The 71,432-nt window shown below is 41.7% G+C and overlaps 3 protein-coding genes and 1 long non-coding RNA gene across 6 annotated transcripts in view; 3 read left to right on the forward strand and 1 right to left on the reverse strand.

Moving 5' to 3' along the window:
• The first annotated feature begins 431 nt into the window (after nt 1-431).
• Nucleotides 432-16,987, forward strand: mgarpa (mitochondria localized glutamic acid rich protein a). 2 transcript variants are annotated; one of them, XM_086222758.1, is made up of 8 exons: nt 432-685; nt 3,179-3,279; nt 5,044-5,149; nt 7,802-7,819; nt 12,153-12,404; nt 14,047-14,951; nt 15,168-15,214; nt 15,394-16,987. In XM_086222758.1, exons 1-7 carry the CDS (start codon nt 610-612, stop codon nt 15,201-15,203), a joined length of 1,494 nt encoding a protein of 497 aa, XP_086078884.1. In that variant the 5' UTR covers nt 432-609; the 3' UTR covers nt 15,204-15,214; nt 15,394-16,987. The 2 variants fall into 2 exon arrangements, with proteins under 2 accessions (XP_086078884.1, XP_086078883.1); XM_086222757.1 differs by lacking the exon at nt 15,168-15,214 and having other exon boundaries at nt 453-685; nt 15,394-16,986.
• Nucleotides 16,988-20,455: 3,468 nt separating this feature from the next.
• On the forward strand, nt 20,456-35,892 carry elf2a (E74-like factor 2a (ets domain transcription factor)). 2 transcript variants are annotated; one of them, XM_086222756.1, is made up of 9 exons: nt 20,456-20,763; nt 21,979-22,062; nt 24,655-24,925; nt 26,957-27,064; nt 30,466-30,579; nt 32,394-32,477; nt 33,199-33,391; nt 33,500-33,739; nt 34,695-35,892. In XM_086222756.1, the coding sequence occupies exons 2-9, from the start codon at nt 21,988-21,990 to the stop codon at nt 35,263-35,265; spliced, it is 1,656 nt and encodes a 551-aa protein (XP_086078882.1). In that variant the 5' UTR covers nt 20,456-20,763; nt 21,979-21,987; the 3' UTR covers nt 35,266-35,892. The 2 variants fall into 2 exon arrangements, with proteins under 2 accessions (XP_086078882.1, XP_086078881.1); XM_086222755.1 differs by having other exon boundaries at nt 20,457-20,763; nt 30,463-30,579.
• A 3,296-nt stretch (nt 35,893-39,188) lies between these two features.
• On the reverse strand, nt 39,189-51,472 carry nocta (nocturnin a). Its single transcript, XM_086222759.1, has 3 exons — nt 50,868-51,472; nt 40,725-41,024; nt 39,189-40,612 (listed from the first exon to the last, which is right to left on the reverse strand). Exons 1-3 carry the CDS (start codon nt 51,070-51,072, stop codon nt 39,747-39,749), a joined length of 1,371 nt encoding a protein of 456 aa, XP_086078885.1. The 5' UTR covers nt 51,073-51,472; the 3' UTR covers nt 39,189-39,746.
• Nucleotides 51,473-69,711: 18,239 nt separating this feature from the next.
• Nucleotides 69,712-71,432, forward strand: part of LOC147250470 (uncharacterized) — a 2,509-nt gene continuing 788 nt past the window's right edge. Inside the window, exons 1-4 of the long non-coding RNA XR_015119076.1 lie at nt 69,712-69,851; nt 70,079-70,153; nt 70,233-70,309; nt 70,448-71,432. The exon at nt 70,448-71,432 is cut by the window's right edge and continues 788 nt beyond it. This is a non-coding gene — a long non-coding RNA (uncharacterized LOC147250470). The remainder of the gene's footprint in view (nt 69,852-70,078; nt 70,154-70,232; nt 70,310-70,447) is intronic.

The following is a 71,432-nucleotide window of genomic DNA, read 5'->3' on the forward strand; positions in this document are numbered from 1 at the left end:
GTTGGTTCAGTCCTCGGTGACCATGAACAAGATACTGAACCCCTGCAATGGACTGGCAACCCATCCAGTGTGTGCACTGCCTCTACCCAATGTTAGTGGGATAGGCTCCAGCGCGGCCCTTAAAGGATAGACTATGGTATAGAAAATGGATGGGTGGATGGATGGGCTGTGGGTTAAACCAAATCACCCCCACGTAATAGGGGACAGTCTGAGAGAGTCAGGCCTGTTTTCCTCGAGGGTATCAAATACCAACACAGAGGGAAAGCTATTTTAATTGCCCGTGAGACCTATGAGTTTTGGCACTTTCAACAGAATCTTTCGTTCGTCAAAAGGGGCACCATTACGTGATCACAAAAGCTCTTTCTGTAGTTTCCACGTCATTCTGAATTATGAAGCGCGGGTGTATCAGTTTGTCCTGAAGAGGGCAGTGATACAACTGTTATCGTCTAAAGGGTCCAAATCCCCAGAAGAAGAAGACAACAGAGGACAGGTCCATCCTCCAGCCCCTCGCACGCTTCCTGCAGGAGACCCGACCACGCATCTGATCACTCGTTCATCCAGCACTTGCTGAGGCTGCAACGTTCTCCGCGTAGCCGTCAGAACGCAGCGATGTTTTCCTGCAGAGCGGCCTGGCAAAGGTGTGGGCCTTTGGCACGGAGAGCAGCCTATAAGCTGCCCCAGGACGGTGAGTTTCATTAGAAAACCAACACGCATTTGACATGATGTTGAATATATGTCGACGTTCCAAATGTCTACGTGCTTAAGTATGACGTATTCTCTAAGCCGTTTGCCAGTATTGTTCGTCTGGCGTGTCACCGGCAAAACGGTACATTTTGTACTCTGGAATTTCTCTGCATAGCTTCACGCTCAAACTGGTGGATGACCGGCCTCTCGCGGGATGCGAAGGTCAACTAGTCATTTTTGTTCGAGCTACACGAGGCCTTTGGGTTGCATTTTTGATTGTTAGTTTAATGGAGCCCCCAGTCACCCCAGCATGGTTTTTGTGTATTTTATACTACATTGAATAAGAACCGCCCACCGTCTGCGTGAGGATATGCTAGTAAGGCAGCCGCACAAATCTGCTTCACCCAAACCTCGCCCGGTGGTCGGTTACATCTGGTCACACTGTACACCGCCCGTCTAATGTAGCGGTGAAACTCAAACATTAGGGACCAGAAGCACGTTTCCTTTACCCCACAGTTATGGCCTGTCTTCACTTATTTAAGCGTTTATGTATGGAAAATGTATATCAGTATGTGACCTTCAGAAGACTGGGGTGTGAAAACATGGTCGCCTTTACAGGTCACGTGGTGAGTGCGCGTGAAGACGGTCAAATGTAAAGAGTTCAGGCTCCCCCACGAGCCTGTCGGTGCAGTGGTAGCAGCTTATCTTCTACAGTTTGACAACGTTACGTAAGCGACACGATGACCTGTAACTCGGGAACCGAAGGCAAACGGAGGGTTGTTAAAGTCTGACTCTGTCCTTCACCTGGCCATCAGGTATCAGTGATTGAGGTCTGATGGGCTCCAGGTCCTTCAAGTCATCGTCTTAGGTTAGGTATATTTTTCACAAGTCAAAATTATAAGGACTCCACATTAATGATTTTAACACAAATTGTCAAGGAGGTAAACATGTCCTCCAAAAAGCTTTTTTGAAGTTTGAATTGTGAAATATTTGGACATTTTATTTTGACAGGTCATTTTAGAGGGGCTTTACAGCATCCAAAATGGACGATAATATGAGTGTCTTAATCTCTGACACATTGCGTCTTTTGGATAATGGACCAGTGATATTCCAATACCTCTCCTCAGTTGATCCCATTGTCAAGTGGCACAAAATCAGCCCTAGACAAATACTGGTGAAACATGCCAGTCAGTTGGCTGGTGGACCAAAAAAACCCACTTTAATTTTCACCCTTGTTGTCAAAATGAAGATGTGCTTATGGGGCTGGAAATGCCAGTGTCAGTTAGTGTGGAGCAAGTTAACCAGCATGCTGAGCCTGGGCACTGGGATTTGTACTTGTACTTGCCTCATAAGTGTGCCCTGATTGGTGAGAATTTCTTGTTTCATTCTTCCTGTCTTTTCATGGAGCAGAGGCACTTGGTCTGTTTTATTTTGAAAACCCCCTCAATGATGTGACAAAGGACTCAAGGCTTACTGCCCCTCTCGAATTCACTGGTGCCTTTTAAACATGGGAGGGTATCATGGTTAAATCCTGTGACTCCTTGACCTACGTTCCCTCCGGTGGTCACTACCTAAACCTGAGCTGATCCAGATTAAGTAACAGGGTGGTACAGTGTCATGTCAAGGCTGCCAACAGGATTAGCTCCTAAGAATATACCTCAACACTGGACATGACAATGCTCCAGTAGCCTTAAATTCGTCCGGAACGCATGGTGAATAATTTCACATAGTTTTCCCCATTAGGACGTTAATTGAACCAACGTAATTGAAGAAGCATTTGAGCTGTGGTTTAAAATCAAGAAAAGAATTAATCCAAGGCAGTGGTTTCCAAACTGGGGTACTTAAACTCCAGGGGCTTGTGAATTGACATAGGTTTACACAAAAAAAGTAAATAAAAACCACATTTCCAAAAACCGATTATATTTTAAAACTGGAATATAGACATCAGTGTATATCAATTTGGTAACAATAATTCCCTCTAAGAGATTTTATTTGACGTGTGCTCTGTGTGTGTTGCAGGGTTTATTGACATTTACTTCTTTTAAAGTGCGCAGGAGAAGGGGTACATGGCTGGGCATCAAATGTCTGAAGGGGTATGGGACTGTGAAAGGTTAAGGAAGCACTGGTCTAAGGGAATGTAGACATATTTTGGAGTATTTATTTATGATGTATTTTAGATTATGAAGAAGTGTTCTGATAAACTGAGTATGTTTATGGGATTATTTATTATTGGTGTTTTGGAATGCCTTTAATTCACTTATGTGAAAAAAGAACTCCACGTGTCCACCATAAGGAGACACGTGGAGTTCTTTGTGTGAATGCAAAAAGAGAGAGATTCAAGTCCCTCAAACAATCTATGTCCTGCCACTGTGTTACTGTAAATAAAACACCTAAATACACTCATGTCAGATACCAGTCAAATGTCAGTCAGATCAGGTACTTCAGGTGTCACGTATCATTGGCTTTCTTATGTATGATATTTAACCCTTTTCAGTTTTGCAACGGCGGACAATGTCATCGCTCCCTGGTGGGTCTGGGGAGAACATAGTGTACGCCTTGCTGTGTGGTGGAGCCTTCATCGGAGCTTTATCTTATGTAAGTGGCCATCCCCCCTCATAGCTTCCTTCGAGTTTCAAACCAGTTCAAATGAAAACAAAAGACTCCCATATTGCCTCTACTATTCCCGATCTAATGATGATAATAACATGCAATTCCATACCATACGACTTTCATACCAAACTGAGTTCTTAGCAAAGACTTGGGTATTCTTTGATTTCTTTTGGGATTAAGTTGAAGGGGTTGGTTGGGTCTGCAGCTGAAAGTTTGAACAAGATTTCATGCTCAGAGAAACAACATGACATCATGTTGCAGCAGCCAATCAAATAAGATGGAGATGAGGTCATAGGACGCCAGTTACTTCCAGTGCAAACAAAGATCTTGTGTCAGTTGTGTCCTCTTCTGGTTTATTGAATGTAACCCTCACAGTTGAACATTTTTGAGAGGACCTACCTACCATGGATGGTCCCCAAGATTTGAGAACCATCTTTTCATATTTGCACCCCCGAGAGATCTAAAGTGACCTGTTAGTGAACCAGCATCTTTTCTTTGCACAATGCAGGTTGTAGAACATCATAATCAGCTCAGAGCTGTATGTTGCTGTGTGCCTCAGGTTTTACAATGATAAGGAGAGCACTGTCTCGCTGCCCAGGTCCAGACGCAAAGCAGACAATAGTTAAAACAATCCTTTTATAACGTTTTAAACATGGTGGTGGCTTGTGTGGTGCTGACTTGCGCCAAACAAATCAACATCGAAGCTAAAATGGTTTCTGCCTATTTATTTTTTTTGGTAGTTCTTACACCTGCATGCACAAAAAGGCGGTAGTTTGTAACAGTTGTTAGAACTATGAATGTTTCTCCATTGGGAATATCATCATTATCATATGTAACAGTTGTTAGAACTATGAATGTTTCTCCATTGGGAATATCATCATTATCATATGTAACAGTTGTTAGAACTATGAATGTTTCTCCAGTTGGAATATCATCATTATATGTAACAGTTGTTAGAACTATGAATGTTTCTCCATTGGGAATATCATCATTATCATATGTAACAGTTGTTAGAACTATGAATGTTTCTCCAGTTGGAATATCATCATTATCATATGTAACAGTTGTTAGAACTATGAATGTTTCTCCATTGGGAATATCATCATTATCATATGTAACAGTTGTTAGAACTATGAATGTTTCTCCATTGGGAATATCATCATCATCATATGTAACAGTTGTTAGAACTATGAATGTTTCTCCATTGGGAATATCATTATCATATGTAACAGTTGTTAGAACTATGAATGTTTCTCCATTGGGAATATCATCATTATCATATGTAACAGTTGTTAGAACTATGAATGTTTCTCCATTGGGAATATCATCATCATCATATGTAACAGTTGTTAGAACTATGAATGTTTCTCCATTGGGAATATCATCATTATCATATGTAACAGTTGTTAGAACTATGAATGTTTCTCCATTGGGAATATCATCATCATCATATGTAACAGTTGTTAGAACTATGAATGTTTCTCCATTGGGAATATCATTATCATATGTAACAGTTGTTAGAACTATGAATGTTTCTCCATTGGGAATATCATCATTATCATATGTAACAGTTGTTAGAACTATGAATGTTTCTCCATTGGGAATATCATCATCATCATATGTAACAGTTGTTAGAACTATGAATGTTTCTCCATTACGAATATCATATGTCATAAAGAGAGAAAAATATTTTGTAAAATGAAATGCTTCACCAAACGTCACTCTTAAATCTGTAACTTCTCTCCTCAGACGTTAAACACAGTGAACAGTGATAGTGCCCGGTTCAGTGACCGCATTGCTATGATCAATGCCACACCTGGTAGGGAGTGGACACCTAAACCATGGCCTCCTAAGAGTAAGTAGTTCTCTCCAAAATTTGCCCAAAATGCTGTGTAATTGTTTTAACTTGAATGTCGTCCTTGTTAATGTCGTTTAATGTCAGTTGTTTAAATTGATTCACCCAGTGCAGAGGATTGTGGGACAGTTCCAGATTATCCCCTGCTTAGCTCTGCAGAGAAGGAACGTCACTGCCCAGATCAGTGTAACCACTCAGTGTTTAATAGAGTCGACGTGCTTTTGTCAAGAGCTTAGGAACACACAGCCGCAGTGCTTGGTGGCATGTCTTGAACGCAGTCTTGGATAGCATAAAGACAGGTCTGAATGTGGTCTGGCCTAGGTTCTGTTACTGACAGGGCCACCAAAAACGCCTGTACAAATTTGAATACAACACAGACGGACAACACCGTCTACAGATTTCCAGAGCTCTAGATCTCTACCAAGCAGAGCTAAGAGACGAGAAAGAAAAAGTTTGAAATAAAAACACATAACAAGTGTGGTACCTGCTCTGTTTAAAATATAAAAAATAAGCACATAATACCAAATTACAATAGTCATCATAAATACAATAAATGTAGAGGTTAAGCTCAGGAGCAACTTGGTCAAATCCCAGTCGATAGCTGAAGACCAGCGCTCTCACGTACCACCTCAGCTAGCCTAAAGGTGTGGCTTGGCAAGGACATTGTGCCAAGTCCAATTACATACATTAAAAACACATAATTAACAAAAATAACAGCATGATCAGTTAAAAAAACAAAATTAAAATTTACAGAACAAGCTAGATAAAAACATTGCAAGGGCAATTTCTGGTCAAAGGTCCAATTAATTTCACTGCTGTGTCAGCATGATCCCAAATTCAGTTCCCGACTCCAACCACTTTCTGTTGAAGAGAACCATTTTGCCATTATTGACTTACCAAGTTTCTGTATTTTCATTCAAAAGAATGGATTCTCTACCTCAAATCACAGTTATGCATACATGGAAATTAGGTGTGATTCTTCGCTTAGATCATTACTGCAATTTCTTGCAATAATACTCCGATTATAGATATTATTACTAAGAGCAGAATAACATCACTATCATATTGTCTGACATTCACTCCATTAACCTTGCAAAAATGAAAACAAAGGAGTAATCAAAAGAAGCAATTTACTGGGCTGACTTTTATTTTTTCTGTCCAATACTGTCTGAAATAGTTGAGTCTGGTATCTGTAATAATGTGGCTGACCTGTTAGATTATCATTTGAAAAAACAAAGTATTATTATTATTATGCTATTATAATTATTGCTATTTTTCAGTTGATGCATGTAACATTTTGCCATACTAAGGTAGGAAAGAAATGTTTCAGGCTTGATGTACCCTTACACGGGGGAGTGATTCAGCCTCCTCCACACAGAGACATGCATTTTATAAGCCACTGGTCAAGTCAGGTCAGTTTTATTTATGTAGTGCCAAATCTCAACAAAAGTTATCTCATGACACTTAGAGAGGGTAGACATAGACAACATAGAGAGGGTGTCTGCATCCCGGACTGGGAACTGGTAGCCACTCCTGTTTAATATCAGGACTAGTGTTACTTGGTATGATGATACTAGAAAGGAACCTCGATACCCAACTGTTGAAAATGGTACCATTTAAAGTTTTATTAGTAACGGTGTATTTGTGACTTACTGGCACTGCGTGTGCTGCACTCTGCTGTTTCCCTGCAGTCACTGAGCGTGTGTTCTTTCTCATCTCACGCAAGCTGCAGCAGCTCTGTCACAGAGACACAGGCCCTGCACGCGCTAGTTCAGTGCTGATGCAATCTGATCACAAGTGGTCCGCTCTGCCAAGTGTGTTCACACTTGTCTTTAAAGCCCCTTTCACATTGCACCAAAAACGCGGGTCAACACGAGTTTTCAGGCACCCTGAAAGGGTCGACTTGGCATTTCGACCTGCGTCGACCGACTCGCCAAGTGACCCAGGTGTTTAGCGTCTCGGCTCGGCTTGGCTTGGCTCCTTTGAAGTGTGAAAAAAGCAACCCGCATCGTCTCAGATTTCACGCAACCTTCCCGTCGCATCCTGATTTTGTTACTGTGCCGCCTGTCAGGCTTCACCTGTAGCTTCTTTGGCTCCCTTCCAGACAGGCCAAAAACTCCATCCTCCTTCGCTGCATTAGCACTCAGACATTTTCTAATCTGCTCCGAGCTCGTCTGCTTTGCAAAAGAGACAACATTGATCTCATCTGAAGTGTGAAAAAGGCAACGCTAACGCTCGACTCGGCGATGTCCACGTTGTCATTTGTTTACCTCTCGTACGTGCAATGACATACGAGAGAGAAAAACACAGGCACGCAGCCCTCACAGTCGGAGTTCAGACCCGGGTCTTCTGGAAGCTTGAATGCACCCTAATGCCAAGCAAACGGGGGTCCAAAAACCCGCGTTGACACGTGTTTTTCAGTGTGAAAAGAGTATAACGTGTCTCCTGTGTTATGATCTCACCTCCCTGCATGATTAAAATAAAAGTATTGAAACATCAGTAGATTACAACATATCTCCCCCCTTCCCCATACAGACAAACGGACTTGTGTGTCTACATTTCTGTGCTGCTCATCAACTCAGCTGTCTATAAATTGATGTGGCTTTCTGCTGCTATGAAAGACTGACTCTGTTGTTTCGATCTTGTTTTCAGGCAGGGATGAAGAAGAGGGTAAGTTGTATAACTGTATTTCTGCTTTAAGTTATCACTGATTTAGAGATTGCAGTGTATGCTCACTGACATGCTGACCTGGTCCCAGGTACACTTGCATGGACTTGTTTATGCCTTTTACCATGCATAACTTTTCTTACCTGTTTCTAAAAGTACTTTAATGTAAGTTCATTATGATACCTAATACAGTATTGATAGTCGGTATCCATGGCGTCAGAGTTAAAACTGAACACAGTATTTATAGGGGTGGTCAGGAAAATGGCACAACATCCAAGTAGAGACAAAACAAAATGTGGGCCAGAATTTGGTCAGTGCCAAGGGCCGACTTTCGTAAAAGCACCCAGAAATATCATTCTGAACTAGTGGATAAGCACTCAGTTGATTTATATTCATCTCCTGGGGAGAAAGTTTCTCCACTTATGAAGTATGTTGTTCCATATCAATTTTGTGCAAAAAATATTGTACCACACTTCCTCAAAAAAAACTCAGTCATTTAAAAGCCAGGTCTCATATTAGGTAGGCCATGATCAATATGAAGAAATAAAAACTGGCCCAGAAAAACATGAAAGGTACAAATAGGGCTGATCACAAGTGGTTAGCTCTGCCTCACCCCTGCTCCTGTTGCTCTCTTGTCTGGACTGGAGTGTACCATTTTCTGCTCTCTTCAGTTTTCTGGAGAATGGAGCAAGAGGGAAGCGGTGTTACCTGGCACATAGACTGGAACAGTTTATATTTGGGTGTATATTGTTTTTAACATCTTTCAAGTCTGATGTTTGAGGAGCTTGTTATCACAACAGTCCCCGTAAATTAACATCCATGACATCATATTAACCCTTTGTAGTGTTTCCTAGAGTCTAGACTAGAGAACCTATGTTATCCTACATTTCTTAGCATCATGTTTGTAGCACTTGTGAATAAATCATGTTGTTCTAGGGATGTATATAAACAGCACCAAAAAATTAAGGAAATTTGGGTTTGGTAGATTGTCTTTTTTGTAACGGTGCTACTTGGCAATAAATCTTGTGCTTTTGGAAAGCCTGTTCATTTCCCTTTTTAAAATGTGCGATATTTGTAAGGAGCGTACATTTGTGGGGTGAGCAGCAGAGCTGAGTATGTGGGTTGTGCCCATGAAAAATTTACCAAAATGTCTCTGCCAATGCCAAACAGCTTATTTTGCTATTGACTCTTGTCTCTTGACTCTTGAGTGACCAACACAACCAAGTTGGCTGACAAATGCTGGTTGAAGAATGGGATGCCATCCCACAGCAGTGCGTGACAAGGCTGGTGACCAGCATGTGGAGGAGGTGCCAGGCTGTTGTGGCAGTGGATGGTTCTTCCACATGCTACTGAGGCTGCTGTTAGTTAAAAAAGGACAAATGATGAAATTGCCACTATGTTTCCTTTCCTCAAACTTTCAATCGTCTCATCCACCAAACAAGAGTCAATGGCAAAATAAGCTGTTTGGTATTCTTTTTGAATTCCTTTTTAACAAGAAAATGCATTACAAAAGTTACAATAATGATAATAACAGTAACGGTAGTAGCAGTGAAGTAATGTATAGTAAATAAAATAAATCTAGATGTGTGTGTATACACATCCATGTCTATAGAGGAACCTTTACATACATGTGTTTTTTTTAGTTTTAATGTCAATGGAAGTCCTTGGTAAGGGGATGTTTTCATCCATTCTGTTGATAAGTTCTCTCCAAATATTTTCACAAACACTTTTTGGTAAAGAAATCACAATTTACTGTCAAGTAAGCACAGCATTTTAAAGGCAAATGAGTTCATGTTGCATTTATACCCTACTGGTGTGTGACACTGAATTTATATTTTACATTAGTAAATTGGCAGAGAAGTAAGAAATAATGTGATCTCCTCAGCTAAATGTTCCTGAAGCTGCAGCTTTTCTTCAGGCCCATTTAACACACATGTATCCTGGTTTTCTTCAGTTAGAGCTTGGCTTTCCTGTAATTCCTCTCCATTTATCTTGTCAAATCGTTACCCTCCTGGGGCAAATCTCTTGAAAAGACACATTAAGCAAAGACCCTCCCTGTGGCACTACCCCGTCCCCCTTTTCTCTCCTCATCACTTTTCATCATTTCCCTCTGTATATCCTTTTAAAATGAATTCACCTAGATCTCTTGTCAATAAAAATAGAAATGCTATGGGTATGTGAGACAAAACTGGTCCTTTGTTGTGATGTGCTAATTACCAAGATTTTGAAGCCTCTCGGTGAACACCACCAGTGCATCTTGCCAGCAGCCTGTAATCATCATTGCAATGCCTTTCTGCTTGATTTGGATTGAAAATGAAAAATGCTTTGTAAAAAATGACTTTGCTTGTTTCTTTTTATTTCTCTAACTCTGGTGTCTTTACTCTTTTCAGTGTAATGATAAAACTAAGGTCCTCTGTGGCCGCACGGATATTCATCCTAGAACTCTGGACTCTTTGGATCTGAATGGGAAAACTAAATTCCTCACTCCTCCTTCTCTCCTACTCCTCCTCTACTAAGACAGAAAAAAGTCAACCTTGGGACAATATTAATAAGATATTGAGTCTTCTGTTTTCTGGTTTTGTCTCACACTGGTAATTTTGATTCTTATATAAGCATATTTGACACAATTCACCAACCAGTTTTCCTTGTTAGTCTGCTTATGTCTTTGTTAAATACCAGCCTGGAATTGAGGCGCGCTGCTTTTGTGGGACATTAGCTAAATGGTCAACTTTGCGGTCGAATAAAGCTTTTCACGCTCGCACATTAGCATGCAAGACTGCAAGTGATAGCCTTTTTGCAATTTAGAATGAGCTCTGGTTGCTGATGTGTAGAAATATAAATGATAATGGACAACTTGCTCAAAGTATAATTGACTCAAAACATTTCAACAACTTGAGTTGAACATCACCTGGGAAATGACTGGCATTTCGAAATGAAGAGTGAGGAAATCAAATTTACTTTACTGGAATTTAGATTGGATAAAAGTACTTCAAAGACCAGCCGTGTCTCATTTAACTGGATAGCAAAACAGCAATGGTGTCTGCTCAAGTGTTAGTGTGTTGAGTCCATCATCATGAATTACCTTCCTTGGGTTTTGTCCATGTAGTATTGTCAAGTGTTGAGTTCCAGAGTAAAGATAACTCCTTCGCCAGCGTCCCACAACTGTGTGTTTTGTGTCGATTAAATGTTGTGTAAATGGTGGAGGGATCTCTCAGTTAAAGATTAAAGATGCACAACCTACCTGGGCTGTCTCGTTGTCTGTCTCACCTGTCAGACTCACTGTCAGAGTTCCAGATAACTGTAGCTTGTAAATTGGATGGTAAGAACCCACATTCAACTTCGCTCCCTGACCCCATCCCCACTCCCAGCTCCTTAACCTGCATTGCTCTGCCTCCTTGTCCTTTCCCCTCCCTGTGTTGTGCTCCTCCCTTTCTTTGAGTTTGCATGCAGTTTGTGTTGTGAATTGCTGCCTCAAAGTTTTCAGTTTTTTTTAACGCAGCAACAGTAAGGTTGGGAATGACACAATGGGGGGGGGGGGTACATGATCAGCTGTCAGTCGCAACGTTTCCATTTAATTTTGCTTCTGTCACATGGGGTTCCATGATTCCTCAAATTGATCGAATTTGACTTTCAACAATACAGTCAATTCAATTCTTTATCCTGCCGTCTTTTTGCAAGTGCAGGAAATCTCAAGCACCTTCTTCCATCTAGGGGCCCCTTGTTTAACTGCAGGTTTCACTATCAAAACTTGTGTGCAGGACACATTTATCAATGTCATCATTTGTGGAAAGGCAATGTTCCCATACTGGTGACTGGATCTTCTATTACAGTTGCTGCATCATTTCAGAGCTATCGCAATTAAAAAAATCCTTAGATATGTACCAATACTAAAAGGGATATGGGATGTATTTTCATGTAAAATCTGGATTTTACTTAAATACCATGGACCAGGCAGATATGCAGCCTTGTTTTCAAATAACCAAATGTAGCTTTTTCAGTGCTGTCCAATTAAATGTCTCACGTATTGCCGTAAAATTGTCCACCAAAAATTGAATGGAAACAGCCAAAAATCAATTGAACCTCATGGTGCTACATTTTTAATTGGCTATAATATTTGCTGTAAGCAATTGTGATGTTTGCTTGGTTTACTGCTTTGTGTATTTATTTAAATGCAGCATGTGAAACTGCATGCGTCTTAACAGACTACAGGATTACACCAACCATGCTAATAGATACTGCTTAGCAAGAATGGGGGAAGGGGTTCTTAGAGAAAGCATTAGGTCTTCCCATGGAATGATAGTAGCTAATAAATCCTATTCTGGTTCTTGTCTTGCAGGAGAAGAGGAGGAGGAGGAGGCAGTGTCTGAAGAGGCTGCTGAAGAGGAGGCTGCTGTACCTGACGACAGTGAAGCAGAGGCTGTAGAGGAGGCAGTTGCCGAGGTCGTTGCTGAATCTGCTGAGGTGGCTGAGGAGGTTGTAGAAGCCGTGCAGGAAGTGGATGCAGTTGCAGAAGAAGTGGCAGAAGCTGTTGAGGAGTCTGCTGAGGCTGTTGCAGAACCTGTTGCTGCTGAGGAGCCTGAAAGCAATGGTACGACTTCGTCTGAGGAGGAGGAGGCAGCTGCCTCTGAGGCCTAAGGTTCTACACATTCACTACAGGGAGACACATCACCAGACACACACTTGGCGATCTCCAAACCACTTCAGAGCTCCTGATAACAGGTTGTTTCCTCACTCACATCACTTAGAACAACCTGTCACTGTCTGTAGGTGCCTGTGTTAACCGCTCATTCTCTTTTGTCTTCCATAAAGATATATATTTTTAATTTATTGGAAAGGGTACTAAGGGCAGGATTGTGTGCAAGTTCAATGTAAGAAAGATGAAAGCAGTACATTTTATTTTTCCCTTGTTTCATCACCTATGGATTACAACTTCATTTGGTATTTGTGTGATGTCTATACTTGTTCCAAATATGAGACCTAGAAATGTTTCAAAACCACCAGGACTTGTGATTTACTGCTGCACACCACAGTATGCTGTGACGTCTCAGCTGACGCTCATTCGCAGTTATGGGTGAAATAAATGTGATCACTCTGTGAATACCAACATCATTCAAGCTGATTGGCTAGATCGTTTTTTTTCATTACAAACCTGATCCCTTCCTGCTGAGATCATGACACGCCCTTCTTCCTTATTGTAACAAGGTTTAAACAGTCACACAGTACTAATCAGACTGGCAAGAGAACAAGCAGGAACATTCCTCCAATGCTGTGATTTTAATTATGCCTCTGCATATGAAGCCCCTAATGCAATTTGGAGATTGGACAAACACTGGATTTATTTTATACAAACCCCTGTAATATTGTACTTTTTTACCAGAGCAGCTAGAAGCTTGTTAGTTTTTAAAACTGCCATCTGTTTTTTTTTGTTATATAACTTGCAGCAAGATAAGATGGCTCTGGTACTATGTACAAACTCTGTAACTGTTGTTGTTCTTTTTCCAAGTGTAATGTAAAAAATGTCAAACAACTACAGGTTACAAAATGACTCGAGCTATATGTGATCATATTTTTATTTTGCTTATAACTGAATAATGAGCACTGTGAACCAATAACAATAATTGGTCGAGCCATACAATAAAGTTATTCTCAACCTGGAAAATTTTTGCTGCCGTCTTGAATTTGTACAAATTGGTCATTTTATGCTTATTTGTTTTTGAACTTCTTATTAGTTGTGTCCAATTTAACAATCAAGTTTGCAGCTCCTTTTTTTCTTTGCAGTCCCACATTGAATGTATTTATAAATGTAAATTGAACATTCACACAAGCCTGCTCATCACTTCATTATAATGAATATACTAATGGCACGTATCTGTTCCACCCTCTAGCTCTCAGTCTCCAAGATGAATGCATAATTGAGGGAGAAAAGCATTTCTTGCCCAAGGAGGTCAAGCCATCAACTTTTTCCGTTATTAATTCATCGGGGGGGGGGGGTCTTGTAAATTGTGGCTCTTGATTTGGTTTGTGGAATTGAATTGAAATCACATCCTAGTAACAGCTTTTGTTTCTGAGGCTTGACTTCATGTAATCCCAATCCAATTAAGAAGTTTGCCTGAATTTCATCCTTTTACTACATGAAGTGAGTTAACCACCTCAATTTGTAGGTGCTAAATGTTGGAATATATATAACTTAAGCATTAGTGATATTTGGATGGCTGGATTTTATGTTGCAGTGTTGCTGTCAGCTGCCTCTACAGTAGAGGTACCAAGGGTAGCGGAAGTCGTGGAAGGTATGACACCAGTTGAAGAAGTCAGTGAGATGGCACCCAAGGATGAGGTCCTGACACCAGAGGAGCCAAAACCTGCTGATGAAGTTGCACCAATGGTGGAGGAGGTCCCAGAAGAAACTGCACCAGTGGTGGAGGAGGCCCCAGAAGCAGCAGTACCTGTGGTGGAGGAGGCCCCAGAAGCAGCAGCACCTGTGATGGAGGAGGCCCCAGAGGCAGCAGCGCCAGAGGTGGAGGAGGCCCCAGAAGCAGCAGCAGCACCAGAGGTGGAGGAGGCCCCAGAAGCAGCGGCACCAGTGGCGGAGGAGGCCCCAGAAGCAGCGGCACCAGTGGTGGAGGAGGCCCCAACACCAGAAGACTCTGCACCAGTGGTGGAGGTGGCCCCAGCACAAGAGGTTGCGCCAGTGGCTGAGGAGTCCCCAGCAGCCGTAGATGTTTCAGTAGAAGAGAGCATTGTGCCAACAGAGGCTGTAGCAGCAGTGCTTGAAGGCGATCCAGCCGAGGTGACCGCAACAATTGTTGAGGCTCCAGCTCCTGTAGAGGCTGTACCTGTTGTAGAAGACCCTCCAGTAGTACCAGAAGTTGCCACAGCTCCAGATGAAGAGGCAGTCTCAACGACACTTGTGGAAGAGGATGCAGCAGCACCCACTGCAGAATTAACCAGTCTTGTGGTGGAAGATGATGTTAAAGGCTCTGAAGAGATGGTGGCAGAAGTGCCCAAGAGAGAGTATATTGTTGTGGTTCTGGAAGGAACACCTAAAACAGAAAAACGGCCCAAGGTTCTGGGAGTTGGCCCTGTGAGTGGTCGGATTATCCCAGCTCCAGATGATGATGAAGTCTCCACTTCTGAGGTACCAGAAAGCTTAGTTTTCTAGTCTTTTATCGCAAATTGAATGAAAACTTACTTTAGTAAAGTTGAACCTTGAAACTTTTCAAGAATGCATGAAATGCAAATCTCACCTTTCAGTATTTTGACAGCCTAAGAGCAGACTTTCCAATTGAAATGCTTCAGTATACCTACAATTTTAATGAAATGGTAACATGCATGTTTAAATTCTGCTACTCAGGGTAAGCGACGTCTTCTTAGGATGCAAATGCAGTAGTCCCTCCTAAGGTATTGAGCCTCTGAATATTTCTACCATGGAACAGCAGGCTATGGACATGATATACATGTAATTTAACATTGTCCACATCCATATCCTTCAGCTTTGAATACAGGATAGGATGTTAAAGTATTTGTACAGATACACACACCATTTATCCTGCGTCTGACTCCTGTGTTTCTGTCCTCAGTGAATGGCCCCTGACTGACGACTCTTTCCTGCAGAAGATGTGCCTTTTACCAACCTTGTTCCTTTACCATGATGCACAAGGAACTGTTTGGTCCTTATGTGAAGAAATCCATTTGTTTATTCTATCACCTGAATAGAATAATGATCCAAACTTGTTAGCAATTGCCCTGACAGTGTATGATAGTGACACTCCACACCTTGTCTCAAGTACAGACTTGCTGCAGTTGTTTGCGGTCGTATTCCCATCTTTAAACCTGATTTAAACGTAATAAAAATTCTCGACTTGGCCAGCCAGAATTGCTTCAACTCTGTCACTCTGTTTTCCTACTGTTCGTGGACAGCCTCACAACTCACTCCATCATTGCCCATCACCTTTGATGTGAACCTGTATTGTTCATCTTATAAAACAGAGGGAACTTTGACACACCAGCATGTTTTGTACAGCACCCAAGCTCAGGTGTTTTTTCTTTTTGTTCCTCGCGTCACTGTGGGCTAAAAAGAGCTGTAAATTATTGCTGTAACTGTCTCAAAACACTCAAAAGGTCACACAGTAACCTGGCTACCTCAACTTTCCTCATGTTTGCAGTCAGACTACAAACCTCCTTTGAAAGCTCAGTGACTGTTCTTGCACTGACTGTTGTGAAGCCACACTTTATTTCACAAGCTGCTTGATCACCAAAGCAACTAATCCTGTTCAACAACTTTGCTGATTTCCCATTCATTTTCTTCCTTTTTAATGATACAGTAACATCAAAATACTACTGTACTGCTCATTGGTATTTAACCTTATGGACACATCCTAGCGTGACAGCTACTGGAAACAAGTTAATGCAACACACATGTCCTTCCCTACCTTCAGTGTAGAAATACCTTTTTAATTGAACGTCTTTGCATTTTGTTGACTAATAAATGTGGGGTGAATTAAAAAAGGAGACTTTTTTGCATCATCTATATCTCAAAAGTTGTTGGATTTGGGAATGAGTACACATTTTTTTCAGTCTTTGCTCCCCTTCTTGGAAAGAGCGTGTCTTTTGTTCTAGCTGTTTTTTTTAACTTAAGGCTTGCAGCAATTACTGTTACGATGTTGATGGGCTGATGTTAAGCAAAATGTGTGTTTGGGAAGTGTTAGTGTATTGTGAATTCCTCCAGATCCCTCCCTTGATCCCCCTCTGAATATTTCCTTATCTCAGATAATAAACCTGGTTTTGTTAGCTTGGCGTATTAGTTTTGTTAGAGTGTTAGTATGCATTTTAAGAAGAGAAAGTTGGACTGAGAGACCTGGTCCGTCTGTGATGTTCTCCAGCAAGATTCCATAGGAGGATACCAATGGTTGCCTGGGAGTTACTGTTGCAATCAAAAGAATGTGTGTGACTGTTTCAGTCTGTTTTTTGCAAAATAAAGGGATCCCAATAAACTTTGTCTCTTGTGTTCTCATCTTTTAAACTGAACGATGTAAGGAGTAAAGACATCAATTGGAAATAAAGTGATTTCCCAATAGTGGCACAGTAAAAGGACTTTTTTTCGGAGATCATATAGGTATTTTAAGTGCAGTTGGCTAAAACTATTGCACCATTATAAGAATTAACGTGACAGCGAGTGTGACGCGGTAGCAGTGACAACGTCATCATGCTTTGAAGCGAATGCCCTTTTTGTCCTCCATTTGACTGTAGATGGAGCCTGCTTGCTTGTTTTATTGAAGACCTGAAACAAGAAATTAAAGGAAAAAATGGTGATAAATGGAATGAGAAGCGTGGTCATTTTCTCTGACGTCAGTAGTCATTCATTTTGTATCCTTTGGTGTCGCCCCCTGGTGGACATAAGTGTGTAAAGGTTTGGAGAGTTCACCTTGACTTCACTTATCACACCCCTCAACTGTCTTTTTTCCCCTCTGGTATAGAGTCTGGTTAAAACAAAGTGTAAACATTCATGTTTCTTTACAACTTGGATGTAAACGGTACATTTGATTCTTTTAAAGTGATTGTCTACAGGTTTGATTCTGTTTTAAGCACTGTGACCGTTCACCAGCCACCTCATTTAAGACCCCATTGGATATGCCACACCCACAAGTCAGTGACGGTGAAAGGAGGTTTTTTTCTTTAGCATTACATGCATTTTATCCACTCATCATTGCTGATTTTTTATTGTCATTGATAACAAGGAAAAAAATTCATTTTATTAACCTTTTCAGAAAATTATAAAGCAACAGTGTTTAATCATTTAGGAATGGACAAACCACAGAGACAAAGAGAAGGTTCTGTTTGCTTGCTTGGTGCCATTTCAACTACAGCATAACTGAAAATACTGAACTTGCCAGTTACCGCCCACTCACAGCAGAAGGGTTCACCTTTGGGGTCCAGAATGACAGGAAGTGAACCTCTATTCTTCTCATTTACACGAAAATATTACTTGGAAACAGATTTGCTGTACGTATTTTATAACACAAGGACTGGAAGCAGGACCATCTTCAAGACGAGTGTTTGTGGTTGGTAATAACAGCAGCACTTACAAAACATCGTGTCAATTGATGATGTGTTTTCCATGACTCATGGATGGATTGGAGTAAAATTGCTCTTTTGCACTAACAGAATGTATAAAGTACTTGGACTCAGACAGTGTGGTATCACTTGTTGGTACCTATTCAAGCACCAGTCTTTTGGCAGATGCCGTGTGCGCGCCGTGCGCTCGGGGTGTGCTCAGCCTCACATCGGTATTTGAGGGCGCGTCGTCAAGACGCTAACCACGGTGCAGGCGCAAAAGCGGCAGTCATTAGACACCAAATTATTCATAGGTGTGTTTCAGGCGTGGCCACTAAAGAAAAACATAATAATTCTGAGAAAAAAAAGGCAGAATTCTGACTTAAATTTTAAAAAAAAATTCATTCCGTTTCCGAAAAAAGTCAGACTTCTGACTTTCAGAAAAAGTCGGAAGTCTGACTTTTTTCACAAACCGAATTTAAAAAATATATTTTTTTAGGTTTCAGAAAAAGTGAGACTTCTGACTTTAATTCTGACATTAATCGCAGACTTCTGACTTTAATCTCAGAATTCTGAGATTAAAGTCAGAAGTCTGGCTTTTTTCAGAAACGGAATTAAAAACAATATTTTTCTTTTAGGTTTCAGAAAAAAGTCAGAATTCTGAGATTAAAGTCAAAATTCTGACTGTTTTCTCAGATTTTTTTTTCTTTAGTGGCCCGAATACTCTTCCGTAATCTTGCGTCCGAATTGCCAAGTGGCAACCTACGTCCTCCTGCTACGACCTGCAGCTACAGCCTACTGCTACAACCTAAACAGGAGGCACCATTCGGACACCCTCGAAGATTGGTGGTGAAGGACGACCTCTGCTGGCAAGAGCACAGACACCGCAATTAGGGAGACAGCACCAACGAAAGCCCCACCTGCTGGCCTGACTGTCGTACTGCACTCCACTCTGAACGCACCTTTCACTCATTCTCTATTATTCAGCACATTAACGCATCTTCAGGCATAAACAACAACTATAAATGTTGGTGTTGCATAAGAACGGGAGACTGTTGGTGGTGCAAACTTGGCTTGCGGGTCCACAGGATTTAGGGGACGAAGAAGAAGTCCGCGGTGCATTGTGGTCCATAGGTTGCTCCGTAGGATGCACCTGAACCGACCTACAATGTGGGCGTGTTTAGGCTGGAGTTTAGGTTGCGAAGTAGGTCGCTCCTCACGCCAGTTGTGGTTTCGGACAGCCTACGACCTGCTCTGAGACCTACGATCAGACCTGCTTGGCAATTCGGACGCAGCGTGAAGTTCAACTAACCAGAGTGCCGCGCATCTGCTCCAATGATTGGTGCGCCCTCTGAATAACACTTCGCACATAACGCCGACGCCACCAATGAACAGCCTCTTCTTTTATTCTTCAAAAGTTATCAGATGTACATAAATAGCAATGCAACATATTTGCACAAGACCACGCCTCATTAACATTATAAACACTCGCGGGTGCAAACGGACCGCCAGTGCAGTCGCTGGTTAAAGGGCGAGGGTTTTGTGCATGAAAACCTTTGCGTTTTAGTGAAACTCAGAATGAGGCATGTGCTTGACCAAGCTGAGGTTGTCTAAGTGAGCGACAAGCCTCCTCAGGAGGCCTCCTGGCAGTGTCAGGGGAGGCGTGGCAAATGGAGGTCAAGGAACTTTTCGAAGGACTTAATTCAGAGCAGGCTGATTTAGATACAAATATGAATATTTTGGAAGATATGTATTTTTGGGGAAATTATACTGTTACTCACAGGGCTATCCCACATAGTGAAATTTGTCCAACCCATACATACACCCAATTCCAAGGCCAAATGTTTACTATCATGAAACATTGGCCCAGTCATACAACCAACTTAATTGTAAATGTACACATCTAGACCTGTTCTGGCCCACACACAGGTAGTGTGGCTGGTCAAGAAGTGTTGCTGTGCATCATAAATGGGCATGATGTATCAACTGTATCAAAGTAATACGAGCTTTCAGTACATATGACACAGGAGATGTATCTATAATATACAATAAATATTTGTTGTAAATTGTCCAAGAAAATATTAATATATTCTTTCTTTTATTTTTTTCGTATTTCATAAATATTTTCTTTCTTTTAATTTATATTATCCTTTCTTCTTCCTCTGTGAATGCTGCTGAAACTATTTAAATTGCTCTGTGTGGAATTAAAGTATTCTTATTCTTAGTTGTATGTACTCAAATATATTACACACACACACACACCAAAACTTCCCATCTGATTTTCATAGTTTTTTTGAAACATTGGTGTTTTGTTTTTTTATTCCTACCCTGGAAATATTGTCTCTGTAAGGGTAAACTTAGTGGCCTTTCTGTATGGTTGTTTGTATTAGAAAGAATGAATTCAATTTGTTAGTTTGGCGAAGTAATTTTGGCTGTGTTTTTTTAATATGTTAATTGCCGGTGTTTTACTTTAGTTATCTGAAAGCGCTGATGTTGATGTGCAATTATAGAATACATTTTTTGTAAGATGCAAGTTTATATCGTATCAGAGGGTAGATACGAGGTTACAGCCATTGTTTATGGGGTTTGTCGTCATGACGTCACGGGTGTCTATGCTTTGACCCGCTGGATCTGTTTAACCGAAGAGGCTGCGCGCCGGAAAGCTACAGGATAGCTAAATACGAGCTTTGATTAAAACCTACCTTTAAGGACGACGTCCGAGTTTATCTCTGAGAACCCAACGCGGGGTCTTGCTATGTGACTGTAGAGTAGTTACAGAGGCACGGAGGACTTGCAAACACGAAATAAACGTCTTGGCCTTGTCAACTTGGCTAAGCTAGCAGGCCCAGCTAGCACTAGCCGTGAAGCTTACTTTTCTTTAGCAAACGCAAAACAAGGTAAGAGGGCAATTGCTTTGTTCTAAGCACATTAACGGGCTGTGATGGACCGCAATTCCCAGTACAGATGCCTTCACTTCTTCTGTTGGCAAGTCAGTGATAGTTCACACCTGCAGCTGCGTATTACGGTAAATTGTAAGTTAGCTGGCGGTCTGCTAACGGTTTCAACCACAGTAACTTCACTGCCCTAGCGTCAATACTAGGTTCGATCGTGGGTTATATCGCATATGAGAAGGCAATGTTAAATTTGTCCAGTTGAATAATTGGCTAGTTAAACAGCAAAAAAATGGGCGGTACATGTTTAAAAGTTTATTGGGTAGTATAATGCCTGAAGTATTAGCTAACTCGTTAGCTGAAGAGTTTGGAGCACAGAAAGTAAACAGGGTCCTCGCTCCTCAGTGCCTGACATCTCAGACACAGCAGCACTTGCGAAGATAGCTTACTGTACGTAGAGTAGACTGTCTTGCTGTTTGGAAACAAGTAGTTTTAGTCGTGCTGACATTATCGTTGCGTCTTCAAATCTGCATGTATTACGCAAGAATTACTGCGTTTTTACTGTAGCCAAAATCATTCATGCACGCTGCTTATTTTCGTCCACGGTGCATGTAGAACAATCATCATACCCCGAGTCAAACTTTTGAAACTACTTTTTCATATTATGTCAAGTATAATAACTAAAAGCATCACTGATGCAATTACGACACGTGAAGCAGTTTCATAAGTAGTCATGGTTGTGAAATTTAGGGAAAACAATTGGATATTATGTATAAAAGTGTAAAGATGATGGTTTAAAGCCACTGCCAGTTTTTCATTTTGCATCTTGTTCCGAAATTGGGCACAGTCCTAATTTATTTAATTTTTATTCCCCTCTCATGTGATCCATTGTCAGTTTTTGATGCATCTGGCTCTAGTTATACAGATTGTTCAACTTCTAGCTGATATCACTTTGACATTGGAATAGCCAAGTGACTATTCTGCTCAACTATGCTGTTATTTTGTTTTCAATGACCACAGCATTATTGAGACAAGGAGAGACAGTGTCATGTATTTTGCTCATGAGCTCACTCCTGAATGCACATAAACTCTATGCTTGTATTTGAAATAAATAATATCTGACCATTAATTATATGATAATTCTCAGGATTCTACATCCTTCTTGTCATGTTATGTCGTGCTAGCCTGTCTTTCCCTACCCGCATGTGCTTGTTTTAATAGGAATGAGTGATGACCTCTGTGGTTGTGTCCGATGGTGGAGGGAACATAGTGGAATATGTGACTGTGGTGGAGGAGACCCAGCAGGTAAGACTGACAGTCAGGGTAGTCAGCCAAGGCTGTGCAAAATAATTTGAGGGGTAGACACTGTACTTATGACAGGGTTCACTGAAAACCTGGAAGAGTCATGGAATCTGAAATGGTAATTTCATAGCCCAAAAAGTAAGAAAGGAAAAAAAACAGCTACCGTAAATTCTGGACTATAAGCCGCGACTTTTTTTCGACGCTTCATGCCCCGCGGCTTATACTCCAGTGCGTCTTATACGAGGATTTTACCTTCACCCTGGGGTGTGGCGGGCAGCGGCAGCGGGCAGTAATTCCCATCGTTCCTGATGGTAGCTCCAAGTACCGTACTTGGGGAAATTCCTGGCCAAATGTTATGGTAATTTCTCTAAGTACTGTACTTGGAGTGTCCAGTCCATGCCGCGGTGCAGTGTAAAAAGAGCATCACACAATATTTTCAGTCATTTGTACTCACCCTCAAGATGGAGAGCAGAAGAAGGAATGCTTATGATGCAGCTTTCAAGTTAAAGGCGATCACCGTGTTTCCACCGTGCAGATCAGACTGAAAGCCAAAGCACTCACCACCGAAATGAAAACTGCAGATTTTCGAGGTGGGCCATCATGGTGTTTCAGGTTTGTGAGGAGAAAAGGACTGTCCGGGCACGCACTACTTTGTGCCAGCAACTCCCTTTCGACTATGAGGAAAAAATTACAAACTTACGCAAATTCACCCAAACAAAAATAGCGGAGAATTTAATTGGACCAGACGACATCATAAATATGGACGAGGTACCTTTGACGTTTGGTGATAATGTCACCAGGTTGACACCGGCGGCTTATTTACCGGTGCGGCTTATACGTGTACAAAGTTGATTTTTTTCCCTAAAATAAGTATATGCGGCTTACATAACGGTGCACTCTATCGTCCGGAATTTACCGTAGTAATTTTGGAAAAGCCATGGAAATTTGCTTTATAATTACCTGCTTATTACAGATTACGTGGTTCATTTACAATTGAACAAGAAAATCTCTTTTGGTAAATATTGATTTACTTTAACTTACAGATTTATAATGTATAAACAGACATTTTGGGAATATATGGTCTTGCATGTAGAAGTCAGTGAAATGTATTGGTAAAATGTACATGAACCCTGTAACAGTTGGGCTGTCAGTGGAAGAAAAACAAAATACAAAAGGTAGTGAGATCTTTGTTGCAGCGCTTAGAATTGCATGCATGAATGTTAGAATTGAGTCAATTTCTGTTTTTGCCAGTCCCTCATACAAGCTTATACCAGTTATCATTATGACTCACTCTGGTAGAAAGATGCCTGTATCTGCAGTTGGTGCCAACTGCACCATATAGGCCCGGGTAATATGCCTTCAAATTACTCACAAATATTTCAAACTTTCACCTTCATATTGATTAATGCACAGTTATTTTAAAACAGTTTGTTATGCTGTACTCATAGGAGGGCTGTCAAAAAATCTTGTTGAAGTATTCCTCCTTACACGAAAGTTAAAGCTCATTTGAACATGTATTTTTTCACATTATGTCTGTAATTGTGTTTGTTGGATATTATTAGTGTATTATAGTTTATTTTAGTTTATTATAGTTTCTGCTGTTTATTGCTCTTGTACTTTTTCTGCTGCTACTTCTCTGTTTCTGCTGCTGTAACAGTGCCAATTTCCCCACTGAGGGACAAATAAAGGTTCATCTTATCTTATCTTATCTTATCTTATCTTATCTTATGTTAATGCTCAGGGTGACGTCACAGAGGTTTCAACCTTAATTTATTTACAGTCCTTACAGTGACAGAATAGCACAATGAGGGAAGCAGTGTCTTTGTATGACAATCTAATGAACACATGATGTTCAGTCCCTACAAAGTACAAGCTAACTGTGTCATATACATACCGTAGAACTTAATTTAAAGACCACTGTTAAAAAAAATGAATGCTAATGTGTGACATCGGTGCATTCATTGAGTGCAATGACTCAGACTTGAATACATTTCTCATATGTGATTTAATGTCTTTTTTCTTACAATTGGAAAGTAGATTAATCTGTGTTTCAATTAAGATCTAATTATCTCTTATGTCACTGTGCTAAGTTTATTCTCTGAATGAGCAGAATAACAAAGTGAACCTTGTGTCTGGGAGGCCATGAGCAATTTAATGCAAAGTTGACAAAATTTCCACTGTGGTGAGAGGAGATACGTGAACATGGTACATGGCATGGTTGCTTACTTGAAGGTTGATGTGGTTTTGAGGTGATGATGAGACACAGTAGTACAGGTGAACCTCTGCGCTTCCTTCTCTTATTTAGTGTTAATTGGACAGTGGCTAACCACCTTAGGTTCATTACTGTCACCAAGTGGACTGAAAAATCTGCACTCCGTTTAGGTTCCTTCATAGGTTGAACAAAAAACTGCACTGAGTGCTGGAGGTGCCTATCTGCATTCTCTCTGATGGCCAGCAGGGTACAACTCAGGGCAAAAATATTGATCATTATAATTGCCCAGTTATTGTAAAGCCATAGGAAAATTTATTCTAAAATTCTTTGTGTGATTGCATAACCAAGTCGAAGTCTAATTTTTCTATCTTTCTTAACTGCAGTGTGAGCTGCAGCCTGCTGAGGAGGACGAGGATGAAGTGGTTCAGCAGGAGGAAGTTGAAGCTGTGATTGTGGGGGGAAGTGATGAGATGGAGGAGGAGGAGGGTGTGGTGCTGCAGGAAGAGGGCTGTCCTGCTGTTATTGTGGAGGAGGTGCCTAGTGCCCAGGTGGAAGAGTGCTACTCTGCACAGGTGCTGGTCTATGATGATGAAACATACCTGATGCAGGATGTGGCTGAGGAGCAGGAGGTGGTCACAGAGGTTGCAGAGACTGGTAAGACTGTGCTCTTAATAATATTTTGTAGGGTTCCACCAATATGTTTTGTTAAAACACAGGTTTGCAGGTTATCAGTATTTGCCAGTAACATCTGGGGATGCACCGAATGCCCAGCCAAGGACCAGAATCGGACGGTTTCCAGCATGCCCAGCCTGACTGGTGACTGGCTGGTTTGGTTCACATATTCCCAATTCCTAACTCGGCACTTGGCATGGCGTGCCACTTTGCTGGGAATAGCAGCAAGTCTATTTTTGACAGACGGAGACAGGAGATCTTCACACAGATGGCATAATATATGTGGCCATTAAAAAAAAACAAAACACCATGTTCAGGCCCCTGAAAACAAAAACAGATCTAAAAAGGACACAATATGAACAGATACTCTAGGTGCATGTGATAGAAACACATAAATTAAGAGACAATGTCTAAATCAGTAGTTTTGAGTAAGTTATCAAAGCTGGTCAGGCAGCTGGAAATTGTAGCTGTATGGAGGACCGACATGATCAGTGATGCATCTGGAACTAACAAGGTTTGAAATTAGTTTTTTTTTCTTTTTGCCCTGTAGGGTTTTTCATTTCCAAATCTACAACCCTATTTACACCTGGTATTAAAATGTGATCAGTATCTGGATAAGAAAAATATCCGATCTTGCCCTTTTGTTTACATTTGTTAATTTTAATGCTGAGCTGCTTGAAGCGCATGCCTGAAATGCACAGCAGTGCCTCTGGTGGAATTACAAGCATTGTCTAGAAAGGCTGTGATATGCTCTGACTGTAGCAGCACAGTCATAATACCATGCAGCTGTGCCTGGGTGTTGTGTGAGAAAGTAGTGGCTGAACTCTCTGCTCACATGTGCTCCCAAGCACAGCATGCATTTTACATGCATCTATTTTTAGTTGCAAATGTGAATGAAATAATTAGACTGTCAAGGGCTGCAGAGACGTGTTACTGTACCACTGAATAAGTTGCTAGCAGTAAGTGGTATTGTAGATGTTTGCTCACCTTCTGCGAATTTGCTGCAAATCCAGATTGGGAGTCGTATGACATGACAAGTGGTGCTGATTAATTTTCTTTTTCAAACTGGTTGTTTGTGTCTTTGTGTATTTTTTGGTCCCAACTTTTTATCAGCCCAGCAACAAATAACAAGGCTCTCTGAATTCTGTTTTCTGTAACTGTTGTTGCCATGGACAAATAATCAGTTTTTGTACCCTTGGCCAGGGAATTGTCTGCAGAAACTATAGTTTTCTTTCCACAGAGGGACAATCGTTCTGGGTCTTTCTATCTCATTATGTTCACCAACTCTGGCCCCCTAAACCTCCCTGTCATGTTTTCAATGAACAACATCCGTGTGACATCAGCATGTAACTCCTAACATGCAGAAAGGCTCAGTTTAGGCACACAGCTGAGCAACTGTTAGGAGAATTACAGGAGGAATAAACAGATCATCACCCTGAAGTGGTCCTTTCACAACAGTGCAGGTCAAAGACAGGTTTTATTGTCTGCAATTTTTCTGAACTTGCCCAGGGCAATTGGCAACTGTCAAGTACAAACTTGATGAAACCTTTTTAAATCAGATCAGGATATATGCGTTCAGTCAATTTTTTTGCCAAATGTCATTGGCTCTTACCACACCTTATTTTATGTTTTGGTAGTTGAATAGAATTTACTTCCTTCCCCAGGTTTTGTTTGCTGCTGTTCGTTCACTGTTTCATTGGATTTTGGAGTTTTGTATGTGTGAGACAGCGAGAGGGTTCTCTGCTTATGTGTAGTGTGTGTGTGAGGAGGCAGTGGAGTGCCATCTGTTGGCAGGAGCATCATCTGCCTGCTTAGATAAAATACCAGGAAACAGGAAGGGAGTAACACCTGCCACTACAAACCTCAAACAAGGAAGTCAACTTTTCCAAATATTCCGAGGTTTCAGTTTAGTGACTTAAAGGATGTTTATTATCTGGAACGGAATTTTTTTGTCGCTGTATGCAGCATGTATTGTTGGCAGCTGTTGACACATTTGTTTCTGCTTTTTCTCAGTGGAGATGTCGGGTCATGACATGGTGTGCTTTGACAAAACATTTGAAGCAGCTGAAGCTCTTCTCCACATGGAATCTCCTGGAGGATTGCACAGTGAGCGTGGCACAGGTAAACCATGCTGTGCTTGATAAAACATAAAATTGAAACTGGTGAATCACCTCTTGTATATTACCCATGTATTCTATATGTCAAGTAATGACAGTCGTCAGTGACGATTTCCCATTCAGTTTGAGAGTAATTATACATGAGGTCAGATCTACTCCATGCTGGAAATGATAATTCAACTGATATTATTCATTGTGATTACATGAGATTTTCTTCCAGGATGTTGTGACTCCTGTTGTCTATAGTAAAGCACTAAGTAGTACTAAAATGCAACATTATGCAGCATCTTTAGCTTTTAGTTTGAAGTTGTTTTTTTCAACTGAAATTATTATTTAGTTTCCCATGTATACCACATGGTTTGAACAAACGTACCACAAAAAAATTACAGAGAACAAAAAAAAACAGAACAAAATGAATGAACATCCAATTTGAGGAGGATACAAACAGAAGACTTAATTTGTTTGTAATTATTGGATACCTCTCAGAAGAACATCTCAGGGAGATTTGCTAGCCTTAAATCTACTGATTGCATCCTGTACTTGTTTATTTCTGAAGTAAGAGATTTATTCTATACTTCTAGTCTGGTAGGAGGGGGGGGGGGGGGTGTCCCATGCACCAAAGGTGTGTGTGTGTGTGTGTGTGTGTGTGTGTGTATATATATATATATATATATATATATATATATATATATATATATATATATATATATATATATGGGGGAATCCAGGGTAGTAACCAATAGAGCCAGGATTTACATACATGTGACAATATTTCAAGTGGGGATCATCAACATTTGTTTATTAGACATCTTAAAGACTGTAAAAATACAAAAGTTAGAAAAGATTATTCAATAGGATCTATAGGGGAGGAGTTCCACTGAGCCAATGTCAGGTTTTTTTTCAATCTGTGTTTATTTGAGTGTTTTGCACCATATATCAGCTAATCATGGCAATCGTTATCTGTCAGTTCCTCATGTAAAGATGGAGAGAATGTGGGTGGATTGTGTCTGTAGCATGTATTGTTCAGGATCTCTGTAGATTTAAAGTTTTAATTTTTCACAGCTGAAAATCCAGCACAGGCATAAAAAAAGGTACAAAAAAATCATAAATGGGACGATAATTCGAGTGGGGAACATACAAATTCCTTTACTGGGCACCTTAAAGAGAACAAAAAGCTAGGTTAAAAATATATACATTTTGGGTGCCCCCCCACTATTCACTGATGGATGACAAGTCAAGTGTACTGAGGAAATTTCCAATAACATCTTCATCTTAGGGAGTTTTCAATATCATTTTCTGTAGTATTGCTTGAACACATTTTTATGTCCTCTGATTTTATAATTATTTTTTTTTTACAGATGATGTCTTATGTTGTTGATTGTGTGAGTGAACTGTTGTTTACACAGCCATCTAGCCAATAATTTAGCTGTGTTTGGACCTGATTCTAATATGACAGTTTTAAGAGTCTAGTTTTCCTTTCTACCTCACTTTTGAAAATATCGTTAATCTCACCTCTCACCTCTCACCTCTCACCTCGCTGATCTGTTTTACAATTGTTGGGTCTTGTGATTCTGTGTTGTTTTTCTGAACAACTTTGCCGTTGCTATCTGGCCTTTTGGGCTTTTTGGGATGTTATTGCAATTCTTTTGCCACCTATAACTGCTTTTAATGCATCTCAAAAACTTTTCATGTGTGTTTTATCCCTGACAGGGCTTGTTGTGTCAAAAAAATTAAAAAATGAAGCATTTTGTTTCTTTAACTTAAATAAGACCTTGCTTCTTTTGATAACATTTCTCAGACCATTTGCCTTGCGTGACACCACTTTCACACTGTTATATGGCATTGTCCTTGTTCTTGTTCTTTCAAGGATAGTATAACATAGATAGGTTCAAGGAGTGTGGGCACAATTACTTTTTAGCATTGCAGTTCACTTATTAAAAAAGGGAGGGGTGTAGGCTGCAAAGACTTTTTCTTGAGTATGATGGCGCTTCCTTATGTGGTTGGCTGCTTCCTGCACCGTCTCTTAAAGTCTTGGGCTGGAGTCCTAGTGGATTTTCATCTTACTGAGGGGAGTCTGAGATCAGAACCCTTCCTCCTTCAAAACTCTCTCAGTGACACTTTTCGCATTGTTTTGTTTATCCGTGTCCGTTGCCTATTCGTGGTCAAAGATCAGCTTTCCTCTTACATAACAATTTTCTTCTGCCAGGGCCTGTTAAGCACCATCTCCTTTTTAATTTTTCTCAAAAAAAATTCAGGACTATAGACCTTGGCGGAGCATTGCAGTTTAGTTTCTGACTTAGTGCTCTGTGTAGCCTTTGGATTGGTAGGCTCATCTCTGGTGGTAGTGAGGGTTCACTTGTGAGTGAACTGAATCCCTCTCCTTGTCCTCAGGTATCCTGAAGATACAGATATTATTTCTCCTGCCCCTTCCTTCCATATCTGTTAGCTTGTCTTACAGGATTTTCTGTTGTTTCAGAGAGTTCCACAGCTCACATCCATCAATTTGGCCTCGCTGATACAGCTCTCATGTGTCTCTAATGTTTTGAGTGTTGGCGGAGAGTTGTTAATATATTTTTTTGTTTTAACTCTTTGATTTTGGATTTCACCTTCTTTGTGACCTGTTATTTGAGTGTATTGAGGTCCATCTTTCAAATCTCGTCTCTTGGATTTGAGGTCCTGTACATTTTAGCTCATTGTATCAAGCCCCACACGCATTTTTGCAGTACTTGAATTTCAAGTTGTTGCTCGCTTTTCTTGTCTATCTTTGGCAAACTATGTCGTCTTCTTGTTACACTGCTTTATTCCTCTTGTCTCAACTCCCCCACTCATCCGCCGTTAAAAACAACAATAAAGTTATCTTTAAGTTTTAGCTAACCGTCGGGTACTTAAAATCACGCAGCCATTTTCCTCACTACCCGGGAGTCTCTTTTAGCTTGAATTTTTAAATCATATGGAAGATATTCTGAAGAAGAGTAATGCCTTTTTGATTTCAAGACTAAATGGGTCTAATTTATATTGCACCTACTTTACCTTAGTTGTAGTTAATTGCTTGCCTCATTCACCCATTCACTCCACTTTTAGGATATTTGAAGAGCAATTGAAGTCCAAAGCCTACAAAACTGTGCACTCTAGATCAGATGTGTTATTGAATAGCATTGCAAATATAAGTTGAAAATCTGGTCAGATCAAACTTTAAATGAACGATTTAGCTGAAACATTTGGCATCGTAAGCGCTGACTTCTTGACAGTAAGTTCAAACTGATCATCTTGCATCAGCCCTGCAGCGTCTTTAATGCATCTGATTAGACATTTGATTGCAGAGAGTAGGCATACACTTATAGTTTATGTCTGCCTTTAGGCAGCGGCAGGAAAGAGTGAATTTTCTGATTTGTTTGGTCCCAGCAGAGGATGTGATGATGGAGACTGTGGTTGAGGTTTCCACTGAGTGTGGACCCATAGAGGAAGACTCCTTTCCCATTCCACCTGAATGTGAACCTGTTGCCAAGAAGAAGAGAGGAGGTCAGTGACACCATAAGCTGTCTGATATCTTTGATACCACACATCCATTTCCTCCATGAGTTAGGTCTTTCTCACCACTTGCTGGATATTTGGTTGCTCTTATTCGATATTTTGACAGCCTCATGGGTGACGGAGCTCCTTCCCTTTTCCTAAGGGATACTTGTATCAGCGACTTAGTTCTTTGGTTCTGGCCCATATTTTCATGACAGTAAACTGATAGAGTGAGAGCATTAAGTAAATTAGTGAGAACTAAATGCACACCAGTCCAAATTTTGCAAGAAATACTTTTAAGGAAGAGGAGTAAAGTGTGCATTGAGATGTTCTTTTGGCTTCCCAGTTGTAAATAAAGAAATGGCAACCAATTGTCTCAGGATTTTGACTGTATTCTGCCCACTTTAATTTTAAATGACTTTTGTTACTGGCACTGGTCTTTGCGTGCCCACTTTTAACTGTGGTGAGGTAAACTAGGCTATAGTAGCCTTTAGTGTTTGGCTATTTATTTAAGTAGCTTGCCATACCTACAACAGTGTGTTTGATTAAATATTGACTCAGTCAGCTCCGTTAGTCGGGACATAGAATAGAACTGTTGTCTGATACTAAACAAAATATGTCCACAGTCCCACAATAAAAAGCTATCCAGTCCCCTAAACCTCGCCTGAGATTTGATTAAATCTCATGATCCTGAAATAAATGCTTGTAAGACCATGCTTGGATATCTCAGGTCAAAACAGAGAGTAGGAGCACATTCACTAAGACACAGACACGTGGACTATCAATGGACAAATTGAGTGTATTTGCAGCACATGCAGCGTAAGGGACTATTTTTAGGGAAAATATTGTGTTTATTTATTTTTTAATTAATTGGTTTGATGCCAGAGGCATGAGTGAATGAGTAACAAAGTTTGATTGTGCCTGCTCAAAATCTGGAACGGCTGAAGGGACGGAGCACGCTAGAAGAGGAGAGTTGCTCATCACAAATTTGACATCCAAACTACTGAGTTCTTGCTCACTTAATCCTGAGGTTATTTTGTATCATATTATAATTTATTGCAGTACCTGGGGTTATTTGAAGGTTGACTACTCTTGGAGAAACATTCTTATAAGCCAACTTTAATACACAAATCAAACGTCAAATATGAGTGACAAGTTTTGTTTTTAAAAATCCAATTTAAAAGATCTTAAGCTTAACCATTTGTTTTGCTGCTTCAGTTCTCTTCAAAGGCTAATATTATTGAACCACTACAGAAAACAGTTGAACAGATGGTATCTAGGAATTACATTTCCATAATGAAACAAGTTAGCTCCTGAGCTTACTGAACTTAATGTTTAACTAGTTGACATTTTAGAGTTTTTGTTGCTCAGTAATTAACTTACAAGCCTTTTGCCATTAATAGTTCATTCCAAATACCACTGGTGAATCAAAAAGCTGATAAGTTGGGACTTTCGTACTACTAGTCAGCATAGGTGCCAAAACAATGTATATAAAAGGTTCCAGTAGTGGCTGAAAAGGGATGACTTTGAAAAGATTTTTAACTAGTGCAACAAAATGATGGGTTAGACCTGTGAAACATCCAGTCAGATGTGACAAAGGGCCACCTTGCTGAGGAATGGATATATTAATCAGGATATGGAATAAACGCTCAGATGGCTTCCCATCCACTCTTACTGCCAAAGTGTGACTGGATGGGACTGAACAATGCCTGATGTGGGGCGATGTGTATCAGAAAGACTTGAGAGAATGTACAGTCGATGGGCATGATCTTGATAGAGAATGTAACTGTGTCTGCTTGTGTTTGCGTGTGTGATGAGCGCAGGGCAACGTAAAACCAAGACACATGCACCAGAATCCAATGGTTCCTTTGACCTAGGGATCAAGAAGAGACAGAGGGAGGGAAAAGGTAAGTGTGTACCAAGTTTATTAAGACACACATTTGATGTTCCGATGGCACAGTGTGTCCACATATTAAGAGCAATGTGCTCTGAAGAAAGCGCGTGTGTCATCTGGCCATCAGCTGTGCTCATTAATGAAATATTAGTTACGTGTGGAAAATGATATATCAGTCAGCTACTATACTGGTCACAGATAAATCGTTAGGCATGTATGTCTTTCGATAAGTGCTGATATTGAATTTTTTTTAACAGCATATTAAATGCAGAAAAAAGCCTATGGTGTTTTTAAAAATCATCTAACTTGGTGTGCCCAGCGTCAGCGCCTCTTTTCTCACCTTTTTTTTTTTTACTCTTTTATTTTAGTCTTTATTAAATGGCCATGTTTGTTTTAGTAAAATAGATTATTTGTATCAGAAATAACCCCTCAGAGTATCTTAACATGGTCGTGTCAGTACTCAGTCAGTACAGAATGAACATAGAGAGGAATATGTTCATTCTGACACAAATTCCTTTTTTCAGTTGCACAGATTGATATTCTGTGATTTTTTCTGCTCTAAGATAGGTTTAGAATGAGCCTCCAAAATCCCATATTTGTCAGGCCTTGGTTTGTTGTATTGATTGGGTTCAGCGACATTATGGTAGATACTGACTGTAACACTCCTCTATTTAGGGTAAATGTAAATGGGTCTGTCTGATTACGACTAAATACTGCTATTTGTCCTCCTCCAGGCAACACCACTTACCTGTGGGAGTTCCTGCTGGAGCTATTGCAAGATAAAAACACCTGTCCCAGGTACATCAAATGGATGCAGAGAGAGAAGGGCATTTTTAAACTGGTGGACTCGAAGGCTGTGTCCAAACTCTGGGGAAAACATAAGAACAAGCCCGACATGAACTATGAAACAATGGGCCGGGCCCTGAGGTACGTCAAACCACAGTAATTCATCCAAGAGTTTCTATGAAGCTCAGTGATCAGAACAGCATGTTAAGGTGTGTGTGTGTGTGTGTTCGTGTGTGTGCGTGTGCGCAGGTATTATTACCAGCGTGGCATCCTTGCCAAGGTGGAAGGTCAGCGGCTGGCCTACCAGTTCAAAGACATGCCCAAGAACATCCGTGTGATTGATGATGAGGAGGAGGGTGAGGAGGGTGAAGACTGTGAGGGCATGATGTCCAGCAAGCAGGGTCCCACCATGCTGGGCACCAACTCCCCTACGTCCACCCAGCCTCAGCAGACCTACGTCACAGTCATCCCAAACAATGCCACCACCAGGTTTGACACTTTTTTTCCCACAATTGGTCATTTGAATATTCTAATGAAGTTGTTCACTCAATTGTCCTCTAGACTTTTGACGTGTGTCTCTGATCTAATCAGGGCTGTTGAATCAATTTTGGTATCAATCAATAAAGCTTAATTTATATTGCACGTCAAACAAATATATCAGAATTTAATGTGCTTGACGAGAAGTATGCCAAACAGAAGATATTGTAATCGGCAAAATATATTGATGACTTATGCTGACTAAATGATCAAAGAAGAGAAAAAATTAAGACAAATCAACCATAAAAAACTTATACAATAGATTAAAGTGTAATAATTTAATAATTTTATATTAAACTCTTTAGATTGACTGAAAAAAATGAAGTAATTCTAAAAATCATGAGAGTGAGATTCTGCATTGACCTGCCACTGCTCTGTAATGGAAGGCGCCACAGCCACGGGTGTCGACAGTAGGCAGAATTTAGTTTGAATAACCTTCAGTTAACAGATGTCAGTCAGCTGCGTTTTTGCAAGTTTGAGCTGAAGGACTGTGGGGCAGACACTCTGAACAGCTTCGTTTAAAAAACCCAAACAAACGTAGTATGTATGTTCTAACACAAAGCTTGTGGCATTCTGCCTGTCACAGGCAGAATGCACAAAACAGTAAATTGGGCTCTTCCCACTTCTCTCAGGTTTTTATTTATTTATTTTTTTGCATCCGTGGGAAAAGTAGGGTTTACCTGCAAACATATGGGAGCGTCGAGAGGACATATATGTATTCAGTTGTATGTGTGGAAACTGTAGGAAATTTGTTCTCTTAAAATGGGGCAATTGTGCGTATGATTTTTTTTTTTTTTGGAAAGAGAAACTTCCAGTGAAAGACGATTCAGAGCACTTGCTTTACCCACTTTTACCATATTAACAGCAACCTTTTGTAAAAGTAGCCTCTGTTTTTATTTTCCCACAGGCCCCTCCGAGCCATGCCAGTGGTCATGACCAACTCTCTGGGTCAAGTGACATTAAACTCATCTCAGATCCTCACCACCACTGCAGGAGTTCCAGTAACGGTAGCTAATGCCAGTGCTCCCCCGAAACTGGTCATCCAGGCACTACCCACCATGCTGCCTGCTGGCTCTAAAGCAGGTGAGAAGATCACCATCATCACCATCCCAGCAAACCAGCTTGCCACGCTCATGCAGGCTAACTCGTCAGGCCAGGTGACGCAGCTCATCCAGGCCAAACCTGTTGCTACACAGCTAACACATGCTGCCACCAAACCAGCTGCCAGCCATACGGTCCAGCTAGCAGCAGGCCGGGCCACACCACAGCTCATCCTGGCCAAACCAACAGCAGTGGCTCCATCACTCCCACAGCTTTCAGTGCAGGTCAGCCAGCCTCACCCCACCCTGAACAAAAGCCCCTCCCAGGCCCCAAAGCCCTCCAGCAGTCAGCCTGATGCAGCCCAGTTAGATGCTGCAGCAAAGGCTCCACCCCCTTCCAGCTTACCTGCAGCATCAGCAGAAACCTCAGCTTCCTGAGAGCTCCTCCTTGTGACAAGGGGTGGGCCTGGTGGGGAGAATGGAAGTGACTATGGACACTGCTGAGTGCATGACGTTTGTAAACCCCACCCCACCCCATTGCATAACTGCTCTCTGATTGGCCCAGATTTTCAGCCTACAAACTATGAAGCTGCTGAAGTCGTCATGGGATTAAAGGGACTTACAGCAACAAACACACACACACACACACACACACACACACACACACTTCAGGGCTCAGATGAGATGGGAAGCCTTAGATTGTATGTGAAATGACTGATTTTTGTAATCAAACATGGTATAAAAGCCTGAGAAGACTTTGTTGTAAACAGAAATGTATAAAGACTTTTTTTTGATACTCAGCAAGTGTATATCTGTAGGTCAACTTCATTTTTGTTTCCTCTTCTGCTCCCCTCTGAAGGCTTCTGTCGCTCCACAGCTCTGTCACTCTCCAAACACCTCATGTCTTTTTTTTACTGCCAATAAAAAGGGAGTGAAAGGATGTCACCATCCAGATAAAAGGTTTGCTCCACATTTGAAGTATAATATACTATTTTTTTCTTGTACTATCAGTGTATTGAAGTAGATTTTACTGAAATATGTATTATAAAAAAAGACAAATGTGAATTCAAACGCTTACTCTGTCTTTATTAACAGATTCACACACACACACACACACACAACATTGCAGTTGTTTTCACCTAGTGAGTGAAGAGGTTATTGTGTGAGATGAGAAGCATAACCAGAACGTTAAATTGGTCAGGCCATAGAGGTGGTGTTCCTGCTTTTGCTTTGGTCCATTTCTCAGATCAGGAGTGAAATTCTCAAAACCACTATTCAACCACCATCTAGTCATTTCATCATCAAAATAATTTCTTGCTTGATTGGCGCATTCATGAAAGTGATTCTTCACAACTGTCTTATTTCCTGTTACCCAAAACGTATCAAGTCCTCACAGGAAATTGGCTGAACCTCTGACACTGAATTGGGGCGTTCTCCCCTGGTTAGTTTGTTAGTGCACCGTTATCAAACGACTATCAACTGCTCCTCATGAACTGATTGGCAAACAACAGAGTGGCATTAATGGTAAGGATGGAATAAGAGAGAAGGAACTACCCAGTTAGGAGTCAGGAGGGAAGCAGGAGGATTACATTCCTGATGGATCTGTATGCAGCGAACTATAGGCTCCAATACTGTATAAGCAGATCTGCAGTAGAAGTCACCAAATTTGTGAGATGATAAGGAGATAGATGATATATTTTATTTTGACCTTTTTTGGTGTGTATGATGGAACTGGGGGAAAATAAACAACAATATAAAAATGTGTATGGATACATAAAGCGACAACCTGCCCAAAGATAGAGGGCACGGTCAAAATGAAGGCCATAGAGATACTTGTGTAACGTTACACAGTTGAAACTGATATTTTCATAAAGAAAAGGGCAGCCTTGTGTATTTTCAGTGTCATCAAAATCTTCAATCATAGTTTAGAAATCACAAACTACAAGTTGCTTTAAGGAAAACAGCTAAGCATTTAGACTATCCTGTTTGTAGATAAGGGCTGCACAGTAGTGCAGTGGTCAGCACTGTGGCCTCGCAGCAAGAAGGTTCCGGGTTCGAGTCCCGGCTCGGCCACGGGATCTTTCTGTATGAGTCTCCATGTTCTCCCTGTTCCTGCTGGGTTCTCTCTGGTACTCCAGCTTCCTCCACAGTCCAAAGACATGCAATTTGGGGACGAGGCTGATTGATACTCTAAACTGACTGTAGGTGTCTCTGTGAGTGTGAATGGTTGTCTGTCTCTATGTGTTGGCCCTGTGATGGACTGGTGACCTGTCCAGGGTGAACCCCGCCTCTCGCCCGTAGCTGCTGGGATAGGCTCCACCCCCCCGCGACCCTTAAGGATAAGTGGAAGTAAATGGATGGATGGATGTTTGTGAATATTGACAAAAGGGACTTATCTTTCAGATTGCGATGACAAATATTTTATTTTGGGAGATAAAGTAAGGCTTTTGTGCAAGTTACAGACTTCTGCAGGCTGTCCACTGTCTTTTGCTGTTTGTAGAAGTGTTTGAAGCATTATAGTGATCAGACAAATACATCAAAACAAATAAGGAAAAACTTTAATTAGTGACACAAAAGAATTGAATTGAACTCCTGTAATGTTTGAGAATATGAGGGATTTTCTGTTAGTGGATGATCAGGTGAATGAAGGAGAAATGAAGAGGACCTCAGGTTGGGCCTTTGATATGAGAAGACATGATACCTGCTTGTCACAACCTAAAAATGTGCAAGTCTGCTTTTATGATGGGTGTGGTTCGATGAGTGTCCTCAAAAGCAATTTTGATTTTAGAAGTCACTGGCCACACTTTCAGGTGAGAAGATCTATCTGACTGTCTATGGAGGACAACATTTAAAATGCAGACAAACTACTGCCTGAAACACATCAGATGCCAAGATGCAGTCGCTCTAGATAGCTTTGCTTTTGCTGCCAGCTCCACCTTAACGGACCTCAGGTATGTTCAGTTCAGATGCCCCAACTCACACACACTTCAGGGACTGTCCTGTCTTCCACAGGATGGCAAAAATCAGTGTCTCAGAAGGATGCAGAACGTACAATACGTTCGTGTCTTCCAGGCTGGATGAACAGTTCCTTATTATCTGACTGCTTCAGCAAGTCTCTAAAGACTCTTGCTCAGTCAGAGGTCTGCTCTATTTCATCTGTATTAGCTGCTTTACAATGACTCCCTTTTAAATCCAGTAAAATTAAGGGGTGGGGAGGGGCTCGGGTTTCCTTTTCGTACAACAATGGCTTAAATAACCATATTGCTGCTGTTGGACTTGTGGGAGTCCCCAGTGCGTCTTAGCTAAATGTCTGTCTGCCTGGGTAATCTCCACAGACAGCATGCTGACTTACACAGCTGGATGACTGCTGCTTCTTACTCAGACTTTACTGTGATCAACAGTAATAAAACCATCAAAATGTTTCCCCGCTCTTTTCATGTGATCTTTAATGTGTCTAAATGTGTCAACCTTTGTCTATTTTTAGACGGCACGGTGGTGCAGTGGTTAGTCTCCATGTTCTCCCTGTGCCTGCTGGGTTCTCTCTGGTACTCCAGCTTCCTCCACAGTCCAAAGACATCAAGAGGGGACCAGGTTAATCCAGACTCTAAATTGACTGTAGGTGTGACTGAGTGTGAATGGCTACGATGGACTGGTGACCCATTCAGGGTGAACCCCACCTCTCGCCCAAAGGCTGCTGTGATAGGCCCCAGCCCCCCTGCAACCCTTAACAGGATAAGTGGCAGACAATGGATGGATGCCTATTTTTAGATATGATGTATGATTAACCTGATTCTGATGTAGAGGAAACTACGATGTATCCTGACACCCATTTGTACAGTTCTGGAAGCGTGGGCCAGCTTGGACTACAAGATGATAAGGAAAACAACTGTAAAATCTTATATTCTCAATGATGCCCACCTTGGAGATCCAGATTCATCCTCCTCTTCATCTCCTTGCGGTGGTAAAATGCAGTGGAAAAAAACAAAAAACAAGTAAAAAGAATAAACAACACTTGCAAATTAAAAGGCAAAGGTGCCGTTTTGTCTGTTCCAGGCTATTGTAGACGCAGCATAGTCATGAAAGCGTCTCACATGGATGTAAAGTCTCATTCTAAGAGCAAGACACAATACGCTCCCAAGTTGAATACATGTTTAATTAAAGCCAATATTTACGATTTAAGATGCTTAATGCTCCCCTATAGTCAACAGCTAGTGTCTCACTGTGTGTTTGTGCGTGTTTTTTAAACCTTTCTTCATACATGCCAGTTAACCAAGGATATAGAACAGGCTCCAGTTGCTCTGAAACCAAGTAACAACATGTCATCAGTAAGCTTTACGAGCCCATAAAATAAGACCAAAATATGAGTAAAAATAATGACTTTATTTTATATATATATATTACAATTTCTTCTCATGTTCAGTGTTATCACGGCGTCAACACCGTCATGATAACCAAATCTAAGGATGACTTAAATGCAAACCGTGGAAAAGATCTTCATTATAACGTAAACTAAATTACACAAATAATGTATTAAAATTCAGAACAGAATTTTGTGCTTACTGGTAACAATAAATAACTGTAGCTGGTTTCCAACCTCAGCAGAGTAACCTGCATGCATTAGCTGCCACATCAGCTGAGGTTCAGATGACTTTAGCTGAGAAGTTCAAACATTTTGGCCTGGACTCCACCCACATGGCCACAACTCAAAACAGCAACTCTGTAACTATAATTGAAATCCATTTATCCAGCAGAGGTGATATCAGAGTCTCACATCAATCACCCTACACCTGTCAACAAGTAGGCAAACCAAACTCTGATACAAGTTTCAGAATGAGCAAAGCAGCATATAATGCTCACTGTTCAAAGAGTATTCACGTCCTCGGGCCCCTTATTGGTCATTTGATTCAGTGACTGAGAGCCTATATCAGCCGATGAGGCTCCTCCCTGAAGCTGATGTCACAGAGAAGTGATAAATGGTCAGAGGGGTAGTGGTAGGAGGGGAGGCGGTCAGGACCAATCTGCTCCTCAGAGGGAATGTCCAGCAGGCACTCCACACTCAAGGCATCATGGGTATACCAGATATAATCCAGTGTGCTGCAGCTCTCTCCAGAAGGGCGGATCTTCCAGGAGGTGTAGGCCGGCTCTGCCTGGCCATCAGAGCTCAGCAGCTTATAAGCCGAGTCCAGGCCGAGGGGTGATGACCGGAAGCGCCGGTAAACATCCTCTGAGGGCTCAGCATTGAAGTCCCCACACACCACTACAGGGACAGCCTTGGACGATGCCTCATTTTGGCCACCACCACTCCTGTATGATATGCTTCTTAGGCGTTGCAGCAGGTCAGCGCCCTGTGCACTCCGCAATCTCTCCCAGCCGCTGCGAGCTTTCAGATGTGTGACAGCTACACACAGCTGCTGGCCTGTTACCCGGCAGTTGAGTGTCTGCACGATGGCCACCTGATTGGTGGGTAGCATCATGGCTGACAGCCGCATGTGAGCTGTGGTCTGGAGGGAAAAGCGTGAATGGCGATAGAACAGTGCACAGCCATCAGGGCCATTGTTCTGCTCCACATCCAGACAGGGCGACCAGGGTTTAGCCAGGAAGCTGCCATGGTAACCCAGGCTGGCCATGATTGGCTGGAAAGTGTCATAGTAATGGTCTACTTCCTGAAGACATAGGATGTCTGGACGGTAGGTGAGGATTTCCTCCAGGATCAGGTATTTTCTTTCCTGCCAGTTGAGGGCATCCAGTGGACAACGAATAAACCCGTCCTTCCCTTCACCAAGAGCTGAAAAGTAAAGACATTGGTAGAAGAACACAATCATGACATGGAATTCAAACATTTTGACCTCTCATTTGTACATTTCTTGTTTGTCATTTAAGAATCTACCTACATGTACCTTGAGCTAGGATATTCCACTGCATGACTCGTATGGCGGGGCTACGCTTATGGTTGTGAGGAGCTGTGCCCCTGGGATAGACCAGATGTCGATGTGGTCTGGCTGGACGACTCCGCAGGGCCTCCTCACATTCTCTGAGCAACTGATCTGGGTCAATCTCAGCCAGGCCCTCCTGCCCCAGCTCCTGGTCTGGATTCTCCTCCAAATAAGAGGCTGGTTGGCCCAAGGGGGCACTGTTCAGCGTCTGGGCCAACGTACCAAACAACCTGCTGCTGCTGCTGCTGCTGCCCATTGGACAAACTGAAGGAAACAAAAGAAGCTTTGAGTTTTAAATTAACATTGGCAGCCACATGTTACAAGATTTTTCAGAGTAAGATCAGCAATCCTTTAGTGGTGTTTTCAGTGGTAGACAAGGGGGAACAGAGGCACATGGATGGTCCTCTCAGGCACAGTTCTCCTTGACAGAGGGTACAAAATAGCTCAGGTTTGGAGCTGTGGAAAGTATGACATCATCAGTTTGGTAATGAACTGCACAACTAACCACTGTTTTTAATAGACTGAGTTGGCTGGACAAGTTTCTGTGTGTGTGTGTGTGGGGGGGATCCCTAGTTTTTGTATAAATCTTCAACATTTTAACATGATCACACCTTAATGTCAGTCCCCTGTTTGATTATTTTGGTTTAAGTATGAAACAATGAGGAAAACAAGCAAAAACTTGCTTCCTAAGTCAGTCGTATGAAGGTCATTCATTCAATGAATGTGTTCTGGTCAGTAGCAGGAAACAGACGGCTCATTTAACAGTTTCAGTTCACTGAACTACTATCTTCACTCGGAGGAGTTTGCAGCAGCAAGTATCAATGTCAAAACAAGCTTAGAGATGCAGAATCCTTCTACAGCCAGCGACCACATGCACATAGATGACCGACCTCGCTGCTGCAGCACGTAGGAGGAAATATGAGACACTCTTGAATACTTTGGCAGAGCTTAAGTCAATGCTACCATCCTTTACGATAGGGACAACAAATATTGGAATTGATCCTATATTGACTGACAATGCTATGGTGGGCTTGTCATCTGCTCATTGGCTGAATGAGAAACTGAACAACCAAAATGATATCCTTTCAAGTATGAAGGGAACTGACTAGAGATCAAGTGCATTCTGCCTTTGTGAGTTGATACAAAAAGTCCTCAGGTGCAACATACAGCCCTGCCCTCACCTCCTTACACTGGGTAAAATGGTTATATCGCCCGTGTATGTCTTACCCATGGCCTCCTGTGTCATCAATGTCCTCTTTCCTCTTCTTCCTATAGACTACGAGAAGCTATCTGTCTATGCCAGGCACTCTTCCCTGAATCTCTCGGTCCACACTGGGGCAGCTCCTTTATTTGTGTCACCCTCCAGACTGTATGTCTTCCTTTCTATGAATCATCACCCCTCCCTCTTACAAGATCCTTGTACACACACACACACACACACACACACACACACTCTCCTGACATACTTAGGTGACAGAGTGAGCTCTGGAGAGCTGGACAGACACAGTAAGCCTGTCTCAGACAATGTGAGAGAGATCCTCTCCTTCACTGGAGAGAGATCCTTCATTAGCACTGTTGCTGAAGGGGCGAGAGATGCTAACTGTGAAGAGAGGACAGTTCAACAGTAGAGAGAAGATTAAAGGACAAACAGAATGATTAAAGCTGTGTGTGTGCTATGAGCACAAGGATCTTAACTAATTAATGGAGTATGCGGGAGAGGTTTTTGCTAATTATGGACGTGTTATCCAACAGGTGGGGACGGCAGGGCTCTCCACACAACACAACCACAGAGAGAGACAGATGTTACCATCTTTGTGGGGACCTGTCATTAACATTCATTCACTTGTATTTCCTGGCACCTTACCCATCATAACTGAATGCCTGAGTCCATAACTTAATTTTAATGACAATCCTATATAAAAAAGTTTTAAAACAATACTCCACATAAAAATGTGTTATACCTTTCAAATAACACAAATGAGTGTTTCTCCTCACGTTTTTGTGAGTCTAGAATACTGGAAGACCCTAACAGACCCTAAGACACTAACAGTGAAACTGTCCCAAAATTTTAATTTACAAACTTTTAAACACATCATCCGGTATAAAGTGCATCTTCTTAACCCAGTTGCATGCTCAATAATCCACAAAATCTATGATTTGAGCTAAAAACAAACGACTGCATAACACTCAGAGTTCTACTGTGAAGGAGTGCAGTTGAGAATGACCAAGTTCTTTTAATCCTTGAACTGAAATATTGGGTAAAGGTATTGATATTTGTGCACACACGCCCCTAACTTTACATTACATCTGTGAAATATGTTTTTAAAAGATACTTGCCTTTCCGAAAATGTTATTAGGGCCTGAGCCTGAAGGTACTTCAGGCGAAGACCCTATTATGTTTGCTCGGCAAAGAGCAACACATTAGCAGCACTAAAAACACACACTAAACAGTGTCCCAGCCCCCCCCAAACCCATGAGGCAACTGGGCCAGACGGTCCGGAGCCAGTTTTCACATCCACACCATTCAGAACCTGGTACTGGACTGTTCTTGCTGTCAATGAGCGCCCAATATGAGCATTATGAGCATAACGCGCATAATCTAATTTCACCCCCTGAACATGCATGAAATTCCCTGAAATTCTGCACAATTGTCCGGTCTGGCTAAACATTCACTAATCAAAAAGAAAAACACCACAAAAGTCTATAGCGCCACCTAGGGAGCCACACAACTACAAGATAATTTTTTAATAATTTGGAACGCGATAACTCCTCCCATGAATGTCCCACAAACATGGGACCAACACCGTTGGACTCGTCTCATCAAGATGAACAATTCTTACGCCTGACCTCTCACCTATCTACAACAGAATGTCCACAAATTGGACAAAACTGTCAAAATCAGGACTTTTTTTACTCCCCGAACAAAAATTATCTCCTCCGACACTAATCATGGTATCGCTTCCAAACTTTCACACAGTACTCTCCCAACTGTGCTGATTAAAAGTTGCTTAAAACTTTGTAATAAGTCACTCGGTGTCCATTTTACAAGCCCTCAAAGTGGGGGAGACACGTTTCACGCTTACAATGGAAGTCTATGGGGAGATGGTGTCCTCTCAGGGTACATACTGTCAAACAAATGCTTCTCACGTCTACACCATACATCCCACAGCTTTAAAAAACACACCACTGCATTCCTGACAAAAATCCCTACAAAAATATGGTATTATGTGTCACTTTTGACCAGCGTATGCTGACTTATTCAGCTTTTCCACACTCCAATTCTGGTGCTCCTCCTCCCTCAGCTCTACTCTCCACTCTAGCACAGATCAAAGACAGAGCAGCGGGGGAGGGGTTCTTAAAGGGCCAGCTCTCAGCTCTGATCTCACTCTAGCACAGATCAAAGACAGAGCAGTGGGGGAGGGGTTCTTAAAGGGCCAGCTCTCAGCTCTGCTCTCACTCTAGCACAGATCAAAGACAGAGCAGTGGGGGAGGGGTTCTTAAAGGGCCAGCTCGCAGCTCTACTCTCCACTCTAGCACAGATCAAAGACAGAGCAGTGGGGAGGGGTTCTTAAAGGGCCAGCTCTCAGCTCTGCTCTCACTCTAGCACAGATCAAAGACAGAGCAGTGGGGGAGGGGTTCTTAAAGGGCCAGCTCGCAGCTCTACTCTCCACTCTAGCACAGATCAAAGACAGAGCAGTGGGGAGGGGTTCTTAAAGGGCCAGCTCTCAGCTCTGCTCTCACTCTAGCACAGATCAGAGACAGAGCAGTGGGGAGGGGTTCTTAAAGGGCCAGCTCTCAGCTCTGCTCTCACTCTAGCACAGATCAAAGACAGAGCAGTGGGGAGGGGTTCTTAAAGGGCCAGCTCTCAGCTCTGCTCTCACTCTAGCACAGATCAAAGACAGAGCAGTGGGGGAGGGGTTCTTAAAGGCCAGCTCTCAGCTCTGCTCTCACTCTCTGATCAGACTCAGGCTTCTAACTCCTAAACTACAAGGCCTAGGGATTTCACCAAGACACCGTTGGATTCAGGCCGGTGTCAAGGACGCGGCCACAGGCCGCGCAGGGGCTCAGACCCTAACAACGCTGCTTGCAGCTTTAATTTAAACTTTTTTTCTCCATGCCAATTTTATTTTATTTACACAAACTACAAAGAAAGCATCGATATGTCACCAGTAAATATGGCCAATATATGATTGTGCCCATATATACAGTTTATAGTTGAACTGAGGTCATTTGTTATCATATGGAATAGAATGGGGTAATTTTTCCACTAATTTTACAGCATTCTTTCCCGGCGTTTTGGGGGCAGACACAATCTTCTGTTAGTCATGGAACCACACACTGTAACCTTTGAGCTGCATGCCTTTGAGATGCTGGGATAATTTAGTTCTGTTGGGGCTTTTAATCACCTCAGACTTTACACATGCTGTATGGCTTGGAGGTAGAGTGGCCATCTAACCAACTGCTGGGTTGCTGGTTCAATCCTCACTTCCCCAGGTGACTGTGTTGAAGTGTCCTTGAGCAAGATACTGAACCCCTAATTGCTCCTAATGAATAAGGTGGCACCTTGCATGGAAGACTCCACCATCAATGTGTGTGTGAATGGGTGAATGAGATGACACTGCAAAGCACTTTGAGAGCCGCTAAGGTAAAAAGACATTATGTAACATGTGGCCATTTACAGATGAGTCCATAACAACTGCAAATGTTGACTGAGACTGAACTTATTTGGGAAGAAACTCAATAATGGACACAGTCTGTCACTCTGACATGTTGAGTGTGAACTTTTAAACAGCGTCCTCTGCTATAATTCTAATCAATTCATAAAATCCATTAAAAGCCCAGCTCTACCTCAGCAGGACAGTGTAAACAAGTTTCCACCCCCACACACGAAAAATACCCAATAATGCAGTGAGCACTGTGTATGCGCGCACACACACACACACACACACACACACACAGACCTTGTGTCCTCTAGTACCAGAGACAGTGGAAGACAGAAGAGTTGTCCTCTTTGTCAGCACATTTGATGGACTATTTTTTAATCTGGTTATTACACTAATCTAATTTGGGATCAGGGTTCATTATCTCCAGCTGCAGCATGTTAGACTTCAGGACTTTGTCTTAAATATAACTGCTCTTCACAAACCCAGCCGCACTTCGACAAGGATGCAATTCATTGCAGCAGGATTTAGAGCTAAATGCTAGTATCTGCATGCTACCATGACAAATATTCTGCTGGCTTAAGGTGGTTTTGACTTTTTCAAAAATGTTAATGTCCTTACTTTGAGATAAGTGAGAATGTAGTGATCATTTAAATGTATACCTTAATCTCGTACAGAGAACTTGCAGAGATTTATTCCAGGTGAGAGTGACTTGAAGCTGAATAATATTCGGAAAAAAATCTAACAGAAAAGGTAACTTTCAATATCAACATCCTGTCTGTATTTGGTTTTGATTGACAACAAACCAGAAGTACTTGACCTTCATAACAGCTTTGATTGGACTCCATGAAGAGAAAAGAGAAAATGGGGTACAGTTGGCTTTGTAAGGAAGAGGGAAATGAGACTCAGTCAGTGCTCATCTTGACGAGCAATATTTGGATAACAATACTGAATAGTAACACACATACATTTGCACTTGTAGCCCATTTCCGGAATTGAAAAGTTAAAGTTAAATATACTCAAACATGTTCATATGCAAATATTGGCTGATTAGCTCACCACAAGTACAGCTCATGGTAATGGGAATGTCAAGAGTCGATAAAAATGGAACCGTTACATGAAATGTTTGCCCTTGATCCAGCATACATTAACTGAAGCAAAAATAATAGTGAATCCAATGTAATCAGTCATCTCCTTAAAAATACATGAATACACCGTTGAGTGTATTCCTACAGATGTGGATCAATTCTACAACAGCAATGTTCTCAGTCACACTGCTTCATTTTAGACTTATCAAATAGGAGTAACACTGTGGAACACATATTTATAAAACAACAAAGATACTCACATAGAAGAAACTGAGGAAAGGAAACACACAGATACACACAAGCTCACAGCTTCCAGACTGCCTGTAGTCCCCCTGACTCTTCTCTGCTGACTGTTAGAATGGAGACTCCGTGTGACTCTCATTAGACAGTCCCAGTGAAAGCTGCTGCTGTTGCAGCCAGATGAAGGAGATGACTCAGGCACTGGCAAGCCCATTCAAGAATGCTCTCCCACTCTCGCTCTCTTTCTCTCTCTCTCTCTCCCCCAAAACATACACGAACACAAAGACACACACACACACACACACTCCCATTAACAAAATGGGATCTGTGTGCTACAGGCAGAGAGGCCAGAGAGGAATGTCAGTCAACAATGGATCCACACCCAACAGTATGTGTTAATTCTACATTTACCTTTTCTCCAATAAAGTGAGAAATCTTGATCTATGCTTTATTCGGTTTTCAACAATCACATGTCAAGTCAAATTCAAATGCCGGTCTATTGAAGGGATCCTGTGAAAGCGTAGTGCAAAGGTTTTAGTTATTTGGATGAGTGATTCTCATCTTTTAGTGAAGTACTTTTTTTCTCTCAGACGTTCAACTGTCTAGTCTGTGCCTACTGTCTTGCCGATGTTACCTTAGGAGTGAGAATACAGGCACTCCTGGACCTCTTATTTGGCGATGGTGATCACTGGCTCAGCAGCCCCTTAAAGCACCAACTAGCTCATTCTGAACTTGTTTACTCGTCTGCTTCTCCGCAGCGTTTGTGCTTCCCCACTTGGCGCTATACAAATAAAACTGACTTGACTTGAAGCACATTTGTCCCCCTCCAAAATCCCCCATCGACACAGGACTGAGCACACCTACATCACTACTGAACTGAATGAGTATTTGGTCTTGAACTCAAGGATTGATTTTACTGTTCATCACAAGAGCAGGAAGGAAGAGCAAATTCACGACCATGTCAGGCTCTACAGAACACTCACTGCACCAAGTGACACGTTTGCACCATTCAGTAAGTGAGCAACAGCTTCTCATGCCCTCATCACGCAGTCACGTCAATGTTATTACCATATCGGGATAATACACTGCTACCGGGAATACCTGTTCAAGACAGTGGAGTTATTGAAAAACAAATCAGCTGCTGACAAATACAGAGATGAAATTCCAGATCATCTTCTCCTCATGTGTTCAACCCAGATGCCAATTAACTAAATGACCAGAGTCAAGCGCTTTGTTAAGTGGTCTAACGTGAGGAATGAATGGGGGATTGTCTTAGCATTCAGAATTCAACTGCAGTCACGAGACTTGCAAGTGCGGTCCAAGCCCTGCACAAATTAAAACCTTGCGCAAGGTGGACATGATGCAATTTGTACCTTGCACCATATTTTGTTCAGAGTCATTTGGCACCAGGAACAACAGAACCTTGTTTCATGTTCACATGAGAAGTTTTTGCTATTAATATGACCAATTGTTACCAAGGCAATAAACACTTCTTTTTTAGAATGCAACATTTTTTGGGTTCCGAATTTTTGTGTTTTTGGGTTATCAAAAAGACCCTTTGGTCTAAAGTGAGGAATGAATGAGTGTACACTATGTGCAAACATCTGTCCAAACTGGACATACGGCTTCAGGGAGTTCAAAAAGTACATTTTGTCACTGGCCAATCTTGTACAACAGCATCAGCTTGCAACAAATTGGCACCAAATTTGCCACAGATGTTAAACGACATGAATAAAATTTGGTTTATTTAAATTCCATCCATGGGGGGTATGGGAGAGAGGTAGGGTACTCCCTGGATGGGTCGCCAGTCCACTGCAGGTCCAACACATATAGACAGATCCATTCACACTCACAGCCACACCTACGGACAATGGAGGGATGGATGGATGGACCTGACCTTGATTACACTGTCATCTAGGGGCTGCATCGTATTAGTTTATTGGGTCTGAGGTCCCTGCAGTAGTGTCTACCAGTCCTTAAAGTTTTACTCACATATTATGTGGTTCAGGTTGCAGCACATATTATGTAAAAATATATATCTGAGTGATTACAAAGCGTTCCCAGGATCACTGGTTGTGGGAACGACACTGCTTCGTATAAAATGCTTCAAGCCCAGTCTGGCTTGGAACCCTAAGGACACAGATGAGCTAATTTAAGAGATTTATTTCTAGAGGGTTTTACCCTGGTGTCTTGACTGATGTCTACTTAACTAAATGGTGATGTAATGCAGTTGAACCAATCGCATTACAGATGCAGGCCAGAGAAGAGTCAGATTAAGAGGGTTAGCTACCAGAGAACTCAAGCACTGAAACGCAACCGTTAAGGCAGATTATTTAAGGAATCATTCCGTAAGGCCATAAGGGGAATGTACATCAGTATGTATTAAGTGTGCATGTCTGTCAGCTTGACCTGACCTGTTTCAAAGCAACACAACCTTAGACAAGCCTCTGATCTACTTAGAGCTGCACGACTCAAGTCAATTGTATTTACATCGCGCCAAATCACAACAAAAGTTATCTCATGACTCTTTACTAGTAGAGCAGGTCCAGCACCACTCCTTCAATGAATCTACACCCAACAATTCTCCATCAGCAGCACATCCTGCAACAGTGGTGATGAAAACCTTCCTTTTAACAGACAGGAATGTCGAGCTGATCCAGGATCAGTGGGGACGGCCTTCTGCTTTGACTGTTGGGGGGAAAGAGACCAGGAGAGTGGGGCAGAGACAAAGACAGATAATGGAGGAAGACAACAGAAGGAAAGAGAGGGACAGCGATCAAGGAGAGAAAAGGAAGAGATGCATGACAACTTGGTGCTGGTCCCTACTCAGCTTTGCACTGATGAAGTCCAACAGGGACACATTTTTGAAGGCTGATGAAACTGCTGACTGTATCTCCCTCAGTATTATATTCTTTCATGGACGATGATCTGAACTTAATTCAGGTACCAACCATTCCACTTAACCTTAAACTGAAATCATAATTAATCCCATTTACATAAAAATCATTGCATCTAGTTTAGATATGATATATCATGTAAAAACAATAAAACAAGAAATCCACTTGGCAACTGACTTCTCCTCTGTTCCAGGGGTTGTATTTTTTTTTTTTTTGCAAAACAACAGAAATTAACAATAAAAATATGAAAAATGTGTATGCCTATTCAGTGTGTTTTTTTTTTACTAGATTGTTATAAATTTTCTGTAATGCAGCAGGTTATCTTACATCAGTAGCAGTACATATGTGGCTGAATATTGAATGACAGATATTGAAATTTTGATGGTTTTTGTGGTTTTGGCAATATAAACAAATTATGAATTTTAACATCATTAGTAGTTTCAACTTGGCATAATTTTTGTGGGGATCTGTACCAAAAAATGATTTATTTAGTATTATATATATATATATATATATATATATATATATATATATATATATATATATATATATATATATATATATATATATATATATGAACACAAGATAAGAAATCCAAGTTTTTAAAGGAGCGAGGTAGTTATCAAAGAAAGCTATGTAACGGAGTCTTGTGAATCTGTGCACAGTTGCTCTCCTTGAATGATCTCAATAAACTGAAATTGAGTTTTAAGAGCTGAATTTGAAATGTCACAATTCATTTTTCATAAGAATTGCAGATAGGAAAAAAATTGCGGGCAAGGGTCAGGGCCCCTGACACGAGGCTAACCACAATGTTACATCATCCACCGTCACACACTGGCCCAGGTACAAACAGGCATGACGTAACATGTGCCTTACCGAAATACTTAGAATGCGTAAAAATAAATAAAATTTAAAAATCAAGCTTTGAGTCAACGTCACTGAGATGGGGATGGTAAGACTGTCAGATGTTAAAGGGACAGTTGAGTTCAACTGAAAAACATGCTTGAAGAGATACAATATCGGAACAAACTACATTTCCTAATGATCAGATACAACTGTCAAAGTAGATCGGAGTTGCGTGACTACAGTTGACCATATCTCGATGGATCCGGAAAACATGTTTTTTTAGTCATGGAGGCGTTCATTTATTAGTAGTATTTGGTGGAAGAAAGGCTTCCCCGGTGTATCGTATTCATGTCGGGGCGAAGTGTGGAGACGTACCTGGTGGCGCTAAACCAGCAGAGGACACCCCACTGGCCGTCAGCTGAGGGCATGTCCCTCTCCCTCGCTCTCTCCGGACCTTGGGGATACAGTGTGGCGATCCTGTGGAGGTTGAGATCACGCTTCTGGTCGAATTTACGGGCACCCCCAATGAGGACGCACACAGCTGGCTCAGGAGAGCTGAACAACGACGGGATGGATTCATACTTCAATTTAACGTTACCGATTCAAGCGGAGAAGCAACTATGAGTGACTGCCATTAAACGAGAAGCCGGAGATGATTCCCTTTGGGTACAATTTAATAGAAAGTCCCTTGCTGTGTCAAGTTTTGAAGCTAACATACAGAAAGCCGGCAAAAGTTGCATCATATTCTGGTGACTCACGGAACACCGGTTTCCAAGGGGTTGCCGAGTAATGAGCTAATCCGTGGTATTCCACATTATACACCAGAACAGAAACGACTCGAATAAAACTTAAATGGCTGTGTCAAACTGTAAATTTCTCATTGTGCAGCGTCGGGCAGTCCTCTGTTCGTTGACTGGACTCAACTAAATATACGCGACTAATCTCTCTCCCCCCCGTCCCTCTCATGACTGATGGATTGATCCGTACTGTCATTTTGTAGGTTACCTCGGAGGCGGGAACTCACGAGAGGAGGGCGTGAGCTTTCCATAAACAGGCCAATCAAGTTACAGTGCGGTCATTGGAAATCAACGACGTCTATGAATCGTGCTCTGACGTCAACAGCACGCCCTGAACCCTCTTGCGTCGTTCTAAATTGTTTCGCCTGAAGAAGGAGGACGAGGATTTTGGTTGCAAGGAGCCAACCAGTACAATCTCTTTTAACAAAATTATGTTTGTCCGATGTAACAGAGGCTGAAAATTTTCCACACTGAACAAATAAAATATCAAAAGTCTCTATCACTTTCAGTTTGAAATGATGTTAAATTAACTTCTTTTCTCATTAAAGATCCAGTGAAGCTGTCATTTACATTGTCTATTGGTTGCAAAGAAGAGTTGAATCAACTTCAAAATCCTTCTGCTAACTTATAAGGCTCTCAATGATAAAGCTCCATCCTATTTGAAAGAGCTCATTAGTCCCTCCTGTCCCACCAGAGCACTCCGCTCCCAGAATGCAGGTCTTTTAGTGATTCCCAGTATCAATAAAAACAGACTGGGAGGTAGAGCCTTCAGTTACCGGGCTCCTCTACTGTGGAACCAGCTCTCTCCATGGGTCAGAGAGGCAGACACTTTAACTACGTTTAAGTCCAGGCTTAAGACCTTCCTCTATGACAGAGCCTTCAGTTAGGACTGGTTCAGGGAGCTCTGAACCATTGATAGCTATGCTGCTACAGGCTTAGACTGCTGGGGGACACATCAGGTTACATGGAGCCCTTCCCTTCTCTCCTCTCCTCTCCCCCTCTCTCCTCCTCTCCTCTCCTCTCCCCCCCTCTTCGAATCACCCCCCCCCCCTTTTTCCCCTGCTGTTAAACTGGCCCACACTCCCCTTCCATGAACCAGTCTGCCATCCAGTCCCCCATCAAGCTGGCTTGCTCTCCCTGCCTCCCCTTCCAGAAGCTTCCTTCTTCAACTGTTATTAACATTTCCATGTTTCCCACATTCTGCATTGTAAACTGTTTTCTTGTCTGTAACAACATCTACTGCACGTCTGTCCGTCCTGGGTGAGGGATCCCTCCTCTGTTGCTCACCCTGAGGTTTCTCAGATTTTTCCCTGTTCAAAGGGTTTTCTATGGAGTTTTTCCTCAGTTGATGTGAGGGTCTAAGGGCAGAGGATGTTGTTATGATGCCATGTGAAGCCCTTTGAGACAAACAGTTTGTGAAAACGGGCTCTACAAATAAAATTGCCTTGCCTTGCCTATAGACAAATTTGTTTCAGGAAAAACTGAAAAAAGAATCAAAATAACATTATTTGAAAATTAATTTATAATTTGGAGATGAATTCAAATGTCGCATTTCAAACTCATTTCTTAAAACTCATTTCTTAAAACTCAGTTTGAGTTTATTGAGACCATTCAAGAACAGCCACTGTGCAGATTCATCATCATGCTGCTTTACAGAAACATTTTTGTGACCTTTTGTTTCTTTTTTGTTTTATTTGTTTATGCAGACATTGGTTTGACAGTAGTAGAAAAGTGTTAAGATCTACTATGATTTTAAACAAATTCATTTTGAAGTGATGTTAACTGAAACCCACTTTGGTCACACTGTGATCATGACAATTGATCAAGTGCAAAACTTAAATTGTTTTCTTCCAGAAACAGCTATATCATTACATTAGTTTTAAAACACTTACAGGCATTCAAAAATATTGAGCTTCTATTCATCACTGATATGGTTGAGAGAATATAGTTGTACATAATTCCGTCAAAAGGAACAATGTGTCTCAGTGAAAAGGAAATGGAATTTCAACACCTGAATATGAAATGTGAGAAATAAATGAAGTTTTGACTTAATTTCTAAAAATATAAATGTTTAAGTCCAGGCTTAAGACTTTCCTCTATGACAGAGCCTTCAGTTAGGACTGGTTCAGGTAGCTCTGAACCATTGATAGCTATGCTGCTACAGGCTTAGACTGCTGGGGGACACATCAGGTTACATGGAGCCCTTCCCTCCTCTCCTCTCCTCTCCCCCTCTCTCCTCCTCTCCTCCCTACACATTTTTGGAACTGTCATTATCACTACTTGTTGCACTTTGTAGTTTGGCCTTGGTGTCTCGCAGTCTCTCTGTGTTTCCACAGATCCACCAGAGCCCCAACCGCCGCCTGCATCGCCCCCCCCCCCCTCTTATTCCCTACTGTTACACCGGCCTGCGCTCCCCTTCCATGAACCAGTCTGTTTTTTGTTTGTTTCAGAGTTTTTCCTCAGTCGATGTGAGGGTCTAAGGGCAGAGGATGTTGTTATGATGCCATGTGAAGCCCTTTGAGACAAACTGTTTGTGAAAACGGGCTCTACAAATAAAATTGCCTTGCCTTGCCTTTAATTTTTTAATATCTTTCATAAGTAATCTCTCTTTCAAGCTGCTTGTTTCCTTTGCTTTTTGTCCAGTCATGATGTACAATATGTACTCACCATGATGTCATATTATATGGACTTTGAAAACAAACCTGGAACAGCCAGTGCATGTTTCAAAGTACTGTTTTGGTTCCAATGGCGATGAATAATTAACAGAGAAACAGCCCTGCATTTGTGCTGACCCTTCACCTGCATGCCTGTGGAACATTGGATTGGCCTCAACTCACTCCTGTAATACAAAATGAAAATAAAACACTGAAGTGGAGACAAAGAGAGTAATGCCAGGACCCAGATAAAAATGAGCCTGTATGGCTAAACTTAGCATATTTACTTTATTGATTTTTGAGCTCATGTTTGTTCCTTTGAAATAAAATCAATACAAATACAATCATTTTTTGTTCAAATGGCTCTACTGAAGGATCTGAGATCAGCCACAACATGTAAACTGCACAGTGTGCCTTTGCTAACACCTTGTCCTTGCTGTAAGCCCTACAATGAGCGTTTGAGATTGAGTGTCAATCAATGGCTCTCTGTTCACTTCCAGGTGGAGAGATGTGCATGCACAGAGGACGAGGACCCTGAAATTAAACATGGGACAGAAAAGATGTGGAAGTTCAGACAGTAGAGATGCTTGTGATGCCTGTGAAGTTGTGAGGTCCCTCTGAAAGGTCCTGTGATCTGTACGTGATGTCTGTTGCTGGAGAAAAGACGCAGTGACTGGCTGATGGCAGTTTGTTTGTTTTCCAAGATGCAGTTTCTTTCTTAATTTCATTCTTTATTTAATAGGGACATCACATTTCAATGAAAATATATATGTTAGATGGAGACATGGATAGTGGAGAATAATTCCGTTGTTCTGATCACTTCCTTGTGGTTGACAAACCATCAGTTGTTGCCTGTTAACAAAAAAAGTTGAGTCCTGGCTCAAGTCAATTGGAAAGGCCGCTCACCACCATGCTAAAAGGATGTTTTCACCGAAGGTCAAAACCTGGAAACACTTTTTAAAAACTGTAAGGCAGAGCGGTGTAATCGAGAAAAAGTCGACGCTTGTTATAAACCACCTGAACTTTTTTAATGATTGTGTCATTTTTAAGGTGGAAATGATTTTTATCGCGCTTGATTGTATGCGACACGGCTGTCAAGTAGGCGTCTGTGTTTTTATTGGTTGTGATGGAACCAATCCCTTCAGAGATTCTTGGGTGACAGTTTTGGAGTTAAAAGAGGTTAATGTTACACCCTTGCATTTAACCACTGTCTTGTCACATAGTGTACAAATCAGTACACGCGACACTTCGGCCCTCCGGACACAAACTCTGTGATGAAATCCCCACCCTCTCACACAGCTTGCACGTCGCTAGCCAGGGACGGCTCTCTCAAAACAACATTTAAAACACTGCCAGGTTGTGACATTTCGAATGCCTGGCCAATCACCCCGGATAGTTTATCTCTAACAATGGATGGCACATGGTCGGGGCTGTTGACAACTACATTCCTGAAATCAACCTTTTGACGCAGTTCTACAGCATTAAAAGGCCTGATTTCCCTCACATCCGCTTGACCATAGACACTTTGTCTGGCAACGCTTGTAGAAGGGATGTTTGGTGTGTTAATACTGCTACTAGCGATGATGAGTTCAAACCCCTGTGTAATGACAGCCTGTTCAGTATGTTGTGATGCCTACCATTTAAAAGTTATTGATCTCTTGTGGCTTGTGATGGTTCAAAGTCCTGGGCGAAAATCTCTTCAAGATTTTTCAAATCCTCATCTGTGGGCCGAGGTTGAAGTACGGTCTCCAGCACCGTCAAACCCATTGGCGTAGCAGTAGATTCTGTAATCCTTTAACTTCTATCCACATCTGATGTCAGAGATGGTGAATTGATGTTGGATGTGGGAGTGGGGTGTCTTTCAATTATCTCATCCTTCCGCTGCTGATGAGACGGTCCTGGTGCTGGATCTATGAAGAGGAAATAAATTGTTTCATTAAGGAAGCATGTACCATATTGGCTGCATATGAAATAATTTTAAAGAACACACACACACACGCACACGCACACACACACACACACACACACACACACACACACACACACGTAACCTACCAGCATAGCCTTCGCCCAGGGCGTTTCTCATAGTCGTACAATTTTTCTTCTCCGTGGGTCTGTATTTTTAAAATTAAATGTGTTGCAAAGCAGGCCGAACTTTCCAGGTGAATTCTCATACATGATGGGCGGGCGTTTGTCTTCTCTTTAAACTGAGCCTGTTTTGGGCCGTGCTGCTTCTGCAGTGTCTGTTAGCAATTACTTTATTAATTAATTAATATAAGCCTTAAAAACCATATGGGAATGTTGGTTAAACTGTTTTACATGCATTGCTTGAGAAGGGGTTCTGGTTTGGGAGGTATGATTTCAACATCCGCAACTATAGTCATGACTTTTCCTTAACAAAAAATGTTTATAAGCATACACAGTAATTTATCATTGTATCAGTTAAAGACAACAATACATAATCAAAGAAATTGCTTACCATTGCAATCAGCCATTTTAAAAAAAATTGAAGATTTTTCTCCTGGTGAAAAGAAATAAAGAGTCGTACGGTCCTCTGAGGTCTTGTTGTGTCTTTCAGTCAGACAGAAACAAACAAAGTGTGTGCCAAGTAGGCTGTGATATATCTACAAGTAAATAAAGGGGTTGGGTTCCCCTCACCTTTCTTCCCTAAAACAAAAGGCCAGACGTGTGACTTGTAACACCAAACACGACCACATGGTCTGTTTGAGGCTGAGAGAGGACATTTCTGAACATGTCTGCAAATACCTTTTTATTCTGCAGGTCATGGGCTAAAAGTTTTACAAAAGCAGATGTTTATTTGTGTAATGACATGGTCACCACATAAAGTAAAGAATAAAAGCATCATAGAAAGTCTCATTTTGTTACAGCAGGGTCAATTAAAACCATCCGTTTGAAACATCGGAGGATCGTATATATTAAATAATTTAGTTGTCTAAATCGGTGCTTTCACTCTGTACATAAGTTTTTCTGTTAGGATGAGTTGCTCAAATTACAACACCCCTAATGAGAAAGTGTCTGCAGGCAGCGAAGCCAATGCTTCTGAGACCGTCAACGTTTTAAAATTGATTTGATCATACCACTCCTATTACTCCAGTCCAATAGCGCAGCTGCACCCACACTCACACACACATGCGTGCTTGCTACTGCACCGGTAACAATGAATGACAAAGTTATGCTCAAACACTGGCGAACGTTTCCACTCCCACACGCAAAAGTGCCTTTATATTACTACTGACACTACCTTAGAGAAGCCTCTCATCTGGTTAGAACTGCATGAGTAAAGTCAAGTCAATTTTATTTGTATAGCGCCACATCCTAACAAAAGTTATGTCTTGACACTTTACAAGGAAGTCAGGTCTATCGCCACACTCCTTAAATGAATTTACACCCAACAATTCTCCATGAGCAAGCACGTCAGGCAACAGACAAAAAAGAGAAAGAGAGCCAAAAACATCGCTATTGAAAGGCCAGATGTTTCCCGAGCACAGGCCAAAGCTCTGCCAGATTATATTAAAATGCCCATATTTATTTCATATCTGTGCCCAGCTGCAACCATATAATTTCAAAGAGAATCAAACCAGGAACCAAAACTGCTGAAAGAGTGTTTATTTTCAAACAAACAAATGACCTAAATAGGTAAACATCATTTAAAATTCTTCTATTTTTTAGTCAAAATATGTAATAAAAACAGCAACAACACTATTATATCACATATCAATCACCTTACAATACTATCCAGTGTTTCCCCTAGCTTTTTCGCTTGCTCCCAAATACCAGAACCTCAGGTTGACAACACCAACCGTTGCAAAATTGGCGGGGTCCCTTCCACAGCGGCAAGCGAACTCGCGACCACAACACCTAGGTGTGACGTCAGTGGGCGTTGCCTCTGCACCACGAATGTTTAGGAGCTCCACACGTCAGTGCGTATGTGTCTGTTATGAACGGAGCAAGCGGGGCGCCCTCTCAAATACACGATTGGGGAAACTTCTATCAACAATAGCAAGTGCAGTTCAGTTGGATAATTCAAATAGTTAAAAAGTCCTTTTAGATATTAAAGAAAATGTAGAAAGTACATAAAACCAGCGCCTTAACTATTGCTCCACCCCCTGATATGTGACTTCTCTGCATCCAGAATTTCTCTAAATGGCTTCTACAAACACGAACAATTAGCGATCTCAGGGCAGGTTTCGGAGTTTAAATGTAAGACTTTTAAAAGACAATGTAAAGACAGTCAACGTTAGGGTACTAAAAAAGTCTTCTTAGCAAGAATGTTTACTTTGCCATCGATGGTCTGCACATTGATGGAGTGGAAACCCTTACGATGAACGTAAGCGTACTCCTCAAGGGACGGTGCTTTTATGGCAACATGAGTGCAGTCATTAGAGAATTAGACATTAGAGAATCCGGCTATTTCTGCAAATCAATATTGGCCTGTTCAATGGTCAGGTCCCCCACCCAGGGCATGGCCCGGCTGAGGGTCGACTGACTCAACAGGTCACTATACCAACAGGCGCTTTACTGGTTTCGTTGGCTTTTTGCCACTCTAGTCTTTGCTCTGTGGATTTTTACTCACGTTATTTTCCCCCGTTTTCCCTTCCTCAAGAGTTCTTCTGCGACTCCAACACCTCCCGAGTCTCCACTGCCTCCCGAGTCCTCCTCTGTGATTCCTCTGCCTCCCAAGACCTCTGTAATTACATGGCCACCCCACGATAATCCCATTTGTCTCCTGGACCCCAACAGTCTCCTTCCTGCTCCGCCTTCAGTTCCAAAGAGACCTCTGACTCCCAGTGTTCTGGATTCCCCACCCTGGACTGGTCAGTGCACACGCACTCAAAATTTCACACAGCTAATACACACATATAGTTACTTAAAAATCTCATTCATATAAAGCTTAAAGCACCACACCCCCCAATCTAGCCTCCCTAGTACGGAATAGGTTTTTTTCCTCTTTTATTTAATGAATTGCCTTTGGGCATTAGCCTTCTTCACTGTTGTCCTGTTGACCAGTCAGTGGTTGTGGTACTCGGGTCCAGACCCAGTTCAGGTCAGTATAACAAGCTCCATCCAATGTGAGATAAATGCCATTTATTCTAAGCAGAACAGGTCACCCCCAGAAAGTTTTCCAATTCCATGTGTCCAGATGACAACACGGTTGAACATTACATTGCTGTGAGAGATGGTGCGTCTGTAGGATGAGGTATAGAATTCCTGAATGCCTGCTGATCTCGCTGGAAAAGGAGATTCACCTGATGCTGTCACTGAGGATCACTGAAGGCTCAAAGCGAGAGTGGTGTAATCCAGTGGTTCTGGCACCAAAGGATGGAAACATGAGGTTCTGTATTGACTTTCAGTACCTGAATTCTATTTGTTTGATTCCTATCCTACACCAAGAATGGAATGACCTGCTGGAAAGGTTGGGTAAAGCAAAGTAGCTACAGTAGACAGCTGCAAAGGTCATTGGCAGGTTCCCCTCACAAACCATTCTAGCTGACAGTGTTAAGAACACCTTGGTCTTTTCCAGTTTACAATTATGCCCCTTGGACTGCATGGTGACCCAAACTTTCCAGGGACTCATGGACCAGGTACTTTGTCTTGTTTCTGGTTTTGCTGTAACATATCTGGTTGACATTGTCATTTACAGTTGCACCTGGAACATCTATAGGCTGTCTTCGATCATCTCCGTTGTGTTGGGCTGACTGTCAACCTACCAAAGTGTGTTTTTGCTGCTGCAGAGACTGAGTACATAGGCCATGTTATCGGCAATGGGGTAATGTGTCCTCAGATCAATAAAATCCAGGCCATAGAGTCCTGTCCCTTGCCACAAGCAAGGAAGCAGTTCCAATCCTTTTAGGGAATGGCTGGCTTCTACTGCTGCATCATACCCCAGTTCTCCAGCTGAGTGGTTCTGCTCACAGATCTGACTGGATCCTGCAGTCCTAACCAGATCCAGTGGATAGATGAGGCAATTGGAGCTTTTGACAACATTCGACAGTCATTGAGTAGGCAACCTGTTCAATACAGTCAAAATTTGAATCCTTTTTAATGCAAACTGATTATTCTGACTGAGATGGGAAAAATTTTACTCCAGGGACCAAGGGGGCTCAGCATCATGTACTTTACATCAATTAGAAATTAATACAGATACAAACATTTGGCTTAAATTGTTTTGTTTTACAGTTAAACATACTGTAAATAAATTACACTTAGGTTACACCCAATGAAATAAAGCCCTACCAAATTAATCTAACAGTTGTCATTGTTGTCCTTTGCTTATCTGTTTGGTCCAGGTCGCAGGGGCAGCAGTCTCTGAAAGGAAACCCAGACTGTCCTCTCCCCAACCACTTCACCAGCTCTTCTGGGGAAATCCTGAGGTGTTCCAGGCCAGCTGAGAGAATCCCTACAGCTTGTCCTGGGTCAGCCCCGATGCCTCCTCCAGGTCGGACATGCCTGGTTTAGCACCTGCATCACAGCGGATGCCCCCCAATCTCCCGTTCCATCCTACCCTCACTCCTGAACAAGACCCCAAGATACTTAAACTCCTACCAAAGGCAGGACCCCCCCCCCCCCCCGACCTGGAGTGGGCAGGACACCCTTTTCTGGTTGAGGACTATGGCCTCAGACTTGGAGGTGTTGCTTCTCATCCCAACGGCTTCACATCCAGCTGTGAACTGCTCCAGCAAGAGCAGGAGGTCATGGCTTGATGGTGCCAAGGACCACAACATCCCCAATTCTTTCCATAACCCAACCCTCACTGGGAACAGGTCTGACTTACAGCTGGCAATGTGAACCAGACTCTCACTCCCCCGGTAGAAAGACTGAACAGCCCTTTGTAGGGAGCCATCCATCCCGTACAGTCTTATCATGCTGGAGGAGTTTGACTGCCCTAATGACCCTAAGAGCTATGCTGTTGGGGCATTTAACCTCTGGTAGGGTCACCCAAGGCAGACTGGTCCTGGCGACTTCTGACCCTGATCCAACTGACCCAGGCGAAGGTCCTGACAAAGGAAGAACAGTTCAAAAGACCCTTCATCGAAACGACTTCTAAGAGTTTGTGTACCCAGCCTGGAGGGGTACTAGTGTCTGGTGGTCGGGCCTCAGCCCATGGGATCTAGCCGGGCCCAACCCAAAATGGTTACATGGACTCGTCACCCCTTGGACCCACCACCCGCAGCAGGAACCAGAAGGGTTCGGTGCTCAGTGGTTTGGGCAGCAGATCCCTAGACATGGAAGCTGGCTTTTGGGATTTGAACAGTTCTTTTGCATTAATCTTTGTTTCTTAAGTAACCTGGATGCTGAAGGTGTGACCAAATGCAAGCAGGACTTTTATCCTGAAGCCAGCTCAATCAGAACCAACCACATTGCTGTGATGTCAGGGGCATTTTGTTTAGTTAGCCTAGCTTTGTATTTTGCTCTTTATTTCCCCCTTTCGGTCTAATTTGGTTTGGCTAAACCACTATATAATTCTCTTGTCTCATTTTTGGAAACCTGTCTATTTTCAGCTCACACCTTACTGTTCGTTGGAAGGTTTAAGTTGACCTGTTTTTATAGGCATAGTTGAGTTGGTATGTATATTTGGTGGCTCTCATTCTGGGGTAAAAAAGAACACATGTTCGCTTTAAAATTACTCCTGTGTCTCTGCCTTTCTGCTTGGTCCTTCAGAGTTTGAAATGGTTTGAACATTCCTTGTGCTCCTCCCTCAGCCTATTTCACACCACACACAGATGTACTAAAATGTCTCAGTAGTGCTCTGAATTAAGTTAAATTATACCCCCTTACAGTGAATAACTTCTGAATATTTCCTGGTTTTAGGCTTTTTTTTGTTTGTAGTTCTGTCTTGGAGTTTCAGTTACTTTATAAGAATGAGTTAACCTGCCTTATGAAAGATCCTTAGTGCTTTCTTTTGCAGAATTAGTGGATGTGAACTGATGTTGTTATTGCGAGAAACCGCTGCACAGAAATTTTTGTATGGAAGAACATTTGAAACAATGCAGAGTTATTTATGATCAGGACTTGTTTTGATTTATTTAAAACTGCTATGCAACTTCATACTTTGGATTGTATGTTTATGTGGTTTCCGGTTGATTTGATCTAATGTCACCCCTTGGAATTTCAGTAACTCTGTCAATGTTCACCCAAGCCAGTTGAACCCACAATTTTATATCACTTTTGCAATTCCCAAACAGTTTTGTTTTTGCCCATGAAGTGCCCTAGTAATTTGACTTCATTCTGTGATATAGCTTTTTTTGTTTAAGATAACATCATTTCTTATATGCATGGGTTACTGTCTGCATAATCTCAAGGAATGTATTTTTTAAGGTTTTCAAATATTCCACAATAAAAGCAGACTGTGAACGTCTCATGTCCGAGTTGTCCCTGTATCCCATGATTGACAGGTATCACAATTGTATTGCCAATCACTGTCAAGGACTGTGACCTGTCGTTTTTTTTGGGTAAGGCGGGGTTTATCTCGGAATGAAGCTGAGACACAAAGCGGTCTGCTGGCGAGCGGTGCTGAGACATGGCGAGACAAGTGTTGTAAGTTTGTTTTGAAAGGTGGACCCTGCGGGATTGAGGCTCGGTGTAATCCAAGCGGGCAGGAGTGTTGTCGCTAAATTGGGCAATGGGCCTAAATGTGATACATGCTAAATTGTTAGCTGATTAGCATCGACTGTGCAGGAGCAGAGGAAGACCAGAGTCAAGGTGCACATACGAGGTTGGGTGATATTTTCAAGTTCCTGAGTGAGTTGTGGACTGCTAATTGTTACATTATGCACATTGTGAGTCGGTACATTTATGAGAAGTTTTGCCTTTTTGACGTTAGTGTGCTTCGGACGCTGGCCACTCATGCTGCTGCTTCAGTAGAGGTGCTCAGGACTTGCCGCGCCTGGGATTTTGGCACGCGGACCGTTTTGTTTTCCTCAGTTCTCTGGTGACAGCTTTAACTGCATTCTGAATTTCCAAGGGACTGAGTGTGAACCACTCGCAAATCCACGTTTACACACAAGCTCAAACAGCGCGCCAACGTAGGTGGTACCACAGACTGGTTTAGAAAATCCCGGGTATTAAGTATTTTTATTTTTATTTCTTTACTCTGTGGAGGTGAAATAAATGTGAATATTTTTGCATTTAACCCTGTATTTTTCCTGTTAATTGATGTGTACATTTGAAGGATATCTTAAGGTAAGGCATGCATGGGAGTTAAAGCTCACACACAGTATAGCTATTTTATAAGCTAACTGGGCCTCTTTGCACTTACATTTAAATTCCATTTTCTACACAAACTCAGGTTTATATTTTGTAGCTTCAATAATTCCTCTCCCATGCAAAATACAGTGTTTATGGTTGAGTGTGAAATAGATTCTTCTTAAAAACATAGGAATTGAGTGAGGGGTCTAAATTCAATTAATCATTTACATCAAACCAGTTTTAATTTTTTCAATTCAGTATTTATGTCATGCTTTAGGAATTGCAGATCATTTCCAGATTAAAAATATTGGTGCCATCTACAAGTAAAACCAGTTTTAACATATTTGACACCTTGCATAAATCATTAATATACAGAGTGAATAATTGGGGGCCCAATACTAATAAATCACCCAACTTCACAAACTGTATCCTGTCAGCTCGATAACTCCTCATGCAGCCCAATGGCTCTATTAATGCCAGTAATGTTGATTTGTTTGTTCTGGATCTATATAGACTTTCATTGTGCAATTTGTTTGTCCAAGAATTTTTCCACTGAATTGCTGAGTAGTTTTTCTTATAATTTGGAGAATTGTGAGTAATGAGACAGGTCTGTAGTTTGTGAAGATGTTTGTTCCCAGACATATGCAATTATGGCATAACCAGGAGGGGTAATGATGCAACAATGCCACCTGGGAGCAGTTAGCTCCCAGGAAATTCTGTACTTGTACAGGCACACAGGTTCGAAGATCCCACGAGCAAGTGACAATGTAAGAAATAGAATTTTGTTTATTGTCGATGATTTAAAACAAATAGATCATATCAGTCAATTAAAAACAAGTCAGGTCAAGTCAATTTTATTTGTCTAGTGCCAAATCACTACAAAAGTTATCTCATGACACTTTACTAGTAGAGCAGGTCCAGTACCTCACTCCTTCAATGAATCTACACCCAACAATTGTCCATCAGCAGCACATCCTGCAACAGTGGTGATGAAAACCTTCCTTTTAACAGGCAGGAACGTCGAGCAGACCCAGGCTCAATGGGAACGGCCTTCTGCTTTGACCGGTTGGGGGGAAAGAGAGCAGGAGAGCGGGGCAGAGACAAAGACAGATAATGGAGGAAGACAGATATGCGGAAGGAAAGGGAAGAGACTGATGGACAGACGGGGACGTGAGCAGGTGGAGCTATGGGTGGTAGCTTGAGCCTCTTCAGGTCTGCCGCCTCCTCCAGCAGCACCGGGATCTAGGATGAGGGGAGCCCGAAGACTCCGGAGAAGAAGACGAATTAGTAACACGTATGAATATGCTTTATGTATGACACATATAGGAGGACAGAGAGGAGTAGAGAGAAGCCCAGTGCACCATGGGAGATCCCCCAGCAGTCTAAGCCTATAGCAGCATATCTAAGGGCCAGCCTAAGCAGCCCTAACTATAAGCCTGATCAAAAAGGAAGGTCTTTAGTCTGCTCTTAAAGGTGAAGAGGGTGTCTGCATCCCAGACTGAAACTAGGAGACGGTTCCACAGGAGGGGAGCCTGATAGCTGAAGGCTCTGGCTCCCATTCTACTTTTAGAAACTCTAGGACATTGGGATTAAAGGAACTGCCCTAAAATGGTTTAAGTCCTACTTATCTGACAGGTTTCAGTTTGTTAATGTTAATAATGACCATTCTGAGTATAGCAGAGTTACATATGGTGTACCACAGGGTTCAGTTTTAGGACCGATTCTCTTCACTCTTTACATGCTCCCATTAGGTGACATAATCCGGAAGCACTCGATCAACTTCCACTGTTATGCAGATGACACACAACTTTACTGGTCGATGGAGCCAGACGACACAAGCCAGCTTACTCATCTGCAAGACTGCCTGAAAGACATTAAATCCCGGATGTCTTCTAACTTCTTAATGCTCAATTCAGATAAAACTGAGGTAATCATTTTTGGACCTAAACACCACAGGGACACACTCTTGAATCGGATCTCTACTCTAGATGGCATCACCCTAGCTTCGAGTACAACTGCAAGGAACCTTGGGGTCATTTTTGACCAGGACCTTTCCTTCAGCTCCCACATAAAGCATGTGACTAGGACCGCCTTCTTCCATCTGCGAAGTATCGCTAAGATTAGGAATATCCTTTCCCAGAGTGATGCTGAAAAACTGGTGCATGCATTTATCACTTCTCGGCTGGACTACTGCAACTCTCTCCTGTCAGGATGTCCTAAATACTCCCTAAAGAGTCTCCAGCTGGTCCAGAACGCTGCAGTGAGGGTTTTGACGGGAGTTAAGAAGAGAGAACACATCTCTCCCACTTTAGCTTCTCTCCACTGGCTTCCTGTAGGATCTAGAATTGACTTCAAAGTCCTTCTGCTGACTTATAAGGCTCTCAATGATAAAGCTCCATCCTATTTGAAAGAGCTCATTAGTCCCTACTGTCCTACCAGAGCACTCCGCTCCCAGAATGCAGGTCTTTTAGTGATTCCCAGTATCAATAAAAACAGACTGGGAGGTAGAGCCTTCAGTTACCGGGCTCCTCTACTGTGGAACCAGCTCTCTCCATGGGTCAGAGAGGCAGACACTCTGACTACGTTTAAGTCCAGGCTTAAGACTTTCCTCTATGACAGAGCCTTCAGTTTGGACTGGTTCAGGTAGCTCTGAACCATTGATAGCTATGCTGCTACAGGCTTAGACTGCTGGGGGACACATCAGGTTACATGGAGCCCTTCCCTCCTCTCCTCTCCTCTCCTCTCCTCCTCTCCTCCCTGCACATTTTTGGAACTGTCACTACCACTACTTGTTGCACTTTGTAGTTTGGCCTTGGTGTCTCGCAGTCTCTCTGTGTTTCCACAGATCCACCAGAGCTCCAACCGCCGCCTGCATCGCCCCCCCCCCTCTTATTCCCTACTGTTACACCGGCCTGCGCTCCCCTTCCATGAACCAGTCTGCCATCCAGTCCCCCATCAAGCTGGCTTGCTCTCCCTGCCTCCCCTTCCAGAAGCTTCCTTCTTCAGCTGTTATTAACATTTCCGTGTTTCTCACATTCTGCATTGTAAACTGTTTTCTTGTCTGTAACAACATCTACTGCATGTCTGTCCGTCCTGGGTGAGGGATCCCTCCTCTGTTGCTCACCCTGAGGTTTCTCAGATTTTTCCCTGTTAAAAGGGTTTTCTATGGAGTTTTTCCTTAGTCGATGTGAGGGTCTAAGGGCAGAGGATGTTGTTATGATGCCATGTGAAGCCCTTTGAGACAAACTGTTTGTGAAAACGGGCTATACAAATAAAATTGCCTTGCCTTGCCTTGCCTAGGAACCACCAGTAACCCTGCATCCTGGGAGTGAAGGGTTCTAGCTGGATAATAGGGGACTAGGAGCCCTGTCAGGTATGAAGGAGCCTGACTGTTGAGGACTTTGTATGTTAGAAAGAGAATTTTGAATTCTATTCTAAATTTGACAGGGAGCCATGCAGAGAAGCCAGTACAGGAGAGACATGGTCTCTTCTACTAGTTCTCGTCAACACGTGGGCAGTAGCATTTTGGACCAGCTGGAGAGTCTTTAGGGACCTACTGGTGCTGCCTGATAGGAGGGAATTGCAGTAATCCAGCCTGGAAGTGACAAAGCATGGACTAGTTTTTCTGCATCTTTTGAGACAGGATGTGTCTGATCTTAGCAATGTTTCTTAAATGAAAGAAAGCAGTCCGAGAAATTTGCTTAATGTGGGCATTAAAGGACAGATCCTGATCGAAAAGAACTCCTTGGTTCCTTACAGTAGTGCTGGGGGCCAAGGTAATGCCATCCAGGATACCTATCTCATTAGATAGGGTGTCTCTCAGATGTTTTGGGCCCAGGACAATGACTTCAGTTTTGTCAGAGTTTCATAAAAGGAAATTATGGGTCATCCAAGTTTTTATCTCCTTTAGACAGGCCTCCAGTTTAGTCAGCTGATTTATTTCATGAGGATGCATTGATCAGTACAGCTGTGTGTCGTCAGCATAGCAGTGAAAATTGATAGAGTGTTTCCTAATAATGTGACCGAGAGGAAGCAGATAAAGGGTGAAGAGAATTGGTCCAAGCACAGAGCCTTGTGGAACACCATAAGTGACTACAGTGGTTTCAGAGGGGTTATCATTAGTGAGTACAAACTGAGATCAACCTAGTAAATATGACCTGAACCACTTTAGTGCAGTTCCTTTAATGCCAATGACACACACAAACACAGGCCAGAACAGAGAATAAAATTGTACAAGTGTGTGGCTTACCAGGCGGAAGGAGGACAAACCAAACAAAAGGAACTCTTCAAATCATAACACCTGTGATGTCACACTCACACGGCAACAAAAGAGATCGTGAAGGGAAAACCACACCAGGAAAGGACTGCCACCGTCAGCACACTGCACCAATCAATGCACAATAATTAAACCTGAAGGAAATAAACATGCACAAGGAGATAGGGTAGCACCCCTGATGCTCAATCTGTGCAGTCCACACAACCTAGACGCAAAGGAAAAAAAAAACAAAACAACAAAACCACAACTAGATGGACAATGAGCCAAAAATACGGGAGCCAAAATAGCAGTGCTCCTGGCAAGTGGCGGCCGGTCCAGGACAGCAGCAAGTCACCACACTGCCAGGAGAAACTAGATTAATATTTCAACAACAGAAAAATAATCATAAAATAAAACATAGGGTCAAAGTAACCACCCCAAATACACACCACTTGGCACGGACACAGCAGACTAGTTGTTGTTGTAGAATGGATTGATGAGAAAGGAGAGTGGAGCTGTTCAGTTACAAACAGAGAGTTCAGTTGCTTGAAAAACAAACAAGCTTAAAACACGACAAAAAGACAAAAAAAGAGATTTATTACAATGCCAACCCTTTTTAGTTTTGTAAATACGGGCTATATTGAAAGGTTTTATTTTATTCTTACTTTATTTTGCAAATTTATTTGAGAAATAGACCAATTAAAATGAATTTTATGTTGTTGGTTGTCAAGATCTAGATGGATATTTTATTTTATTCTTTAATCTATTCATTTTTTTCTATGTATCAGTTTTGTGTTTCAAGACTTAGTGAAGGGATTTTTTTGTAATAACTTGGTCTACCCTTTTTAGTTTTGTTAATATTGGCTATAGTGACAAGAGTTATTGTTGGGTTTGATTATATTTGATACAGGCCATCAAATTAAGGTAAATGTCAAGTTTTTGGTTGTTGTAATCTGATGAGAAATATATTTTTAGTTTTTGTTTTATTTTTTTAATTGCCACCATATTGTGGTCAGGGGGTTTGTGTGCCTCACTGACCCCAAGAATTACACCAGCAGACGCTTCGCTTTCAGGTGGGACAGGTGGGACCGAGCTGGACAGGTCTTAGGGCGTAAACAGGCGCCACACGGAGAAGGGACATTGAAAATTCAAAGACTTTTAAATGAAGTTTCTGCCAACACGTTTTTGTTATTTTAGGTAGTTATTAACGTGATAACATCACCCTAAGTCCCCCCCCCCCCCAAGTTGGTTTTAATCCATTTTTTCAATCCTAGAATTAACAATCCAATCTTCCTGAGCTTTTATTTTGGTACTTCCGGTTTTCGGCAATGTGAATTTGCATGTTAGCTTAATATTTAGTTTTGCACGGAAGAGTTAGATTTAACTTTTAACATTTAGATTTAGATTTAACATTTAGATTTAATATTTATATTTAACATTTAATATTTCGATTTTTCTAAATTTACAAATGTTTTCGTAAATGTGGAAAAAAATGTCTTCCAAAAATTCACATCACTTTTTAAAATGTTGTTTTAAGCTAAATGTGACCAAATACTACTGTTGTTTTTTTACAATGGGCTGCTTTACAAACGGCACCCCATATGGAACATGACAGTACCAAGGGTTTATTTTATATATAAAAATATGTCAATGTAACTGTCACAGCAATTTCTATTCCAAACTCCCTAATAAACACGTACAGTCAATTTAGAGTATCAATCAGCCTCGTCCCCTCTTGATGTCTTTGGACTGTGGAGGAAGCTGGAGTACAAGAGAGAACCCACGCAGGCACAGGGAGAACATGCAGAACCCTGAACTTCTTGCTGTGAGGTGACAGTGTTAACCACTGCACCACAGTGCCGCCCCTCTTGAAAAATTTAATATTAAAAATCTAACAAAAAAAAATGCTTTAAAAAATTCTTTGTTCTTTCTGGAAAAAAAATTGCTGTGACTTGAGTAGATTCAGATAGCAATCCCCCTAAAGACAATGTCAGATTATGGTATCCTGGAAATTCTCAGGTTTTATATCATTAGTGAAATAATTTAAGTGATATACCTGTACGTGCATCCATATTAATAATAGGTCAAAACTTAATTTGGTAAATCTAAAAACCAGAAGTGGAAAAGATTCTTTTTAAAAAGTGCGTGAATGAAGACTTGAAAGAGCTGGATCCCATTACACAGCAGAGCTAAATGAACTGGATCACCAAAAGGTGTTGGAATTCCCCTCACTTTTGTTGCACCTGAGTTGTAGACCAGATGATGCTGCTAACATGCCACACCCCTCTGAATGGGGAGTCACTTCCTTGTACTACACAAACATTCCTCAAGGCTGGAACAGAACAGAGGGAACATTTTTCTATGAAATACTTTCTCCAGTCCAGCTTCGCCATGCTGCTGCTGATCCTGTTTGCTGTATGTTTAGTCTCCTGTGCTGCGCAAACAAGTAAGTACACTGTAAGAATGCAGTGAAGTTTCTTAAACAGATATTATATTTAATGTGTTCAGACAGAGACAATCTTTTTAGCTGAAGTTTCAAGTGAAAATATCAATGTACAATTACTTTTTTTGTGATTTGATGAGGCTAGAATAACTTTATTTAAGGCTTTTAGTGAACAAATGGCCATTTATAAATGTTAAATGTTGTTTAATTCAGTTAAAATGTTCTCCCAGCTCCCACTCCCTCAGAGGCCATATCAACTCTGGCATATATCCCAGTTACCACACCCTTGTCTAAGTCAAACAATGGTGAGTAGATTTTCCTTCAGTCAATTTTCAGCAGGATTGAAGGCACCCTAAATAAATAATGTTTCTGTTTTTCTCACAGTTCTAGCATTTCTTCAAGCAAATGTTCAGTCCTCATTTGAGCTGAACACAACTACAATCGATCCAATTTTACAAGAGGTAACTCATCAACCAAAATGTCTTGAATTCCTCATAATCATATTATTTCTTCAACCTGATCAGTACAGCACACGATCTAATATCATTAAAATTGGATCTGACTAATTAAGATCATTGTAAATAATTTGTGTCTTTCAGCTCTATGGTATCATCCAGGGAATCCGACCAGACACTGTTTTCTCTCTCGTTGTGAAGAGCATCGCCAAAGTCTGAAACCTGTTTGGCTACTTACTCAGCTGATCCCCAGAGGAGAGCATTAAACACAAGTGTGAATGACTAGCAGGATGTAATGTGATCCAAAACCCTTGCTGAGGTGATCTTGGGCACATTTCTCCCACAGTCTTCTGTAGTTCAAATGATAATGTGACCTGAAGTGTCCCCAACAAGGACATGTAAAGAAAATATGTCACCAGTTCAGGGTGTGATGGTTGCTTTGGTAAAGGTGAATTAATTTGGTCTAACTAGCTCATGCTAGGCATATCAGGCCCACTAATGAAATCTGATCACAACTGAGTCTAAGATAACACCAAGACATCATTTGCAGTGAATACTTAATATTTTCTTTTTGAATGAGTGTTGTAGTACAATCTTTGTAAAATGAACTCATAGAAATGAAAAAGTGCATAAATATGTTTGTCTCAGAAAATCTTCCGAACAGGTTACTTGAATGTTTCCCGGCCAGAGGAAACACACAACTGTTGACATGCAGTGCACATCATTCACTTCAATATTTACCTTCCCAAACCAAGCCAGCTCTTCATTTTGGATGGTGACTGACTTCATTCTCCATTGTTCAGGTGTTGTCTGTCTGCCCACATCATTGTAAAAGTGGAAGCCAAACTGGCGCTGTCTGTGCATGATTCAAGGGTATTCCTACCATGTACAGAAAGTTTTCAAATTATCCTTCAAATAGTGGAAATTAGTCCACCTAATTTCTGTTGATTTTGTGGCTTATTGTACTAAAAGACAATATGATATATTGGCGACTCGTCCAGGGTGAACCTCGCCTCATTCCCAAAAGCTGCTGGGATAGGCTCCAGGCCCCCCCCCCCCCCCCCGTGACACTTAACAGGATAAGCGGAAGAAAATGGATGGATGGATGGAAGGACAATATGACATGTCA

The sequence above is a fragment of the Aulostomus chinensis genome, chromosome 13 (genome assembly GCF_037954235.1).
Source record: "Aulostomus chinensis isolate RoL2024-O1b breed Wild chromosome 13, RoL_Achi_v1.0, whole genome shotgun sequence".
Classification (NCBI taxonomy): domain Eukaryota; kingdom Metazoa; phylum Chordata; class Actinopteri; order Syngnathiformes; family Aulostomidae; genus Aulostomus; species Aulostomus chinensis.

What these genes read in the sequence shown, in the direction of transcription:
- elf2a (XM_086222755.1), top strand. Translation starts at nt 21,988, where the DNA reads ATGACCTCTGTGGTTGTGTCCGATGGTGGAGGGAACATAGTGGAATAT. An exon ending in GCACAGTGAGCGTGGCACAG is followed by an intron (nt 27,065 to 30,462) that starts GTAAACCATGCT and finishes GTTTGGTCCCAG; the next exon opens with CAGAGGATGTGATGATGGAG. An exon ending in ACAATGGGCCGGGCCCTGAG is followed by an intron (nt 33,392 to 33,499) that starts GTACGTCAAACC and finishes GCGTGTGCGCAG; the next exon opens with GTATTATTACCAGCGTGGCA.
- mgarpa (XM_086222758.1), top strand. Translation starts at nt 610, where the DNA reads ATGTTTTCCTGCAGAGCGGCCTGGCAAAGGTGTGGGCCTTTGGCACGG. An exon ending in TGAGGAGCCTGAAAGCAATG is followed by an intron (nt 12,405 to 14,046) that starts GTACGACTTCGT and finishes TTTATGTTGCAG; the next exon opens with TGTTGCTGTCAGCTGCCTCT. An exon ending in ATGAAGTCTCCACTTCTGAG is followed by an intron (nt 14,952 to 15,167) that starts GTACCAGAAAGC and finishes TCTGCTACTCAG; the next exon opens with GGTAAGCGACGTCTTCTTAG.
- nocta (XM_086222759.1), bottom strand. Translation starts at nt 51,072, where the DNA reads ATGAATCCATCCCGTCGTTGTTCAGCTCTCCTGAGCCAGCTGTGTGCG. An exon ending in TGCTGGTTTAGCGCCACCAG is followed by an intron (nt 41,025 to 50,867) that starts GTACGTCTCCAC and finishes TGTTTCCTTCAG; the next exon opens with TTTGTCCAATGGGCAGCAGC. An exon ending in GTGGAATATCCTAGCTCAAG is followed by an intron (nt 40,613 to 40,724) that starts GTACATGTAGGT and finishes TTTACTTTTCAG; the next exon opens with CTCTTGGTGAAGGGAAGGAC.